The 72,089-nt window shown below is 39.5% G+C and overlaps 1 protein-coding gene across 1 annotated transcript; it reads left to right on the top strand.

The window, feature by feature from the left end:
• Nucleotides 1-24,320: 24,320 nt before the first annotated feature.
• On the top strand, nt 24,321-60,934 carry LOC132651210 (vomeronasal type-2 receptor 116-like; the record flags this gene model as incomplete). The annotated part of the gene is made up of 5 exons (XM_060376460.1): nt 24,321-24,626; nt 37,576-37,803; nt 39,480-39,603; nt 57,904-58,782; nt 60,690-60,934. Coding segments are annotated over 5 exons (1,782 nt in total), but the record flags the coding sequence as incomplete, so codon positions are not given.
• Nucleotides 60,935-72,089: the final 11,155 nt, after the last annotated feature.

Raw genomic sequence — 72,089 nt, 5'->3', positions numbered from 1 at the left:
TTCTCGGGCTCCGCCTCCCTCCTCCGCCGGACTCCTCCCCTGTCCCCCTCCTCCGCCTCTGGGCTCCACCTCAGCCCCCAGCAGCCATCCAGTGGGCTAGGTGGTGCTGGGCCTGTCATTGTGGCTGGGAGGAGGGAGGAGAGAGGGTTGGGTCCCGCGGTGGAGGAGCGGCAGGTCCACGGTTGTCGGCCATGGCGGAGCGGCTGAGCCTGTCTGGCTGTAGGCGAGTGTGAGGGACCCGCAGGATGGGGGTCGCGGGGCGAAGCCGGGGCGTTGCAGTCGGGGGCTGGCGGGCTGGGCGGGTCGAGAGAACCTGCCCACGTTCCATCATGAGCTTCTGTGGAGGCTGTTGGTACCCAAGATGGCGCACTCGGGCCCCCTGGGTTGGGAGGGCGGGAGAACAGTGTGCTGAGTTCCTAGGGATACACTTGTGCCCTTCTTCCTAAGGAAGAGTGATGCTGAGGATAGACCTCCAGGAAAGGAAGTGCAGAGAGTCCAGTGCTGCCTCCTGCCTGCCCTAGGGCGGGTGAGGTGGGGGAGCTTGGACATCCCAGTCTAACGAATGTACTTGGAAAGACCAATTATTTTTTAGGCGAGGTCCCAGACTGGCAACTGGAAGAATTTTGTTAGAAAATCTTAGAAAGCATATGTATGATTGTGGTTTGCATGGGTGGGAAACATCTTTCTATGTGCTCCCCAAAGTGTTAAAGGAGTGGGGAGGGGAGGGGAGAGGAGGAACATTTCCTGGCAAAAAAAAAAAAAAAAAAAAAAAAAAACAGAAAGGAAAAAAAAATCCTGCTTAATTAAGTTCCACCTTTTGTGTGTATGTCCAAGAATTCTTAAGTTGTGTTTATGTGTACATCCTTTCCTCATATTTATGTGCATATGTGCATATATGTATATACTCTAAAAGCTTGCTGAATAATGGTGTTTCAATGTCTTCCTCACATTTCAAATGAATTATTTTTGGGCGCTAAATCTAAACCTAATTCTTATCAATATTTAGAGGTTTTGCTTGTTTTGAATGTGTGGTTTTATTTTCTTAGTTAACAGTGTGTACACAGTCCCTTACACCAGGGTCATCATGCTTGGATCTCTAGAAAAGTAATGAAAAACAACAAACAGTACTAATAATGTTAGTGACTAAAATGAAAGTTACTGAGTGCATTGTACAATGACCTCAGATGCTCTTTTCAGACAGGACATTTTTTGATGAATATTTTTTTTTTCATGAGGAATAAAATGCCTGTTAAGCTTAGGGCTTGTTTACAACATTCTCTTGAAAACAAGGTTTAAGAAATCATAACATCCTGAAATCATAACACCAAATGATGTACAGAGAGGACATAATCACCTTTGCAGATATGATCTCCTAGGGATAAGTATGGCAGGATGCAAAGCCCAGGACATTTTCTGAGGATCTGACCTGTCATAAAACCTAATGAAAACATAGATTGTTCCCAGAAAATGAACATGTGTATAAAATCAACTACGTGTAAAGCAAGTACAGAGTGAGTGTCAGAAGAGGGACCAGGTTAAAAACTAATACCAAATAAGTAGCACTATTGCTGTATCTGTAATTTCTATCTTTTTTAGAAGGCAGAGACAGGAAGACTGATAACTCCTGTATTTAAGGCAGAGTGTCTGTATGAAGAAAAGCAATGCTTTGCTTCTCCTGTTCCTTTTCTTTCTCTCCCTATTCCTCTTCCTTCTTTACCTTGTATATGTGAATCAAATGTTCTATCTCTGAGCTGTATTCCTAGCTTCTGTACAACAAAGGCAGATACAGGTAATCTTTGTATATGATAAAGCCAGATGCTAAACCTCACTAAAGCTTTAAAGAAGTAACTTGTTATAGGATAAATGAAAGAGAACACAGAGAAGGCAACAGGCATAGAAGAGGCTATCTTATTAACATCAGTAAAAGAAAAATATAAAAAGACTTCAGGAGAAGTTTATTACAGGCAGCACAATGGCTGGCATTAACAAATAAAATGTTATATGCTCCCATATTATAAATGTTATAATAGGTGGGAATTCTGTATTAATGTCAGATTATGAAGACTTTGTTCAAGGCATTTACTCTTTAGAAGGATATTTGTCCTTCCCCAGATAGTTACTGTTTGTGAATTAGGTACCCAATGCTATGCTAAGTCCTGAACACACAAAAATGATTCATGCAAACATTATTCTTTCTCTATAAGCTTAGATTCTGGTGGGGTAATCCACCATAAACAAACCCATAGACCATGCATAGAAATGTATACATCACTATAAATTACACTGTGAAGACTAAAGAAAAGCAAGAGGGCTCTAACACCCCAGACAGGACAAAGAACATATGTATTCAAAGGGTCTGAAGCGAGAACATTTTAATTCAGTAGGGGAAATGAAAGAAGGTGAATTTGTTTGGACTATACTAGGCAAGAAAAAAGGAATAATAATAAATATTATTATAATAATAAAGATTAAAGAGGAAGCCAGAGGGCCTGAAAAGATGGCTTAGTGATGAAAAATACTTTTTGTGGGGCTGGAGAGATGGCTCAGAGGTTGAAAGCACTAGCTGTTCTTCCATAGGTCATGAGTTCAATTCCCAACAAACACATGGCGGCTCACAACAATCTATAATAAAATCTGGTGCCCTCTTATGGTGTGCAGGTATACATGCAAACACAATATTGTATTTGTAATAAATAATAAAACTTAAAACAAAACAAAATATTCTCTGCTTTTTTTGCTGACTTTTTAGCATGTCCATGGTGGTTGACAACTTCTGTAGCTCCTGTTTCAGGGAATTTGATGTCATATGACCAACTGGGATATAAGGCAGGCACAGGTGGTAGACTCATATACGTGCAAGTAAAATACTCTCATCACTCATCTACAGAAAAGATAAAAATAGCCCCCTCAAAAAAAAAAAGAGGTCATTGGGCATAGTGGCACACACTGGATCTCTGTGAGTTCAAGGCCATCCTGGTCTACAGACCTACTCCAGTCCAGGCAAAGCTACACAGGAAATGCTGTCTTGAAAAGCAAAACAAACAACAACAAAACAATACAAAAACAAACATATGAAAAGGATCATAAAGCAAGTGTGGTGACACATGCCTGTAAATGGAGCATCAGGAAAGTCACGAATGAAGGTCAACCGGGACTATAAGAAACTCTGTCTCAAAAACAAAACAGCAGCAACAGCAATAAAACTGCACAAGAATCTGAGTGTCTGGGATGCTTTGGGACATTGAATTTTTTTGCTCTTAATTCTTGGCTATATAGGAAGCTACTGAGGAGTGTAGCTGTTTGAATAAAAATGACCCCTCTAGACTCATAAGTTTGAAAATCTGGTCCCCAGGTGGAGTAACTGGTTTGGAAAAATTAGGAAGTGTGATCTTGTTGAAGAGGTGTGTCACTGTGGGTGGGCTTTGAGGTTTTTAATCTCACACCATTCTCAGTTAGCTCTTTGCCTCATACTTGTAGATCAGGATGAAAGTTGTCAGCCACTGTTCTCTCTGGTTCTCTGCCTGCCATTCCTGTCTGCCACCATGATCCCTTTCATGATGGTCATGGACTGACCTTCTGAAACTCTAGGTACCCAACCAAATGTTTCTTCTATAAGCAGCCTTGGTCATGATATCTTAGCACAGTGATAGAAAAGTAGCTAAGACAAGGGGTTTGAAAACAGGAGAGAAATGCTTGGAGGTACACTTATCTCAAAGATCCTTTTGTCCTGTAAAATTAATAGTAAAATTCAGGGCTCACAGCACCCCGACCCAGAATGCAGAACCTTCTCGGGTGGGGCGGGGGAGGGGCTTTCATGAGGACCAGCGCAGGCGCAGTGCGCGCCTCCATTGTCAAGCATGATGCAAGCGCCATTGCTAGGTCTACAGACGCTGAGCTCGTCCCGGGCCTGGTGGGCGACAGCGTCGAGGGCGGCGACGGGAACCCGCTTCCCGGTCGCGGTGGCAGCGGTCATGGCAGAGCTTCATTGTGGTAGGCTGAGACCAGTCAGGAGAAGCCAGGTAAGGGTGTGGGGCGGTTGATGCCTGGGCTCCGCCTCCACCCCTGGGCTCCGCCTCCGTCCTCTCCCGGGCTCCGCCTCCGCCCCCCGGGCTCCGCCTCCCTTCTCTCCCGGGCTCCGCCTCTGCCCCGGGCTACGACCCCGGGCTGGGCTCCTCCCCCGCCTCTGCCTCTGGGCTCCGCCTCCGCCCCCAGCAGCCATCCAGTGGGCTAGGTGGTGCTGGGGCAGGCATAGTGGCTGGGAGTTGGGGAGGGGAGAGCGTTGGCTCCCAAGGTGGAGGAGCGGCAGGTCCACGGGTGTTGGCCATCGCGGAGCGGTTGTCCCTGGCTGGCTGTGGGCGTGTGTGAGGGACCCGCAGGATGGCAGTCGCGGGGTGAGGCTAGGGCTGTGCAGTTGGAAGCTGGCGGGCTGGGCAGGTCGGAGAGCCTGCCCAGGTTCTGCCAAGAGCTTCTGTGGAGGCTGCTGGTACCTGGGACCGCGCCCTCGGGCCACAGGAGTTGGGAGGGCGGGAGCACACTGTGTGGAGTTCCTAGGGCTACACTTGTGCCCTGCATCCTGAGGAAGAGTGATACTGGGGCCAGTCGTCCCGGAAAGGAAGTGCAGGGAGTCCAGTGTTGCCTCCTGCCTGGCCTGGGGCGGTGGGGTTGGGGAGTCTGGATATCCCAGTGGAATGAACACTAGCTGCTTGGAAAGGCCACAGGATCCTTGCACCTTGAACCATTTCTAGGACTATTGTTTCAGGACTTATGTGCCGGCATTACAGAATGAAGTGACTCTAAGTAAAGACAGCCAGCCTACCACTGCAGGTGCTCTCTCTCACTTAGCTTTCAAGGGATTTGATTGTTCTCTTTATTCCATCAGAGAATTCATCTTAAGGCACAGTTTGGTATATACATTGCTGTTTATACTTTGATGGACTTGCACAACCAGGAGTATACAGGATTCATGTGGGCTTATTTTCCTATTTGTATTTCTTTAGGTTGCTATGTATAGATAATCAGCATGTAAGAACAAGGTTACTGTAGAGCTGGGAAAGCTCTTTTATTTCAAGTGTATTCCAGTTTTACACTTGCAAGGAATTTTCGCTACCAGCCCAGCTGCCCCTTGTCTCAGGAGGTGCTTAGGTTGTGTTTGCATGATTTTTTTTAAATTTTATTTTATTTTTCTTATCAGTTACATTTTATTAACTCTGTATCCCAGCGGTGTCCCGCTTCCTCTTTCCCTCCCAGTCCCTCCCTCCCTCATCTCCACCGTGCCCCTTTCCAAGTCCACTGATAGGGGGGGACCTCCTCCCCATTCATCTGATCCTGTTTTATCAGGTATCTTCAGGACTGGCTGCAAAGCCCTCCTCTGTGGCCTAACAGGACTGCTCCTCCCTTGGGGGGGTGGGGAGGCCAAAGAGCCAGTCATTGAGTTCCTGTTAAAAATAATCCTTGTTCCCCTCACTTTGGGAAACCAATTAGTTACTGAGCTACCACAGGCTACATCTGAGCTGAAGTTCTAGGTTATATCCATACATGGTCCTTGGTTGAATGTCAGTCTCAGAAAAGACCCTGTGCCCAGATATATTTGATCCTTGTGGAGCTCCTATCCTTTCCCCATCAGACTAACTCCCCTTCTGTCTTATGATTCCCTGTACTCTGCCAAGGGTTTGGTCATGAGTCTTTGCTTTGAAAACACTGCTAGTTAGAGTCTTTCAGATGCACTCAGTAGACTCCTGTCATACGTCCAATGCACATCCCATCTGTCTTTCTAAACGAGGATTGATCATCTTACCCCATGTCTGCTCAATTGATTATCTTTTTTAGGTGTATAGATTTCATTATGTTTATCGTATCTTATAGGTCTATATAAGTGAGTATATCCCATGTTTGTCTTTCTCCTTCTGGGATATTTCACTCAGAATGATCTTTTCTAGATCCCACCATTTGCCTGCAAATTTCATGATTTCCTCTTTTTGATTGCTGAGTAGTATTCCATTGTGTAAAAATGCCACAATTTCTGTATCCATTCCTCTGTTGATGGACATCTGGGTTGTTTCCAGGTTCTGGCTATTACAAATGAAGCTGCTATAAACATGGTTGAGCAAGTATCCCTTTTGTGTACTTGAGCAAACTTTGGGTATATACCTTGCAGTGGTATAGCTGGGTCTTGAGGAAGCACTATTCCTAATTGTCTTAGAAAGCACCAGACAGATTTCCAGAGTGGTTGTACCAGTTTACATTCCCACCAGCAGTGGAGGAGGGTTCCCCTTTCTCCACAACCTCTCCAGCATGTGTTGTCGCTTGAGTTTTTCATCTTGGCCATTCTGATGGGTGTAAGGTGATATCTCAGGGTTGTTTTGATTTGCATTTCCCTGATGACTAATGAGGTTGAGCATGTCTTTAAGTGTTTCTCTGCCATTCGATATTCCTCTGTCGAGAATTCTCTGTTTAGCTCTGTTCCCCATTTTTTAATTGGATTACTTGATTTGCTGCTTTTCAGCTTCTTTAGTTCTTTGTATATACTGGATATTAGTCCTCTATCAGATAAAGGGTTAGTGAAGATTCTTTCCCAATCTGTAGGCAGTTGTTTTGTTTTGATGACGGTGTCCTTTGCTTTACAGAAACTTTTCAGTTTCATGAGGTCCCATTTATTGATTGTTGCTCTTAGAGCCTGTGCTGTTGGTGTTCTGTTCAGGAAGTTGTCTCCTGTGCCAATGAGTTCTAGGCCGTTCTCCACTTTTTCTTCTAACAGGTTTAGAGTATCTGGCTTTATGTTGAGGTCTTTGATCCACTTGGACTTTAGTTTTGTTCAGGGTGATAGATATAGATCTATTTTCATTTTTCTGCATGTGGACATCCAGTTGGACCAGCACCATTTGTTGAAGATGCTGTCTTTTTTCCATTGAATGGTTTTGGCTTCTTTGTCAAAAATCGAGTATTCAAAGGCGTGTGGGTTTATTTCTCGGTCTTCTATGCAGTTCCATTGATCCTCCTTTCTGTTTTTATGCCAACGCCATGCAGTTTTTATTACTATTGCTCTGTAGTACAACTTGAGATCGGGGTTGGAGATACCTCCAGATGATCTGTTGTTGTACAGGATTGTTTTGGAGATTCTGGATTTTTTGTTTCTCCATATGAAGCTGAGAATCTTTTTTTCAAGGACTGTAAAGAATTGAGTTGGTATTTTGATGGGAATTTCATTGAATCTGTAGATTGTTTTTGGCAGTATGTCCATATTCACAATGTTAATCCTACCAATCCATGAGCACGGGAGATCTTTCCATCTTTTGATATCTTCTTCAATTTCTTTCTTCACATACTTGAAGTTTTTCTCAAACAGATATTTCATTTGCTTGGTTAGTGTCACCCCAAGGTATTTTGTGTTATTCGTGGCTATTGTGAAGGATGTTGTTTCCCTAATTTCTTTCTCAGTCTTTTTGTCTTTGGTATACAGGAGGGCTTCTGATTTTTTAGAGTTGATTTTGTATCCTGCCACTTTGCTGAAGGTGTTTATCAGCTGGAGGAGTTCTGTAGTTGAATTTTTGGGGTCGCTCATATATACTATCATATCATCTGCAAATAGTGACACTTTGACCTCCTCTTTTCCTATTTGTATTTCCTTGATCTCCTTTAGTTGTCTTATTGCTCTGGCTAGGACTTCAAGTACTATGTTGAAGAGGTATGGAGAGAGTGGGCAGCCTTGTCTTGTCCCTGATTTCAGTGGGATTGATTTAAGTTTCTCTCCATTGAGTTTGATGTTGGCTATAGTTTGCTGTATATTGCCTTTACTATGTTTAGATATGTGCCTTGTATCCCTGATCTCTCCAAGACTTTAAACATGAATGGGTGTTGGACTTTGTCAAATGCTTTTTCAGCATCTAAGGAGATGATCATGTGGTTTTTCTCCTTCAGTTTGTTTATGTGGTGTATTTCATTGATGGATTTCCATATGTTGAACCACCCTTACATGCCTGGAATGAAGCCTACTTGGTCGTGATGGATGATATCTTTGATGTGTTCTTGGATTCTGTTTGTATTTTTTTTTTGAGTATTTTTGCATCAATGTTCATAAGAGAGATAGGTCTGAAGTTCTCTTTTTTGTTTGGTCTTTGTGTGGTTTAGGTATCAGGGTGACTGTCACTTCATAGAATGAGTTTGGTAATGTACCTTTTGTTTCTATTTTGTGAAATAGTTTGAGGAGAATTGGCGTTAGCACTTCTTTGAAGGTCTGGTAGAATTCCGCGCTGAAACCATCTGGCCCAGGTTTTTTTTTCTGGAGGGGAGACTGTGAATGACTGCTTCAATTTCTTTGGGGGATATAGGGCTACTCAGTCTTTCTACTTGATCTTGACTTAATGCTGGAAGATGGAATCTATCAAGAAAATTGTCCATTTCATTTAGGTTTTCAAATTAATTTTGTGGCATATAGGCTTTTGTAGTATGACCTAATGATTGTTTGAATTTCCTCAGTGTCTGTAGTTATGTCACCCTTTTCATCTCTGATTTTGTTGATTTGGATAGATTCTCTCTGCTTTTTAGTTAGTTTGGCTAAGGGTTTGTCTATGTTGTTGATTTTCTCAAAGAACCAGCTTTGTGTTTCATTGATTCTTTGAATAGTTTTATTTGTTTCTAATTGATTGATTTCAGCCCTGAGTTTGATTATTTCCAGCCATCTGCTCCTCTTGGGTGTATCTGCTCCTTTTTTTCTAGGGTTTTCAGTTGGGCCATTAAGTTGTTTGTATGTGATGTTATGAATTTCTTCTTGCAGGCACTTAGTGCTATAAATTTTCCCCTGAGCACTGCTTTCAATGTGTCCCATAAATTTGGGTATGTTGTGCCTTCATTTTCATTGAATTCTAGGAAGTCTTTAATTTCTTTCTTTATTTTTTCCTTAACCCAGCTGTCATTGAGTAACAAGTTGTTCAGTTTCCATGTGCATGTCAGCTTTTTGTTATTTCTGTTGTTGTTGAGGTCCAGCTTTAGTCCATGGTGGTTAGATAGAATAGAAGGGATTATTTCAATCTTTTTGTATCTGTTGAGGCTTGCTTTATGACCAACTATATGGTCTATTTTGGAGAAGGTTCCATGCGGTGCTGAAAAGAAGGTGTACTCTTTTGAGTTTGGGTGAAACGGTCTGTAGACGTATATTAGGTCCATATGATTTAGGCTCTCTGTAAGTGTTTTTATTTCTCTATTTGTTTTCTGTCTAGTTGATCTGTCCCATGGTGAGAGTGGAGTGTTGAAGTCTCCCACTATTAGGGTATTAGAATCAATGTGTGATTTAAGCTTTAATATTGTTTCATTTACGAATGTAGGTGCTCTTGTATTTGGGGCATAGATATTCAAAAGTGTGATGTCCTCTTGGTGGATTTTTCCTTTGATGAGAATATAGTGGCCCTCCTTATCTTTTTTTATTAACTTGGGTTGAAAGTCCATTTTATTAGATATTAGGATGGCTACTCCAGCTTGTTTTCTAGAACCATTTGCTTGAAAGACATTTTTCCAGCCCTTTACTCTAAGGTAGTGTTTATCTTTGTTACATAGGTATGTTTTTTGGATGCAGCAGAATGATGGATCTTGTTTCTGCAACCATTCTGTTAGTCTGTGTCTTTTTATTGGGGAGTTGAGTCCGTTGATGTTGATAGAAACTAGTGACCAACAATTGTTACTTACTTTAGATGTGGGGTTGGTGGTGTCACTGAGTTTCATTGCTTGTATTCTTTTGTTTTGTTGCTGTTGTTGTTGTTGTTGTGTAGTTATCTATTTTCTCTGTTTCCTTAGATGTAGTTGTTTTCTTTGGTTTGGAGTTTTCCTTCTAGTAACTTTTGTAGAGCTGGGTTACTATGAAGATATTGTTTAAATTTGGTTTTGTCTTGGAATATTTTGAATTCTCCGTCTATGTTGATTGAAAGTTTTGCTGGGTATAGTAGTGTGGGTTGGAATCTGTGGTACCTTAAGGACTGTATGATTTCTGTCCAGGCCCTTCTGGCTTTCATAGTTTCTGTTGAGAAATCTGGTGTGATTCTGATAGGTCTACCTTCATATGTTACTTGGCCTTTTTCCCTTGCTGCTTTTAGAATTTTTTCTTTGTTCTGTAGGTTCAGTGTTTTGACTATGATGTGACGTGAAGAATTTCTTTTCTGGTCTAGTCTACTTGGTATTCTGTAGGCCTCTTGTATGTTTACAGCCATCTCCTTCTTTAAGTTGGGAAAGTTTTCTTCTATAATTTTCTTGAAAATATTTTCCGGACCTTTGAGCCTGATTTTTTTTTCTCCTACTCCTATTATTCTTAGACTTTGTCTTTTCATGGTGTCCTTGATTTCTTGGATGTTTTGTGTTTGGAACTTTTCTGATTTTATTTTTTCTTTGAGAGACATGTTAATTTCCACAAGTGTATCTTCGGCTCCTGAGATTCTTTCTTCCATCTCTTGTATTCTGTTGGTGATGCTTAACTTTGTAGTTCCTGATCTTTTCTCTATGTTCTCCAGCTCCTGGTTTTTCTCTATTTGTGTTTTCTTTATTGATTCTAATTCTGTTTTCATATCTTGCACCATTTCCTTCATCTGTTTGAATGTAGAGTCCTGCTTTTCAATGACAACTTCTATTTTTTTGTCCATTTCCTCTCTATGTATCACTAATTGTGGCTCTACTTCTTTGGATATAATTGCCTGTAATTCTATGAGAGCTTTGTTTATTTCTTCTTTATTTGTCTTCATTTGTGTGGAAATTTCTTTGAGAGCTTTGTTCCTTTCTTCTTTGTTTCCTCAATTTTCGTGGTCATTCTCTGAGAGCTCTATTTGTTTCCTCTTTGTTCGTCTCGATTTCTTTGGCTATTTCTCTGAGGGCTTTGTTCATTTCATCTTTATGGGCCTCTAATAGCTGGAAAATCATAGTCTTGAGGTCATTTTCTTGTATATCTACTGAATTAAAGTGTCCATTGGTTTGTGGGGTTGCTGGTGAGGTCATTATGTCCTGATTTTTGTTGGGTGTGTTCTTACGTCTGCCTCTAGCCATCTGGTTACTTATAACCCTCACTGTTTGTTCCTGAGATGTATCTAGAAATAAAAAAACTGAAGAAGTCTAACAAAACTCAAGTGATAAGCCTCACCAACACAGTCCAAAACATGAAAAAGACATTCTCATGACTAGATAAAATGCTATTCCTTAATTTCTCATCCATCAGATTCTCTGTTTCTTGACTTTTACTGAGCTCTTTAATCTATTTTGGTGAGTTTTGTTCAGAGTGATACATAGGGATCTTTTGAATTATTTTATGTGCATTCTTCTAGATTGACCACAAAAATGTGTTGAAGATGTTATCTTTTTTCCAGTATTTATTTCAAGATTTCTTATTTTAAAAATATCAATTGTCCATAGGTATTCTGCCTGGGTCTTCGATCTCATCATTGACCAAAGTGTTGTAACTATGCCAATACCATCCTGTTAATTACTACTATATTTTTTAGTTCAATTTAATCTTTGGATGGGTGATCCCTCTTGCAGTCATTATTTAGGATTGTTTTAGGTTTCATGGTTTGTTTGTGCTTCCATTTGAAGCTGAAAATTGTCCTTTCAACATCTAGTAAGAATTGTCTGGAATTTTGATGAGGATTGCACTGAATGTTGATGTTGCTTTTTTTTTAGGATGGAGAGTATTACTCTATTAATCTTACTTATCAATGAGCAGGGGAGATCTTCCTAGCCCTTGCCCAGGCATAAAGATAAACAATCTTCAAAAATACAGCAGATAACTGAAAATCTTCTCCATAACAAAGGACTACCATCATTCTGAAAATGTAAAAGTGTACAGAAATCTAAAATACTTTCATCAATTGCACACCCAAATAAAGGCTAATATGCAAATGCATAAATAAGTCAAAAGAAAAATTAGATATAAAGAATATATAAAATACAAATAAAGCACACATGTAATTCTAAATAAAGGCTTTTTTATTACTCTTATTAATTACAGTTTATTCACTTTGTATTCCAGATGTAGCATCCTCCCCTATCGCTTCCCAACCCACCCTCACTTTTCTTCTCCTATGCCTCTCCCCCAGTCCAATGATAGGGTAGGACCTCCTCCACTTCCATCTGGCACAAGTCTATCAGGTCTCATCAGGACTGACTTTTTTTGTTTTCATATGTGGAGTGGTAAGGCTGCTATCCCCTCAGATGGAGGTGATCAAAGAGCCAGCCCATGAGTTCATGTTATGTCACTATTTGCAGATGATATATGGTAGTATATCTGAGAGACCCAAAAAATTCCACCAGGAAACTCCTACAGCTGATAAATCTATTCAGCCAAGTGGATGGATATAAAATCAATGCAAAAATACAGTAGCACTCCTGTATACAGAAGACAAAAGTGCTGAGAGAGAAATTGGGAAAACATCACCCTTCACAATAGTCACAAAGGACATAAAGTACCTTGGTGTAACTCTAACCAAGCAAGTGAAAGACTTATAAGGAAAAAACTTCAGTCTCTGAAGAAAGAAATAGAAAAAGATATCAGAAGAGAATTCTTAAAGAAATAATTCAAATGGCTGAGAAACATTTAAAGATATGTGCAAGATTGATAGTCAACAGGGAAATGGAAACCAAAAGTAGTTTGAGGTATGGTCTAAAGAGAGTCACAATGGCTAAGAATATTCAGACATTGCTAGTAGGAGTATAAAAATGTATAGCCACTAAGGACATACTTGTGGCTTTTCCTGAACAATATGGAGAATGTTCTGCCTCAAGAACTAGCTATATTACTCTTGGGCATATATCCAAAGAATGTTTCATCCTTCCATGGAAACATTTGTGCAAACATGTTTATGATTGCTCTAATAAATACTTCCAGAAATTGGATATAACCCAGACATCCATAGCAGAAGAATAGATAAAGAAAATGTGGACATTTACACAACAAAATAGTACTCAGTCATTTTACAAAGTAAATCATGAAATGTGAAAGTAAATGCTTATCTGCAGACAAACTAGAAAGAAGTCAGTCTGAGTATATAGTAACACAAGTTCAAATATACTAATATGGCATGTATCTTCTTACATGTTAATATTACTTTTAAAGTGAATGACAAGCAACCTACAGTACATAAAACCATGTAGGATACACACAGAATAAGGGACTAGTGTTCGAGAACAAGTAACTAGATCTCCCTAGGATAGGTCAGTAAAATAGTTATTTATAGATGGAGTATGGGCTCATAAAGAAGAATTGGTTGGAAGTGGGGAAGAAAGAGGACATTAAGGAAAGTAATATTATGAGAGAGCGAAGATGAAATGTCAATTGAATGTTACTGTAGTAACCTAATACAGCAGGAGATTCCTAAAATGTATACATATCTGAAGGTGATCCAAATGAAATAATACAAGAGAGGCTCAACAGGATGTCACTTGTCATCAAATGAAGAATGGGTTTTATCGACTTGAGGTGATGGCCAAAAGAGTCTTATTTGAATGCCCAAACAATGCACACTTTTATCAAGATTATAATTTGCTCTCCATAACTTCACTGCAAGTCTCTATCGCTGAATACAGCACTTACACAACTCACTGAACACAGAGAAATTAAGCTGGTGCCTACATAGAAATTTCACTGTATAGGTTTATTTATCTATATCTGGACTGATGTAGAAAAAATAGATAGATAGACAGATAGATAGATAGATAGACAAATAGATTTATTTGTGTGTGTAATCTATCTGTCTATCTATCTATCTATCTATCTACATCAGATAGATGATAGATAGATAGATTTGTGTGTAACCACTATATATTTTTTTAAAATTCCAGTAAACAAATTTTGCAAGACTATACATAGGAGACATCAATTAATTATTTTGTTTGTTTATATACAAGAATTAACAGTACATAATTTTTTTTCACTTTCCTACCTTCAAAGCCTCTTGCAGTTTTAGCTCTTTTGAAATTTCATGGCTGCATTTTCATGAATGGAGTTTACATAAGTTAGATATCAAATTTTGATTTGCATTATATTGTATATGTCTTATTATAACAATATATATAATAAAAATACCATGAAATTATATCAATAATTTATGATAAACAGTAATTATGATAAACAGTATTACAGTAAAGTAGAAAAGGTATAGAGATGAAGTACTTTTCTTTTTGGTTGTTATGAGATAGTTGACTGACTCCAGCCATCTCAAGACTTCTGCTGCCAGGTTCAAAGCTGAGTTCATAATCACAGGCTCCAAAACTTGCTCCTATCCTGATTCTTAAGATGGTTAATGTTTGTCTTTTAATCAGGAAAGAATGTAAAGAGTAATGTGGCTGATAAGCTAAGCTAAGCATACAAACTGTAAATGTGTTGTCTGTCATGACTTAAATTGCCTATGAGCATCTTGCCTCCTCTTTTGGTCCTGTATAATTCTGAATTTGGTGCCAGATATCCAGGAGGAGGTCTGAATGCAAAAGCTGAGTTGAGAACCCTGAACCCAGGTGTCCTGCATAAGGCTGAGTCAGTAGTGTTTACTTTCTTGGTCAAAACCCCATGTCAAAGTATGATTGAAATATCCCTTTCCAGCCTCCTCCCATGTTCCTCCTCTAATCCACTGATAAGGGATGTCCTTTTCCTCTATCTTACTGTAGCTTATCAGGTCTCTTCAAAACTGTCTGGATCTACTTTCCCTGTTGCTTAGTTTAGCCACCTTGACTAGTGGAAGTGATCAAAGAGCTATCAAAGTGATCAAAGCATGATTTCCCCTGCTCCTCATCCTAGGAGAAATCAAATGTTCAAACTACTCTCACAACAGCAATCCAAAACAAACAAGCTGTTTTTGGATGAACTACAATTTTGTCTCAGACTCTGGTGCTCTCCAAAGTCACTGTGGACCATGATGAAATCATACAGATTGTTGAAGAAAGAACCAAACATGTTTTTCACCCACATGGAGGAACCAGGTGCAGAGCCTCAGGGCTATGGGATTCCAAGAACACCACGATGAGAGGAAAACAGAACAATAAAAAGACAACAAATTCAAAGCAAGTCTGGCTATAATGACAGAAATATCTCAGCACTGTGAGCCTCAGTTGTCTGGACTTTGCTACAGTGTGTGCGATGGCCTGTTATGAAAACCTTTGGGTAGGCACAGACTAAGAGCCTGAAGCAACAGTAGGAAGCAGCTGTAGCATATGAAGTCTTCTCTGACATTGTTGAGGTCTGAGCCTATTGCAGGAACTAAGCCAATAATCTCCTTGGATCCACCTTGATGCAGACTGTCTCTGTGTAGTGAAGAGGCTGACATGTCCCTTCCTTTGCTTTGCCTCAGCCTCCTCCTAAAACCTGTATATACATCAATGGAGATGCCTCTGTTCGATTGTGCTTATTACGAGGAAACTAACCCCTACATGGAGGGAGACGTTAACCTTGCTACATTTATCCCCATTTCCATCCCACTTGATCTACCCCAATACCGCCAGAACCTTTTTGACAGAGAACCAAGTCTACTATGGAATATCAGCCTGTGAGTACTTGTTTGAATGTGCTATGTTTGTTCTGGTTCAAAGATAGTACATGACCTGCTAAATACCAATAATTCCAATGAGAATAATGAACTAGATGCAGAACAATGTGAAAAAGTTTCATATTTTTTTCTGCTTCATTGTGCTTCTGCAAACATTTCCACTTCTCTTTGTTATGTTTCCAATCAGGAAGAAATCAGACAGTGAAATAACCAACCTTTGTGTCCGCTCCATGGTGTGATTCCATGGTCAGACTTAACATATTTTTAACACAAGGACTGTAATATGTCAAGATAAGTTTCCATTCTTCTCAGGTCCATTTGGCCATCTAAATGTCTTGTGATTAAATATCTGTTTCTTTCCAGAGACTTGGAGAGATTCTGCTAAAGTGAACTTGAATATTCCTATGTCCTCAGTACAAATCTTAGACTCTCTGGTTTCACATGTTCTGGCTTTATTATCTTTTAAAGTATCTCAGAGTTTAGACACTGTGGTAGTACTTATTACTGATACTGTAATAGAGTGTTCTGAAATTCATGTTTTTCGTGCCCATATTCTGGCCCCTGCTTAGTTAGCTCTGCTGGAAACCCAGTGTTCTCTGATTTGATTGGTGGATTTATGATTTTAATTTGCAACCTTTCTGTCTGTCTTTCTCCTCCCCCACAATCTCAATTTTGTTTTAGGATTTGTCTTTTATGGTACTCAGTTTTCCCTGTGTACATCTGTTTATTCTATCCTTCATCCGAGTTCTGGTGGAGACTGCTGATTCTTGCTTCAATGCCCAAGTGAAATCATTGATTGGCTCTGTCTTCTTTTCTGTTGTTCATCTCTTTACATTCTGAAGTATTCATCAGACACTTTATCTCTCTGAGAAACTGTGTGTTAGGTTGTTGGTTATTTGTGATACTGTGGAGGAGTCATTAGGCTTTTTCATATTCCTGTTTTTCAGATGATGCTATAATTGGTACATGTGTTCATTTGAACATCAATTTTGGGATTAGGGTGGTCCTTTGCTGAAAAGTACCTTCTTGAAACTTGAGTACATATTTCCTTTCTGAGCAGGAAATAAACATACAAGCCTGGTAGTTGTATTGTTATGGAGTATTTGCATAGAAAACACACACACACACACATACACACATCAGGATTCCTATTTTTTTGGAAGTAAACAACTCTTGCGAATGTTTTCACAAGATATAGAAAGCATAGTTCAGTAGCCCACCGCAGCCAGAGAGAGAAGGAATTCCAAGACAGGAAGAAGAAAATAGCCCATCCTCAGAGATAAAGAAAAGACAGAAAAAAACTGAATTGTCAATTGACAGGTCTTAATCTAGATTCTGTTTGACCTGTGATAGGTGGATCAAGTCTCAACTCCTTGAAGTTTAAATCATGGTTGTTTAAAGTTTACACACAGATATAAAAGTTCTGAATATATTATCGTGACCACAATCTATAATCTACATTGAAAATCTCAGTGTAGGAAAAGCAGGTAGCAAGTGTCTGTAAACAGTTGGAGTAGACTGATGCTTTACAGATAAGTTTGGGTTCCAAAAAAGGATGGTTCTGAGCAAAAACAAACAAACAAACAAACAAACAAAAACTAGCCTTTCCTCTCTCTGAAGATGTAATCACAGATAAGTTTCAGCACAACGAGAAGCATTGAAGTATGTCTTCAACAGGAATGAAAGGACATTAAAAAATTTGAACACAGGGAACTTCCCAGAGACTCATACTCCAACCAAGGACTATTCATGGAGATAACCTAGAACCCCTGCATAGATGTAGCCCATGGCAGTTCAGTGTACAAGTGGGTTTCATAGTAATGGGAAGAGGGACTGCCTCTGACATAATCTGATTGGTCTGCTCTTTGACCACCTCCCACTGAGGGGGGAGCAGCCTTACCAGGCCACAGTAGAGGACGATTCAACCACTTTTGATGAGAACTGATAAACTAAGATCAGAAAGGAAAGGAGAACCTCCCCTATCAGTGGACTTGGGGAGTGTCATTCATGGATTTGGAAAGTGGCATGCATGCAGAGGGAGGAGGGAGGGTGGGATTGGGAGGGAAGGAGGGAGGGGCTTATGGGGGATACAAAATGAGTGTAATTAATAAAAAAAAGTTTGATCCTGTAACTATGAGAAGACTAGCCAGGATTTTCACCTGGTGGTTTTCATAGCACATCAGAACTCCACTGATTAATATTTTAAAACTCTGAAACTTTAAACTCTTTAAGTCTCATTTTCACATACTTTAAAATACTTTCTCAGACCTTTACATCTTACAATTACATACCCTAAATCACTTTCTTAGACATTCAAAATTTACATAAACTTAAAGCGTGTGTTTCCCCAATCTAGGCATTTACCAGGAGGCAGATTTGTTTGATTACTGGGATAAATGATTGACAAGAAAGTTATTTTAAATGAAAGAACCATAAAATGTAAACTGTTAGGTATTAGTAGCTTCAGTTTGAATCTCATTTAAATCTAATTTTGTGAGATTAGATTTTTCAATGTCAAGCCAGCAAGGTAATGCCTTCTTCAGCAGGGAATCTAGATATCTGTAGAAAAGAACAAGGCCTGGCTTTCATGCATGATATGGACAGACCATGCAGCTGCAGCCTTTTTAACAGGAGCTGCCTAAAGTTTCATAACCTCTGCTAAACTTCTAGAGTGACAACCTGCTGTGAACATGACAAGAGATATAAGAGGAGTCAATTTGAGCAGGAAGTATAATCTAAATGGCCTCTATATCAGTCAAAATGACAGAGACTAAATGGAAACCTGGGCACCCAGTCTGGGTCCTCCATGGCGTTCTCAAAGACTTTGTATGGAGTAAGGGTTAACGGTCTTTGGATGCCACACAAAACAACATTGTCTTCAGCTGCCATGCAAGGCATCATGATCCACCAAACATCAGACTCGTGAGGGCTGAGTTTTTTTTTTTTTTTATGGAGCAGGAACTTGAAAAAGTAACCTATTTTGGCCAGGCAGAGTAGAGCATTTAACTCAACAGTGTCCAAAGGTTAGACAGGGATTTATTGTTGGGTGAAGCATGTGGCAATCCATGGTTCAGTCATCATCATCATCACAGTTGAAATATGATCAAAGGAAAGGCCATTTCTGCCTACCTTAGCTACCAACTCCAGATGTCTGGCAGAGACATCATTTTCATTACATCTTAAATCCATACTCAGCAGAACTCTCTGAGGACTTTGAGGGAAAGCATCTAACTTATTGCCATATTTTTTCACTTGAATACTTTTTATTAATTAATTCCATTTACATATTGTTCAGAGGCCCCACACTCTTCTCCTCCCAATCCTACTCTCTCTCCCACATTCTCCTCCAGTATTCTGTTTCCTACCTACCCAGCCCCTGTAGTTTTATGATGACTGAGTTTGTTTTCCTCCCCTGTGGTCTGTTAGGGCAGTTCCATCAGGGGAAAGTGATCAACAAACAGAAAATATAGTCCATGTCCACTCCACTAACTAGTGGGCCCATGTGAAGCCTCATCAGCACATCAGCTACTTTTATGTAGAGGACCTATTTTGAGACCATGTATTGTCCTTGGTGGGTGCATCGGACTCCTTAGAACCCTCTGGGCCCTGGTTGATTGTCTCTGATGATGTTCTGGTGGCATTCCTGTCACACAAATATAAATGAATAAATATACAGATGTAACCAACTGAATTAATTCTTTAGTCTTTAGTATTGCTTTTATGTGACTGGAAAAACATAAGCCCTCAGCTCAAATGAAAAAAGAAAGAATTTCTTCTTGAATAAATTTGAGAGTCTATGAACACAATTTAGGTTATCCCAAATTCCATGAAACAATGTGGAAGCAGCTTCATCAATGTTCATAGTAACAGAATAAATAAAGAAAACTATGAATCCAATACAGGAGTGGAAACCTCAGAGAGGATGTTGACAGCAAAATGGGGCAAGTTATCATACAGGCCCAAGATGGCTATGTGATGGCATTCTTGTCTTTTACATTGGCAAAAGCCAGGAGTGTGCTGGGTTGTGGAGAGCCGGGGTTTGGTTGCCATGGTGCTGGCTTCCTCCCTCAAAACTGGTAAACCATTATGACCGTTGGACAACCGTCATTACGAGCCCAGCCGTGGGCGTCATATGGGGTGATGGGTGAGCAGCCAATCAGGGAATGATATGTCATCTCACACCACTCTGGTGTGAGCAGGGCTTATATAAACAGCGCCACTTCGGGGCTCGGGGTCTTCCTCCTTTCATCCTTTGACTGCAATAAAGCTTGCTGCAGAAGAATCCTGTTGTTCAAGTGCGTTCTTGCTGGCGAGACGATTACACGGGTCACAACACTGGGTTACTACATTCTAAAATGATTTTATTCATCACCTAATAGATAGATAGATAGATAGATAGATAGATAGATAGATAGATAGATAGATTGAGAGATAGAGATATAGAGACATAGAGATATAGATATATAGATACAGATACAGATATAGATAGAGCTATCATTTTAACCGCAGAGGTGTCCAAGAAATGGCTACTCAGGGTGCTGCGGGTAGCCCAGGCTATGGTAATGATCCTCTCCAACTACAACATTGCAATCTCTCCACATCAATGAAGTTTTCATAGCCAGTCTTTGCAGACATGGCTCTGTCCAGGAGTTCTCATTGATAAATACATACATTCCTGCAGTTCAAGATTTAGTATGGGATAATTCTTGGGGAAAACTAATTCTCTTTCTCTTGGTTTTTGCTCATTGCATACTTTAGCCCAATAGATTCTCTCTTAACAGAACATCTAGCCACAGATCCCAGATTCATGTAGTACAACCAAATGGAGTATCTTCCTGGTGATGGCAGGCCAGAAGGCAGAATCCTTCCTTCAGTAGAACCCAGTTGGACTTCAGGCTCATGATTTCTGTTAAGCTCCCTCTCTTAGGGTCACCCAGATTCTTATCTACCACAGGTTTTGAAACAAGCTACTGAGGACCCATCTCTAAGCACTGAGGGAGCATGAGTGACACAGTTCAACTCAACTACCTGCAACAAAGTTCCACTTTCTCCCATTGTGAGCACTTTTGTACTGGCTTCATGTACTTGGGGTTTTTCCTCTTTTATATGCTATTTTAACTTACTTTCCCCCCCCTACCTTACCCAGGAAACTCTACCCATTCATTTAGTCTGCAGCCTTAGAGAAACACCTTTCCTTTACTACTTTTTGATTTCTTTTAAAGATTTATTAATTTTTACAGTATGTTTACAACTGTTTTGCCTACATGTTTGTGTGTGTACCACTTGTGTGCATGGTCCCTTCAGAGGCCAGTGGAGGACACGGATCCCCTAGAACTGGTGTTACACAGTATTGGAACCTAAAACTGGCTACTCTGACTTGAATCAGAGCCCTCCACAAGAGCAGCAACTAGTCATCACATATCAATCATTTTTCAAGCCCAAGAACACTCTTTTGCACATGTTTATTTATTCTTATTTCATGTACCTGAGAGATCACCTTCTTTTTTATTACATTTTTATTTTTTATATTAATTACAGTTTATTCACTTGTATCCCAGCTGTAGGCCCATTACTCATATCCTCTCAATCCCATTCACCCTCCCTCATCTCCTCCTATGCCCCTCTCCAAGTCCATGGATAGGGGCGATCCTCCTCCCCTTCCAGCTGACCCTAGATTATCAGGTCTCATTAGAAAACTGGCTGCATTGTTTTCCTCTGTGGCCTGGCCAGGCTGCTCCCTCATTATGGGAGGCAGGGAATACACTTTTACATTAAATCATTGCTCTTTAAACTACAATGCCAGAAAAAATATATTCCATTCCTATGTTGGGTTTTTTTTCCTATGTCCTATTTAAATTACACATAACCAAGCAGTCGTAGTTATCAGTCATTGAGCCATGGTTTATAAGGCAGGGTGATCTTTCTTTTTTTTTTTACATTTTTAAATATTCTTTATTAATTACACTTTATTTACTTTGTATTTCCCCTGTGGTTCCCTCTCTTCTCCAATCCCAATCCCTCCCTTCTTCCACCCTCTACATGCATGCCCCTCCCCAAGTCCACTGATAGGAGAGGTCTTCTTTTTTGTCCTTCTGATAGAGAGCTCACCTTCTTATAGAGGTGTGAATATCACAGCTGTGCCTGGTGCCCAAAGATGCCAGAAGGAATTTTATAAACTGGAGCTAAACATGTTTCCAAGGCCACCCTTCGGGCACTGAGAACTGATGCTAGCTTTTATTCAAAGTGGCCTATATATAGAGAGATGCCCGGGCATCTGTCTATACCACAGAGAGACACTTTAACACTAGGAGTGCATATAAACTTATTAGGATTTTCATAAGTGAGTATAACATTGAATCACTACAAAAGAAAAGGAGATGAAGCTCTTACTTATATTCCTAGTGAACTCCTTAGTGAACTTCCATAACCCAGTGCTTCCATGAGCCAAAACATCATAAGCCAAAACATCATGAGCCAAAATACATAAGTATGTATTCAGTACTCATAGGATACAAACAAGTGATATTTTATGCACACAATGAACACCCAAAAATATTAGAAACAGTTAAACTTCTGAGAGTTTAGGAGCCATTTGATGATGTTCCTAGGTTGTCATGAGCTTATTCACACAAGATTTACATGTCACAGGAAAAGTCAAAGACTAGGACCCCTAGGTTCCTGTATTTGATAAAGAAGTTTTGAGAAAAATCTACTGACAATACCCATCATTCTGTTCCTCTGGTTTAGATTCAATCTGAGAAACTATCAATATTTGCTGACCTTATACTTTGCCATTGAAGAGATCAATAAGGACTCAAACCTGCTTCCCAATATGACCTTGGGTTCCCACATCTACAATGCCTTCAGTTCTAACAAAAGAACCTTAGAGGACCCTCTGGTGTGGCTATCTGGAAGGAGTGATTATATCCCTAACTACAAGTGCAATGCTCAACACAAAGCTCTAGGAATCATTTCAGGAAACAAGCTGGAATTTTCTGCTGCTATCGCAACACTTTCAGCACTCTACAATGTCCCACAAGTAAGTTCCAAATATTTTTAAGCACAATCACATCTTAGGCCTGACCAAAACTAACAAACCAACAAAAGAACAATAACAGAACAAACAAAAGAAAACAGAGAAGTGGATTATGTCTAGTGTAGGCAGATTTCAAATAGTAGTGAAGGAATTATTTTGATATGGTGACAGTTAAAAGATGAAAGAGTGTGGTGAAAAGCATAGACAGAAAATTTAAGCAGATTGCTTAGTAGTATCTATGATTCTATCTCCAAACAATGGATGATGTACTGTGGATACTCAGTCTGCATTTGATCATAAGTCTAATTCTACAGCAAAGATTCCTAACTACCCAATCTAGCATAAAAATGTCTCAAAATTCGTATGGTTATCAATACCTGACATATAGAAAAAGAAAGTGCAGGACATGTAACTAAGTTTGGAACACTGTTTAATGCCATCACCGATAAATATCTCAAGGACTTAATGATCTCATTAAGGAAAGTAGATCTCAGAATAGCACCCACAGAGACCAACCACTTAGCTCTACCATTGCCATTGACACTTGCCAGGCTACACCAAAGAAATGCATCTATCAGCAGGCATTACTACAAACAGAAAAGACTCGGTGAGCACAAGAGTCAGCAATAATCAAGATTAAAAAAAAACATAGGATGACTCTTATTGTTATTAGTCAGTTGAACAATTCATAAATGTATTTTAAGCTAATACAACAAAAAATAAAAGACAAGAATTTACATCTGTCTGAGTTTTGTCTCTATCAAATCTATCGAGAGGGATGATGCAATAAACCCCTGGCAATGTGGCCTCAGATCTTCACAGCTTGCACCATTTTAACTTAGGAAACTGAGTCTCTAAAAACTTTGTTAGTCTCTTTCCATATTTGTTTCCTAAAGGTGAAGGTTCTCGGAAATATGGTGTTTTGTGACTAGAAAGTACCTGTTAATGCTTTCTGCACTTTTCTCTATGTCAGATACTCTTTTGCATTGTTACTGCAACAAGAGAGATCTATCTTGCCTTTCAAAGCCAGTGAAGAGCTTTTTGTTTACTTCTTGGCTGCTTCAGACACCTTAGTAACTTTGGAACCTATGGTATTTGTAAAAGCCTGTATTCCACCACATAATTTAGGAACAAGCTGATCTCACAGAATACATCCTCCTTAACAATATTCAGTCCTTTAAGGCTCATATTTGAATTATGAAGTCATTTCCTCATTCAGGGTGATGATTCCAAATACCTAAAACTCAGAATCACTTTTTTCTTTGCTCCTTCAGGTCACATATGGACTGTTTGATTCCATGCTAAGTGACAAAGATACATCACCATCCCTTTATCAGATGTCTACTAAAGACAGAGGTCTAGCCCAAGGGCTGATCTCTTTATTGCTCCACTTTGGCTGGAAGTGGGTGGGGCTCATTGTGTCTGATGATCAGAGAGGAAGGGAGTTTCTCTCTGACCTGAAAGTAAAGATGGTATCAGAAGATATCTGTGTGGCTTTTACAGAAAAAATCCCAGATAATTGGAATGAAAATATAAAATATGACTATGGTTTGCTGAACTTGAAATAACATACACGAGTAAATGTGAATTTATTCTATGGTGATATAGATGACTTGCTGTTCTTCTGTGTAGACATTCATATATTTGTAACCAGAAAGAAGGTGTGGATCTTTGCAAAGCCACACTCAACATACTTAGAGTCTATAACAAGTGAAAAGCATGTTTTGATGAACCTATTCAGTGGAAGCTTCTCATTTTTAAAGAAGAGAACTATCCTTGGCTTCAAGCACTTTCTTGAGGCCCTTACACCCTCCCATTTCCCAGGAGATATTTACTTCTCTAAATTCTGGATTGACAATTTTAACTGTTCACCTCCTGCTTCACAATGTGGAAATTATAAACCCTGTCCAGTGAATATTTCCCTAAAGACTAAGGATAAAATAAATGAAGTAATGACTATTTCTGAGCCAAGCTATTCCATATGGAGTGCAGTATACGCAGTGGCCCATGCCCTACATAAAATGCTATTGAGCAAAACTGAAATGGGATCTAAAGAAGACAGAAACACAGACTGGCTTCTACCATGGCAGGTAAGCCTCACTCACAAGCAGGGGAAGCTTAGAATCTTACATTATTAGTAAGTAATTTTCTGTGGTCTAGCCAATAAAAACATTTTCATCTTATAAATAAAACTATAAGTTAAAATGGAAAAGGGTTTAAGTTTCTCTCCATTTACTTTTATGTTGGCTATAGGCTTGCTGTATATTGTGTTTACTATGTTTAGGGATGTGCCTTGTATCCCTGATCTCTCCAAGATGTTAAACATGAATGGGTATTGGATTTTGTCAAATGCTTTTTCAGCATCTAAGAAGACGATCATGTGGCTTTTCTCCTTCAATTTGTTTATATGATTGATTAAAATGATGGATTTCTGTATATTGAACCTGCATGACTGGAATGAACCCTACTGGGTCATTGTGGATGATATCTTTTATGTATTCTGGGTTTTGGTCTGCAAGTATTTTATTGAGTATTTTTGCATCAATGTTCATAAGAGAGATAGGTCTGAAGTTCTTTTCTTTGTTGGGTCTTTGTTAGGTTAAATATTGAGGTGACTGTGGCTTCATAGAATGAGTTTGGTAATGTTCTTTCTGTTTCTATTTTTTTGGAATTTTTTTTTTCAAAGCAGTTTATTCAGGAACCTTGAACAATCATCTGACCCTGGGGAAAGCCAGCCCACAGCTTAAATAGCCTCTGGGTAGCCAACCCCAGCATACCACGTGGGCAATGCAGATAGGTCCACATACTTGGAAGCAAGCCAGATCCTCAGCCTTAGCCAAATGTGGAGTTGTTCGTGACAGAGAGCACTCACCATCCGGAAGGTGGAAGGCGGAAACCAGCTCCATCTTTAAGGCGAGGCATTACGCAGCTCTCTGCAGTTCCCCCTTTTTGTTTTAGATGCATCAGGCAAGAGTAGAGGTCTGATCTCTGATATTAGAAATAAATTGGGACTTTGTACCGATGTTCATTTAGGTGTCATCCACCCAAAGAGCATCAGACCTGTCTGATACCTTTTTCTCAGAGGCGGGACCTAGGGCATCAACCCGCATGCAATCAGACATGCTCTTCTCTGGGTCGAAAGTGGCTGACCCTGAGTGCAGTGCTTAACCTCGCATCCTGAGCATAACATTTTAGCTTTTTATGGTAGCCAACCATGCTTGGGGAGACTGTCCTGCTTCAATGGCTGTAAAGGCCTGAATGGTCATGGCTGCATTATGGTGTTGTGAGACTCTAATCTTGCATATACACCACAGGCAAACCAAGGAGACCAACACCAGAAGGCCTGCTAACGCTCCCATGCCCACCCATTCCTTCAGATCATTCATGGCTGAAGCAATCCATGATAATAATCCTGTGGCTAGTCCTGCATCCACTCTGGTAGAATTTACCGTGACAATGGCCACTCTCAGCTGCTCCATCATAGTATCGAATTCTCCAGTCCAATTAACTAAAATATAGCTAGACAATTGTTTAGACAGATTTGCAGCACAGGGAAAATTCTCATGTTGTATGCTAGTGACTCAAAGTCCAGCATACTTTCATTGACAGCCAAGTTGAGCAATTTGCCATAGGGTATCAATTTGCTCCTGCATGAGGTCAATCCTCTGATTGAACACCATCAAGCCTCCTTTTAGTTGAGCATTAATTCCTTTCTGTACATCTAAGGCATGAGCTACATTGGCTAAAAGGTTATTCAGGGTCTGAGAAAACTGCACAGTATGACTCTTGGATAATGCCACAATGGTAGCTCCAACACCCGCCTATGAGATGGCAGTAACAATGGTGGCTGTAATTCCAAGATCCCTTTTCTGTCTGAAGACAGTCATAGTATGAGGGGCATCAAAGGGCACAGGCACCCAGCAAGGCATGCAAGTAACCAGCTAGTAAATTTACTAGCATTCCAGCATTGGGCAAAAAAGCAAATATCATTACCACAATTACTTGGCTCTATCTGGCTAATAATGAATAAAAATGGGGGATATAAACAGACAGGTGTGAGCTTATAGGAAATATTATGAGAAGCCTTAACCCCCTTGTTGGAACATCCTGCATCAGTTCTAGAACTAGCAGTGGTGGTGTCTGAGGTCTGAGTTGGATCAGGAGACCATGGCCCCAGGGGTGAGATGTGCTCCATGTAAATTGACTAACTCCATGCCATGTTTTCCTCCACTTTTGAAAGTCATTTAAGGTTCTTAAATTATTTTTTCCCTTTTTTTAAATTTTTTTATCAATTACACTTTATTCATTCTGCATCCCCCCATAATCCCCTCCCTCCTCCCCTCCCAATCCCACCCTCCCTCCTCCCTCTGCATGCAAGCCACTTTCCAAATCCACTGATAGGGGAGGTTCTCCTCTCCTTTCTGATCTTAGTCCATCAGTTCACATCAAAAGTGGCTGCATTGTCCTCTACTATGGCCTGGTAAGACTGCTCCCCCTCAGGAGGAGGTGACTAAAGAGCAGGCCAGTCAGTTCATGTCAGAGGCAGTCCCTCTTCACATTACTATGTAACCCAATTGGACTCTGAACTGCCCTGGGCTACATCTATGCAGGGGTTCTGGGTTATCTCTATGAATAATCCTTGGTTGGAGTATGAGTCTCTGGGAAGTTCCCTGTGTTCAAATTTTCTTGTTCTGTTGCTCTCCTTGTGGAGACCCTGTCCTCTCCAGCTCTTACTATTTCCCAGTTCTTACATAAAATTCCATTCACTCTGCCCAACAGTTGCCCATCAGGCTCAGCATCTGCTTTGATAGTCTGTAGGGCAGAGGCTTTCAGAGGCCCTGTGTGGTAGGTTCCTAGGTTGTTTCCTGTTTTCTTCTTCTTCTGATGTCCATCCTCTTTTCCTTTCTGGATGGGGATTGGACATTTTAGTTAGGGTCCTCTCTCTTGCTTAGTTTCTTTAGATGCGCAGGTTTTAGTGGGTTTGTCCTATGTTGTATGTCTATATGAGTGAGTATGTACCATGTCTGTCTTTTTGCTTCTGGGACAACTCACTCAGGATGATGCTTTCCAGATCCCACCCTTTACCTGCAAATTTCATGATTTCCTTATTTTTTCATTGCTGAGTAATATTCCATTGTGTAGATGTACCACATTTTCTGCATCCATTCTTCAGTTGAGGGGCATCTGGGTTGTTTCCAGCTTCTGGCTATTACAAATAAAGCTGCTACAAACACGGTTGAGCAAATTTCCTTTTTGTGTGCTTGAGCCTCTTTTGGATATATGCCTAGGAGTGGTATGGCTGGATCTTGGGGAAGCACTATTCCTAGTTGTCTGAGAAAGTGCCAGTTTGATTTCCAGAGTGGTTGTACAAGTTTACATTCCCACCAGCAGTGGAGAAGGGTTCCTCTTTCTCCACAACCTCTCCAGCATGTGTTGTCACTTGAGATTTTGATCTTGGCCATTCTCATGGGTGTAAGGTGAAATCTCAGGGTTGTTATGATTTGCATTTCCCTAATGGCTAGTGAGGTTGAGCATTTCTTTAAGTGCTTCTCTGCCATTCGGTATTCCTCTACAGAGAATTCTCTGTTTAGCTCTGTTCACCATTTTTATGTGGGTTACTTGGTTTGCTGCTTTTCAGCTTCTTTAGTTCTTTATATATAATGGATATGAGTCCTCTGTCACATAAAGGGTTGGTGAAGATTCTTTCCCAATCTGTAGGCAGTCGCTTTGTTTTGATGACGGTGTCCTTTGCTTTGCAGAAGCTTTTCAGTTTCATGAGGTCCCATTTATTGATTGTTGCTCTTAGAGCCTGTGCTGTTGTTGTTCTGTTCAGGAAGTTTTCCCCTGTATCAATGAGTTCTAGGGTATTCCCCACTTTTTTTTTCAAGCCGATTTAATGTGTCTGGTTTTATGTTGAGGTCTTTGATCCACTTTGACTTCAGTTTTGTGCAGGGTGATAAGTATGGATCTATTTTCATTTTTCTACATGTAGACATCCAGTTGGACCAGCACCATTTGTTGAAGATGCTATCTAATTTTCCATTGTATGGTTTTGGCGTCTTTCTCAAATATCAGGTGTCCATAAGTGTGTGGGTTTATTTCTGGGTCCTCTGTTTGGTTCCATTGATCCACCATTCTGTTTCTATGCCAGTACCATGCAGTTTTTAAAACTGTTGCTCCATAGTACAACTTAAGAACAGGGATGGAGATACCTCCAGAAGATCTTTTATTGTAGAGGATCATTTTAGCAATTCTGGGTTTCTTGTTATTCCATATGAAGTTGAGAATTTTTCTTTCCAGGTCTGTTAAGAATTGTGTTGGTAATTTGATGGGCATTGCATTGAATCTGTAGATTGCTTTTGGTAAGGTGGCCATTTTTACTATGTTAATCCTGCCAATCCATGAGCATGGGAGATCTATCCATCTTCTCATATCTTCTTCTAGTTCTTTCTTCAGAGATTTGAAGTTTTTTTTTTTCATACAAGTCTTTGATTTCCTTGGTTAGGGTTACTCCGAGGTACCTTATGTCATCTGTGGCTATTGTGAAGGGTGTTGTTTCGCTAATTTCTTTCTCAGCCCTTTTGTCTTTTGTATACAGGAGGGCTACTGATGTTTTTGAGTTAATTTTGTATCTGGCCAATTTGCTGAAGGTGTTTATCAGCTGTAGGAGTTCCCTGGTAGAGTCTTTGGGGTCACTCACATGTACTATCATATCATCTGCAAATAGTGATAATTTGACTTCTTCCTTTCCAATCTGTATCCCCTTGATCTCCTTCAACTGTCTTATTGCTCTAGCAAGGACTTCCAGCACTATGTTGAAGAGATATGGAGAGAGTGGCAGCCTTGTCTTGTCCTTGATTTCAGTGGGATTGCTTTAAGTTTCTCTCCGTTCAGTTTGATGTTGGCTATAGGTTTGCTGTATATTACCTTTACTATGTTTAGATATGTGCCTTGTATCCCTGATCTCTCCAATACTTTAAACATGAATGGATGTTGGATTTTGTCAAAGGCTTTTTCAGCATCTAGGGAGAGGATCATATGGTTTTTTTCTTTCAATTTGTTAATATGGTGGATCACATTGATGGATTTCCGTATATTGAACTACCCCTGCATACCAGGGATGAAGCCTACTTGGTCATGGTGGATGATATCTTTGATGTGTTCTTGGATTCGGTTTGCGAGTATTTTGTTGAGTATTTTTGCATCAATGTCCGTAAGGGAGATTGGCCTGAAGTTCTCTTTTTTGGTTAGGTCTTTGTGAGGTTTAGATACCAAGGTGACTGTGGCTTCATAGAATGAGTTTGGTAATGTTGCTTCTGTTTCAAATTTGTGGAATAGTTTTAAGAGAATTGGAATTAGCTCTTTTTTGAATGTCTGGTAGAATTCTGCGCTGAAACCATCAGGTCCTGGGCTTTTTTTGGATGGGAGACTTTCAATGACTGCTTCTATTTCCTTGGGGGATATAGGACTATTTACTTGATTTACCTGGTCCTGATTTAGCTTTGTTAAGTGGAATCGATCAAGAAAATTGTCCATTTCATTTCAATTTTCAAATTTTGTTCCATATAGACTTTTGAAGTAAGTCCTAATGATTGCTTGGATTTCCTCAGTGTCTGTAGTTATGTCCCCCTTTTCATTTCTTATTTCGTTGATTTGGATGGTGTCTCACTGCCTTTTAGTTAGCTTGGCTAAGGGTTTGTCTATCTTGTTGATTTTTTCAAAGAACCAGCTCTTGGTTTCATTGATTCTTTGAATTGTTTTATTTGTTTCTAATTGATTGATTTCAGCCCTGAGTTTGATTATTTCCAGCTGTCTGCTCCTTCTTGGTGTGTCTGCTTCTTCTTTTTCTAGGGTTTTTAAGTGAGCCATTAAGTTGCTTGAATGCACTGTCTCAAATTTCTTCTTGAAGGCACTTAGTGCTATGAACTTTCCTCTTAGCAGTGCTTTCATTGTGTCCCACAAGTTTGGGTATGTTGTGTCTTCATTTTCATTGAGTTCTAGGAAGATTTTAATTTCTTTCTTTATTTCTTCCCTAACCCAGCTGTCTTTTAGTAGTAAGTTGTTCAGTTTCCATGTATGTGTAGGCTTTTTGCTATTTCTGTTGTTACTGAGGTCCAGCTTTATTCCATGGTGATCAGACAGGATACAAGGGATTATTTCAATCTTCCTGTATTTGTTGAGGCTTGCTTTGTGACCAACTATGTGGTCTGTTTTGGAGAAGGTTCCATGAGGTGCTGAGAAGAAGGTAAATTCTTTTGTGTTTGGGTGTAAGGTTCTGTAAATGTCTGTTAGGTCCATTTGATTCATGACCTCTGTTAGAGATATTGTTTCTTTGTTTAATTTCTGTTTTGTTGACCTGTCCTTTGTTGAGAGTGGGGTGTTGAAGTCTCCTACTATTAGTGTGTGGGGATCTATATGTAGTTTAAGTTTTATCAATATTTCTTTCACAAATGTGGATGCCCTTGTATTTGGGGCATAGATGTTCAGGATTGTGATGTCTTCTTGGTGGAATTTTCCCTTGATGAGTATGAAGTGTCCTTCCCCATCTCTTTTGATTAATTTTGGTTGAAAGACTATTTTTATCAGATATTAGAATGGCTACTCCTGCTTGCTTCTTGCATCCATTTGCTTGAAAAGCCGTCTTCCATCCCTTTACCCTCAGGTAATGTCTATCTTTGTGACTTAGGTGTGTTTCTTGTATACAACAGATTACTGGGTTTTGTTTAAGCATCCATTCTGTTAGTCTGTGTCATTTTATTGTAGAATTAAGTCCACTGATATTGAGAGACAGTAATGACCAGTGGCTGTTAGATCCTTTGAATTTGATGTTTCCTGTGGTCATACGGTTGTGTGCTTGGTTGCTTTTTGTTTTACTGTAGTGTGGTTATTTATTTCCTGTGTTTTCTTGAATATAGCTAGCTTTCTTGGGTTTTATTTTCCCTTCCAGTGTCTTCTGTAATGCTGGATTTGTTTGTAGGTATTGTTGAAATTTGTTTTTGTCATTGAATATCTTGTTTTCTCCGTCTATGAGGACTGAGAGTTTTGCAGGTTATAGTAGCCTGGCCTGACATCCGTGTTCTCATAGGGTCTGCATGATATCTGTCCAGGCCCTTCTGGCTTTCATAGTCTGTGTTGAAAATCAGGTGTGATTCTAATGGGTTTGCCATTATAGGTTACTTGGCCTTTTTCTCTTGCAGCTTTTAGTATTTTTTCTTTGTTCTGTATACTTACGGTTTTGATTATTATGTGGCGGGAGGATTTTCTTTTCTGGTCTAATTTATTGGGTGTTCTGTAGGCCTCTTGTATTCTGATTGGCCTCTCCTTTAAGTTGGGGAAATTTTCTTCAATGATTTTGTTGAAAATATTTTCTGGGCCTTGGTGCAGGGAACCTTCTTTTTCCTTTATTCCTATTATTCTTAGGTTTTGTCTTTTTATGTTGTCTTGAATTTCTTGGACGGTCTGTGTCAGGAATTTTTTAGATTTAACATTTTCTTTGACAGATACATCTATTTCTTCCATTGTGTCTTCCACACCTGAGATTCTTTCTTCCATTTCTTGTAGCCTATTGGTTATGCTAACCTCTGTAGTTTCTGCTTTCTTCCCTAAGTTCTTTCTCTCCACAATTTCTTCCATTTGTGTTTTTTTTTTTTTTTTTAATTTTCCAATTCTATCTTCAGGTCTTGAGCTATTTTGTTGGTTTCCTTCCCTGTCTGACTGTATTTTCATGTTTTTCCGTCAATTCCTTCAGCTGTTTGTTTGAACAATCCACTGTTTCTTTTATTTCATTCAGTGATTTAAGCATTTCCTCTTTAAAGGCCACATACCGTTTGGCTGCAGCTTCTTCTATTTCTTTTCATATTTTATTTGTTTCCTCTGTTATCATCTTCTTGAGCATAGATGTTAGGTCATCTCCTTGAATTTCATTTATGCTGGGGTGTCTAGGGCTATTTGCCCCTGGATAACTGGGTTCTGGAGATGCCATAATGCTCTGGCTTTTGTTGGTTCAACTTTTACACTGTCCTCTACCCATTGGGCTATCTTAGTTGTTTGAATTTAGTTTCTGGTTGTTCCTGGACTGTTGTAGTGGAGAGAAGCCCTTTAGCAGGAAGATGGTTTTTCCTCAAGGAAGCCTTCCCAGCTTTTTGGGTATAGTCCCTGGATGGCTGGTGTTTTTCAGGAGTTGCTACAGCTCACCTCAGGCATAGAGACCTGGGTGGTAACTGTGGTCCTGATTGGTCAAGAGGGCTCTCCTCTCACTGGGAGAAGTCCTGGAGACAGCTGCCCTCCTTCTGGGTTTCTTGCTGTAAATTTAGTGATCAGCTGCTGTAACCTGTGTGTCCCGTGGTTTGGTCGGTTTTGTTAGGGATAACTGGTTGCCCCTTGGAGCAGTATCTGGGGGTTGATCTCAGGGTTCCTGGTCTTTTGTAGGTCTGAGGTTGGGGCTCTGTGCCCCAGAACCCAAGAGGTAATCTGTGGCGGGTGAGTACTGCTCTGGTGTCTTGGGGCACTCAGTTCTGTCTGTAAGGAGTAGTTGGTACGAAGCAGGCCTCTGAGCTGGGGGAGCGTGTGCCCACCTGCTAGTCTGTGGGAGCTGAGTTTCCAATCACTCTGTGCTCCCTGTTTGGGCCCAGATCTGTGATGGCTGGCTGTACTCACCTGTTTGCGATCTGCAGTCTGCTAGACTTTCCCTAGGTGACCCCAGCAACACGGTTTCTTCCTTCTCTGTGGGGTCCTTTCTGGACAGGGGTTCCCAGTCCCTATTGTACTGGGGCACGCAGCTTGTCTGTACTGCTGAGCTGAGCGCAAAGCTCTCTGAGCGCAGCAGGAGCTTGGCTGTGATGGTGGCAGAGACCTTCTGGGGAAAGACTGGGTGACCTGCGATCAGACCCGCAACCCTGCTTCCCCGTGGGGTCCCCCCTCGACTGGGACTCCCAGTCTCAGGTACCCTTGTGCCCACGGATCAGCCTGGGAAAGTGACTGGGACACGCCCGCTTGCGGCTCCAGTCTGGAGACCCAAAGCCTGCGTTACCCGGGATTTCTTCCGGGTTCTGGCTGGGTAGCCATGAGTGGACCCGACCGATTCCCACGCCATGGGAGCCTCCCCTCACCTGGGAAACACGATCTATGTAGTTTCAGGGCCCCGAGTTCAGTCTCCTAGTCTCTGCACAGAGAGTGCTGTCCTGCTTCTCAGAAGCGCTATTCTCCCGGCGCCACCATCTTGGCTCCCTTTTTGGAATATTTTTAAGAGAATTAGAGATAACTCTTTTTGAAGGTCTGTAAAATTCTGTACTGAAACCCTCTGGCCCTGAGCTTTTTTGTAAGTGATACTTTTGAGATTGTTTCTATTTCCTTGGGACATTCAGGACTATTTTATCTATTTACCCGGTCTTGATTTAATTTTGGTAAATGGAATCTATCAAGAAAATTGTCCATTTCATTTATGTTTTCAAATTTTGCGGCATATAGCCTTTTGTAGTAAGACCTAATGATTGTTTGAATTTCCTCAGTATCTGTCGTTCTGATTTTGTTAATTTGGATAGTTTCTCTCTGCCTTTTAGTTAGTTTGCCTAAGGGTTTGTCTATCTGGTTGATTTTCTCAAAGAACCAGCTCTGGGTCTCATTGATTCTTTGAATTGTTTTCTTTGTTTCTAATTCATTGAGTACAGCTCTGAGTTTGATTATTTCCGATTGTCTACTCCTATTGGGTGTGACTGCTTACTTTTTTCCTAGGTAATTTCGGTGTGTCATTAAGTTTCCTTTATGAGATGTCTCAAACTTCTTTCTGGTGGCACATTGTGCTATGAACTTCCTCTTAGCACTGCTTTCTTTTTGTCCCATAAGATTTTTATTACTATTGCTCTGTAGCACCACTTGAAGTCAGGGATGGAGATACCTGCAGAAGTTCTTTTATTATATAAAAAAAGTTTTATCTATTCTGTTTTTTTTTTTGTTTTTGTCTTTGTGCTCCATATGAAACTGAGAATTGTTCTTTCAAGATCTGTGAAGAATTTTGTTTGTACTTTGATAGTAATTGCATTGAATCTGTAGATTGCTTTTAGTCGGATGGCCATTTTTACTATGTTAATTCTACCAATCCATGAGCATGGGCGATCTTTCCATCTTGTAATATCTTTTTCAGTTTCTTTTTTCAGAGATATAAAGTTCTTGTCATAGAGGTCTTTCTCTTACTTGGGTAGTTACACCAAGATATATTATATTATTTCTGGTTACTGTGAAGTATGTTGTTTTCCTAATTTTTTACAAGCCCATTTATTATTTACAGTCATGTGGACTACTGATTTTATAAGTTAAATTTATAACAGCCAGTTTACTAAAGGGGGTTTATCAACTGTAGAATATCTCTGGTAAAATTTCATGGGTCACATATATATACTATTATATCATCTGTGAATAGGGATATTTTGACTTCTTCCTTTCCAATACTTTTGACCCCTTGATCTTTTGTAGTTGTCTTATTGCTCTAGCTAGAACTTAGAGTACTACACTGAAAAGATATGAAGAGAGTGGACAGCCTTGTATTGTTTCTGACTTTAGTGTAATTGCTTCAACTTTCTCCACATTTAATTTGAATTTGGCTATTGGCTTGTTATATATTACCTTTATTATGTTGATGTAGGGCCTTCTATCCCAATCTTTACAGGGCTTTTATCATGAAGTGGTGTTCGATTTCATCAAAGGCTTTTTTTTCCCATGTAATGAAATGAACATGTTTATTTATTTTTTCTTTCAGTGAATTACAGTGATAGATTTAAATATGTTGAGCCTGGGATGATGCCTACTTGATCATTGTGGATGATATATTTCCTGTGGTCTTGGACTGGGTTTACCAGTATCTTGTTAAGTATTTTTGCATCAAAGTTCATAAAAAAAATGGATTTGAACTTTTCTTTCTTTGTTGAGTCCTTGTATGGTTTAGGTGCCTGTGTGACTGTGGATTCAAAGGATGGGTTTGGCAATGTCCCTTCTGTTTGATTTTGTAAATAGTTTCAGAAGTACTGGTATGAGCTCCTCTTTGAAAGTCTGGTAGAATTCCATGCTAAAACCATCTGGTTGTGGGGTTATTATTATTAGTATTATTTTGGTTGGGAGTCTTCTGATGACTGCTTCTATTTTCTTAGGAGTTATAGGACGGTTTAACCTGCTTAACTGATCTTGATTTAACTTTGCTAAGTGAAATCTATCAGGAAAATCTTCCATTTCATTTATATTTTCCAAACTTGTGGGATATAGGCTTGTGAAATAAGATCTAATGATTCTTTGGACTTATTCCCCCTTTTCATTTCTGATTTTGTTCATTTGGATACTGTCTCTGACTTTTTGTTAGTTTGTCTAGAGGTGTCTATCTTATTGATGTTCTCAAAAAAACAACATCACTTGGTGTCTCTGATTCTTTGTATTGTTTCCATTTTTTTCTATGATTCTAATTTCATCCTTGAGTTTGATTATTTCCTGCTGTTAACTCCTCTCGTGTGTGTTTACTTCAGTCTGTTCTAGAGCTTTTACATGGGTTTTTAAATTGCTACTATGAGAATTCATTAATTATATTTAGGAAGGCACTTAATGCTACGAGCCTTCTCCTCAGCACTGCTTTCATTGTATCCCAGAGGTTTAGGTATGTTGTCCCTTCATTTTCATTGAATTCTAGAACAACTTTAATTCATTTCTTCCTTGTCTCAGTGGTTACTGAGATGTTCAGTTTCCATGAGTTTTTTAGGTTTTCTCTTCTTTCCATTGTTATGGAAATCTAGCTTTAATCTGTGGTGGTATGATAAGATACAAGGGTTTATTTCAACTTTCTTGTACCTGTTGAGGCTTGCTTTCTGACCATGTCAATGGGCAATTCTGGAGAAGATGTGAAGTGCTGAAAAGAAGGTATATTTCTTTTTGTCTGGGTCAAAATTCTGTGCAAGTCCATTAAATCCATTTGATCTCTTCTTCCATTAATTTGTTTCTCTACTTAGTTGCTGTATTCATGACTTGTCCTTTGGTGAGTGTGGGGTCTTGAAGTCTCCCTCTATTACTGTGGTGATATTAGTGTTATGATTTTAACTTTAGTAATGTTACTTTTACAAATGTAGGTGCCCTTGTATATAGAGCAGAATATTCAGAATTGAGAAGTCATCTTGGTGGGTTTTTGCCATCATATGTATCCTTTTGCTATGATATGTGTCCTTTCCCATCTCTTTTGAATAAATTCAGTTAAAACATTATTTTATTAGATATTAGGATGGCTCCTTTCATCTTGCTTCTTGGGTCAGTTTCCTTGAAAAAGCTATTTCCAGCCCTTCACTCTGAGGTAATGTCCTCTTTTTTTTAAGATGTGTTTTTTTTTTGTATGCAACAGATTAATGAGTCCTGTTTATGCATCCATTCTGTTAGACTGTATTTTTATTGAGGAACTGAGTCCATTGATGTTGAGTGATATTAATGATTAATGATTGCTAGTGCCTGCTATTTTGATTTTTATGATTGTAGCAATTTTTCTGTGTTTCTATTCTTTTGGTTTTGCAGCAGGGGTGTTATTTATTTTCTGTGTTTCTTTGGGTGTTGTTTACTTCCTTTGGTTGAGGTTTTCTTTCTAGTAACTTCTATACTGTCGTGAAGCATAGACATTGGCATTTTCAAAACCACAGCATGGCCTCTCACTTGCTGTGAAGTCACTATAGTTGAAGCCTTAGTAACCATGTGCAGTGGGTGCCACCATTTTGGATCCTCATCTTCTAAATGGAAATATTATTTTCTGGTGCTGGAGAAAGACACAGGACTTTTTCCAACTAAGGACATGCTACACACTATACTATCTTCCATCTCATAGACAATATTTCTACTTGTGTTCAGTAGCTCTTGCATTATCTGTATGGGGAATAATTTTAATCTCACTAAACAACTGGGAAGACAAATAAACAAACTAAGCACTTTCAAAAAGAAAGCCATGTTAGAGAGAGGGAAAATGAACTTCTCTTTAAAGTCAGCCAGTAATCTTGTGGGCCACTCATATCATATGATATTTCTCTTCAGCTGCATCCATTTCTGAGGAAAATTAAATTTATAAATGCTGCTGGAGATGAAATAAGCTTTGATGAGAACAAGAATATTATAGAAACATATGATATACAAAACTTTATTGCATATAATTTTCAAAATGTATTACTACTTAAAGTGGGAGAGTTTGTCTTTAAGAGTGCACAAGATCAAGGCTTTTTCATCAATGAAGTTGTGATTCAATGGCCAAGCAACTACACACAGGTCTGTAAATTTTTCAGTATTTAATATGAAGGTAATTATTTGTAAAGAATTATAAAAATTGATTGTGTAATAATTCTTTGAACTTTTAAAATAATTGTGAAATTTTAATATCTTAGCTCTATTGTGACTGTGAGCTTGTGTCTGGGTGTTCATGCACAAGAGCACTGTGGTTCTTAAGTCTACAGTCAACTGTGGTTATCTTTTTCAGTTGCTCTCAACTTTATTTTTATCTCTGTGAAACCCTTGCTTTCTGATTTTGCTGAACTCAATGGACAGCATTACCTAGGTTCTCTGTCTTAATGATCATGAAGTTTGGATTACAGTCCTATTTTTCTGCACCCAGCTTGTCTTCCATCCTTTCATCATGATCAAATTCACATTTTCTTGCTTATGTGGCAAGCATGTTAAATACTAAAACATCTCTTTAGTTCTGTTTGATGACTTTAAATCAGAAATGAACCAATATTTCAGAATTACATATATGTATGTATACGTACACATATAAATATACATACAAATACACACATAATGTCCGCTAATTCCTTAGCTAGAATTAGATGAATTGAATTTGAATGTTTGTGTTTGTTAATAAGGCAGTGAATGAATAATTGAGAGTCCATGGTTATATAGAGGCATGTATGAGTGTTTCTATATGTAAACATACACATGCACATAAACTTATGTAAATGTTCACATATGTTAATTATACAGGCTAACTGATGATCAAGCATTCTTCCATTCACACAACTCACACTCAAGCATATCAATAATAACAACAAGGTTGTGAGATAGCATAAATAATTAATAAATTGTGGATTTTTACACAAGATATTTCTGAAAACAATATATATGAGCTGCCCAATATGTGTGTCAGGAACTGAACTCCCATTTCAGTGCAAGAGCTATATGCATTCTTAACAGCTGATCCAGTTATTCAGAAACATATTCCTGTTAATATGGACATATTTATTAGTCAGAAACTGAATCCAAACAGTTTCCAAGGCAGAAAAGAAGTCTAAGATAGAAATATTTCCTGTCCTACAAAATTTCTAACATATAACAAACTAAAATTGCATTAGAATTGTATTAGTTATGTAGTGATTAAGAATGCAACTGGTTAAAGTGCCATTTGAAGATGTCACTAACATTTGAAAAGAAAGGCATAGAACAATCCCTAGCATTGGGAGTCAAGAGTAAAAGTCACAGTAACAGATTATAATTCACCAATGACAAAACCATTTTCATGAGAAAATTGAACTTCCTTTTGCAGCTGAATCAGTGTGCATGGGTGTTAATACAAGACTGGCAATATAAAGGTAGAAACAAGTGTGCTTGGAGGCAAGTATGATTGGATTCTTGTCTTAAAATCCAACTGTCCCAAAATGCATACAATAAAATGAGTTCTGGTTTACTGCCTCACAGAAGAGGGTATCTTGATGTCCTACACATTTCACACAGGATAGGCAGTAGTGAGTTGTACTTTGGTCACCATAAAGGGATGTTGAACATTTAGTATTGGAAAGTGTGTTAAGTTTAAATCTCCATTCTACATTCCCACATTAAAACCTGAGAGTTCCTCATAAATAAATACAATTCCCATAGGTTATGTGAATTTATCCTAAACTATTTTAAACTGATGTTCAATATTGTGACCAGTTTTTTTGCATTGCCTTCAGACTCCTCAATCTGTATGTACACAGAGCTGTGGTCCAGGATTCTGGAAAGTTCTACAAAAAGAAAGGCCAGTCTGCTGTTTTTCTTGTGCATTTTGTCCAGAGCAGCACATTTCTAACCAGACAGGTAGAAAAATAATACTTTTACTCAAAATGCTTGGGAATAGAGATGGGGAAAGTTAAGAAGTGACCTTGGTGTCATAATGTAGTGCTGTTCCCTATGTCTCTAACACTCATCCCTGAATCCATTATTAATCATTGCTGAAGCCACACAATGTGCGATTTTTAGAGTGTCAGTTCTCGTGCTAATGTGTCATATGCACCCTACTTTTATAAACCTGCTTTTTGTTGCATGGAATGGCCATCTCAGCTCTTGCAGTGTTCCATGCTATGAGCTCCCCATTAAGTGTGAGCTCTAAAGTTGTCCAGGATCGATTTGTATTTCTGTGATTAACAAACCTAATGATTCTTGCCTCAAAATAACTCCAGGAAAAGTACGTCTGATTGTTTCTGAATGTACAAGAAACTGAACTGCATTTACACCACAGTTGTCATTTTCGGTATCAAAAATAGAAAAAGCAAGTCTTTGTAAATAATAATATGGCTGCTTGTTTAGGGTTGTGGTCAAATGTGTGATAACATACATAAGTAACATCATATGGAATGAGCAGGTTGCATTTTTATATACAAACGCACACACAAAGACACAAACACATTTAATGAGAAAAGACCCCAACTATTTGAGAGAGAATAAATATAAGGTGGGTGTGGGAGAAGGTTTAGAGCGATCAAAAAGAAGAGGCATATTTAAAATGAAAACTTTTATAAAAAAATTTCAGAAGGAAAATACATTAATATAATGATGAGAATCTACTATATATTAAACAAGACCAATCCTTAGACAATCGTAATACAAACAGAATTTTTTATGTATTATTTTAAATGATCAAATGTTGAAAAATTAATTATATATTCGTTGTATTCTTAGATTTAATGCTATCATAGGTTAAATTCCTTGCAGAGTGACACATGACTTCAATTCCTAGGTTAAAAAGATATGGAGAGAGTAAGCAGCCTTGTCTTGTCCCTCTGATTTCAATGGGATTGATTTGAGTTTCTCTCTGTTTAGGTTAATGTTGGCTATAGAGTTGCTGCATATTGACTTTACTATGTTTAGGTATGTATTTTGTGTCCTGATCTCTCCAAAATTTTATACATAAACTGGCATTTGATTTTTGGCTTCTATGGAAATGATCATGTGATTCTTTTCCTTCTCTTTGTTGATGTGGTAGGTTAAATTTATCAATTTCTATAGACTGAACCAATCCTGCATGCCTGGGATAAAGCTTATGTGACAGTGGTGAATGATATCTTTTATGTGTTCTTGTATTTGGTTTGTGAGTATTTGACTGGGTATTTTTGTGTCAGTGTTCATGAGGGAAATTGGTCTGAAGTTCATGTCTTTCTTCGGTCTTGACTGTGACATGACTGCATCTTCATAGAATTAATTTGTTAATGTCCCTTCTGTTTCTTTTTTGTGGGATAGTTTGGAGAGTATTGGTATTTACTCTTCTTTGAAGGTCTGGTAGAATTCTGAGCTGAAACCATCTGGCCCTGGGCTTTTTTTTGGATGGGGACTTTTGAAGACTTCCTATATTTCCTTAGGGGAGATAGGACTTTTTATTTATCTGATCTTGATTTAACTTTGGTAAGTGGAATCTATTAAGAAAATTGTTTATTTTATATAGATGTTAAATTTTTTGTGATGTATAGACTTTTGAAGTAAGACCTAATGATTCCTTTGATTTCCTCAGTTTCTGTCCTTCTATCACCCTTTTTGATGTTTATTTTGTTCATTTGGATAGTCTCTTTCTGCCTTTTAGTTACTTTGGCTAAGAGTTTGTCTCTCTGGTTGATATTGTCAAAGAACCACAGCTCTTGGTTTTGTTGATTCTTTGAATCATTTCATTTCTACTATGTTGATTTCAGCAATGAATTTGATTATTTAAAGCCCTCTTCTCCTCTTGGCCCTGTCTACATCTTTTTTATCTAGGTTTTTCAGTTGTGTCATTAGATTGCTATAAATTTTCCTCTTAGCACTGCTATCATTTTGTTCCATGAATTTGGGCATGTTGTGCCTTAACTTTCATTGAATTTTAGGAAATCTTTAATTACTTTCTTATTTCTTCCATGACACCTGTCACTGAGTCGAGTTGTTCAGGTTCCAAGTGTATGTGTAGACATTTTGCTCTTTCTGTCATTGTTGAGGTCCAGATTTAAAACATAGTGGTGTAATTGCATCCAAGGGATTATTTCAGTCTTATTGTATCTGTTAAGACATGCTTTGTTTCTTTAGATGTACAGTTTTTAGCAGGTTAATCCTATGTTATGTCTATATGAGTGAGTATATACCTTGTGTGTCTTTCTGCTATTGGGACAGCTCACTCAGGATGATCTTTTGTAGGTCTCAACATTTGCCTGCAAATTTCATGATTTCCTTCTTTTTCATTGTTGAGGAATACTCCATTGTGTAGATGTACCACAATTTCTGCATCCATTCTTCAGTTGAGGGGCATTTGGGCTCTGGCTATTTCCAGCTTCTGGCTATTACAAATAAAGCTGCTACAAACCTGGTTGAGCAAATGTCCTTATTGGGTACTTGAGCCTCTTTTGGATATATGCCTAGGAGTGGTATGGCTGGATCTTGAGGAAGCGCTATTCCTAGTTGTCTGAGAAAGTGCCAGATTGATTTCCAGAGTGGTTGTACAAGTTTACATTCCCACCAGCAATGGAGGAGAGTTCCCCTTTCTCCACAACCTCTCCAGCATGTGTTGTCACTTGAGTTTTTGATCTTGGCCATTCTGATGGGTGTAAGGTGAAATCTCAGGGTTGTTTGGATTTGCATTTCCCTAATGGCTAATGAGGTTGAGCATTTCTTTAAGTGTTTCTCTGCCATTCGATGTTCCTCTATCAAGAATTCTCTGTTTAGCTCCATTCCCCATTTTTAAATTGGATTACTTGGTTTGCTGCTTTTCAGCTTCTTTAGTTCTTTATATATACTGGATATTATTCCTCTATCAGATAGAGGGTTGGGGAAGATTCTTTCCCAATTTGTAGGCAGTCGTTTTGTTTTGATGACGGTGTCCTTTGCTTTGCAGAAGCTTTTCAGTTTCATGAGGTCCCATTTGTTGATTGTTGATCTTAGAGCCTGTGCTGTTGGTGTTATGTTCAGGAAGTTGTCTTCTGTGCCAATGAGTTCAAGGGTATTCCCCACTTTTTTTTTCCGAACAGATTTAATGTGTCTGGTTTTATGTTGAGGTATTTGATCCATTTAGCCTTTAGTTTTGCGCAGGATGATAAATATGGATCTATTTTCATTTTTCTGCATGTAGACATCCAGTTGGACCAGCACCATTTGTTAAAGATGCTGTCTTTTCTCCATTGTATGGTTTTGGCAGCTTTGTCAAAGATCAGGTACCCAAAAGTGTGTGGGTTTATGTTTGTGTCCTCTGTTCGGTTCCATTGATCCACCATTCTTTTTCTATGCCAGTACCATGAAATTTTTATTACTGTTTCTCTATAGTACAGCTTAAGATCAGGGATGGAGATAACCTCCAGAAGATCTTTTATTGTAGAGGATTGTTTTAGCAATTCTGGGTTTCTTGTTATTCCATATGAAGTTGAGAATTTTTCTTTCCAGGTCTGTAAAGAATTGTGTTGGTAATTTGATGGGCATTGCATTGAATCTGTAGATTGCTTTTGGTGAGATGGCCGTTTTTACTGTTAATCCTGCCAATCCATGAGCATGGGAGATCTTTCCATTTTCTGACATCTTCTTCTAATTCTTTCTTTAGAGACTTGAAATTTTTTTCATACAAGTCTTTGACTTGCTTGGTTAGGGTTACTCCAAGGTACTTTATGTCATTTGTTGCTATTGTGAAGGGTGTTGTTTCCCTAATTTCTTTCTCAGCCCTTTTGTCTTTTGTATATAGGAAGGCTGCTGATTTTTTTGAATTAGTTTTGTATCTGTCCACTTTGCTGAAGGTGTTTATCAGCTGTAGGTGTTTTCTGGTAGAGTTTTTGGGGTCACTCACGTATGCTATCATATCATCTGCAAATAGTGATAATTTGACTTCTTCTTTTCCAATTTGTATCCCCTTGATCTCCTTCAATTATCTTATTGCTCTAGCAAGAGAGAGGACCCTTACTAAAATGCTCAATTCCCATCCTGAAAGGCAAAGATGTTGGGCATCAGAAGAAGAAAACAGGAAACAACCTAGGAACCTGCCACAGAGGACCTCCGATAGCCTATGCCCTGCAGATTATCAAAGCAGATGCTGAGACTTATGGCCAACTGTTGGGCAGAGTGCATGGAATCTTATGTAAGAAGTGGGAAATATTTGGTCCTTGTGGAGCTCCTATCCTTTCCCCATCAGACTAACTCCCCTTCTGTCTTATGATTCCCTGTACTCTGCCAAAGGTTTGGTCATGAGTCTTTGTTTTGAAAACACTGCTAGTTAGAGCTTTCAGATGCGCTCAGTAGACTCCTGTCATACGTTCAATGCACATCCCATCTGTCTTTCTAAACGAGGATTGATCATCTTACCCCATGTCCGCTCAATTGATTATCTTTTTTAGGTGTATAGATTTCATTATGTTTATCATATCTTATAGGTCTATATAAGTGAGTATATCCCATGTTTGTCTTTCTCCTTCTGGGATATTTCACTCAGAATGATCTTTTCTAGATCCCACCATTTGCCTGCAAATTCCATGATTTCCTCAGGACCAAATATATCTGGGCACAGGGTCTTTTCTGAGACTGACATTCAACCAAGGACCATGTATGGATATAACCTAGAACCTCCACTCAGATGTAGCCTGTGGTAGCTCAGTAACCAATTGGTTTCCCAAAGTGAGGGGAACAGGGACTATTTCTAACAGGAACTCAATGACTGGCTCTTTGGTCTCCCCACCCCCGAAGGGAGGAGCAGTCCTGTTAGGCCACAGAGGAGGGCTTTGCAGCCAGTCCTGAAGATACCTGATAAAACAGGATCAGATGAATGGGGAGGAGGTCCCCCCTATCAGTGGACTTGGAAAGGGGCACGGTGGAGATGAGGGAGGGAGGGAGGGACTGGGAGGGAATGAGGGATCGGGACACGGCTGGGATACAGAGTTAATAAAATGTAACTGATAAAAAAAATAAAAAATAAAAAAAGAAGTGGGAAATAGTAAGAGCTGGAGAGGACGGGAAGCAAACAAGGAGAGCAAAAGAGTCAGGGAATTTGAATACAGGGAACTTCCCAGAGACTCATAATCCAAATAAGGACTATTCATGGAGATAGCCTAGAACCCCTGCACAGATGTAGCCCATGACAGTTCAGTGTCCAAATAGGTTCCACAGTAATGGGAAGAGGGACAGCCTCTGACATAATCTGATTGGCCTGCTCGTTGATCACCTCCCCCTGAGGGGAGAGCAGCTTACCAGGCCACAGAAGAAGACAATGCAGCCACTCCTGATGTGATCTGATAGACTAAGATCAGAAGGAAGGAGAAGAAGACCTCTCCTATCAGTGGACTTGGGGAGGGGCACCCATGAAGAAGGGGGAGGGAGGGTGGGATTGGTAGGGAAGGAAGGAGGGGCTTATGGGGGGATACAAAATGAATAAAGTGTAATTAATAGTAAAAAATAAATAAAAAATAAAAAAAAGACTTTCTTTGTGCCTGAATATATGTTCAATTTTGGAGAAAGGTCCTTGATTTGCAGAGAAGGCATATTTGTGTCTGGGTACAATTTTCTGAGGATTTCTATTAGGTATTTGATTCATGACCTATGTAAGATTCATTATTTCACTATTCAGATTCTGTGACAATAATTTGTCACTTGGTGAGAGTGAGGTTTTGAAGTTTACCATTATTACTGTGTTAGGACTTATGTGTGACTGAACTTTTAATAATGATTCTTTTACAAATGCAGGTGCCCTTCTATTTGGGGCATAGTTGTTCAAGATATTGTTGTCCTCATGGTGGATTTTTCTATGATGAGGACGAAGTATCCTTCACTTCTTTTGATTAATTTTGGTTGGAAGACTATTTTATTAGATATTAAGATGGTACTGCCACTTGCTCCTTGGGTTCATTTGATTGGAAAACCTTTTTCTACCACTTTACTCCAAGGTAGTGTCTATCTTTGGGGCTGAAGTGTGTTTATTGTATGCAACAGAGTGTTGGATCTTGTTTCCATATCTATCCCATTAGTATGTGTCTTTTTATTGGATTGATGATTCCATTGATTTTAATAAATATTAGTCACCAATGAATTTCAGTTCCTTTTATTGTTGTGTTATTGTGGATATTGTGTTTGTGTGCTTGTTTTTTCTTTTTTTTATTTTTGTTCTGATGTTATCTATATCATGTGTTTCCTGGCTGTAGTTCTTCTCATTGGGTTGGAGTTTTCCTTCTAGTAGCTTCTCAAAGTCAGGGATAGTGTGTATAGACATTGTTTTAATTTAGTTTTGTCATGGAATATCTTGTTTCCTCCATCTCTGTTGATTTTGTAAGTTTTGCTGAGTACAGTAGCCTACTCTAGCATCTGTGGTCTCTTTACATCTGCATGACATCCCCCCCCCAGTCCCTTCTGGGTTTCATAGCCTCTGTTGGAAAGTCTGGTGTGATTCTGATAGGTCTGTTTGTATATGTCACTTTATCTTTTTCCTTTGATGCATTTTATATTTTTTCCTTCATTATGTAGATTTATTGTTTTGATTATTTTATGGAAAGAGGATATCCTTTTCTGGTCTCATCTATTCGGGGTACTGTAAGCCTCTGATATGTTTAAGGTTATCTCTTTCTTAAGGTTAGAGATATATTCTTCTATGATTTTTTTTAATTTTATTTTTCTTATTAGTTAAACTTTCTTAAGTCTGTGTCCCAGCTGTATCCCACTCCCTCATTCCCTTCCCAACCCCACACTCCCTCCCTGGTCTCCTCCCTGCCCCTTTCCAAGTCCACTGATAGGGAAGGACCTCCTCCCCTTTCATTTGACCCTGTTTTATCAGGTATCTTCAGAGCTGGCTGCAAAGTCTTCCTCTGTGGCCTAACAGGACTGCTCCTCCCCTGGGGTAGTGGGGAGGTCAAAGAGCCTGCCCTTGAGATCCTGTTAGAAATAGTCCTTGTTCCCCTTACTTTGGAAAACTACTTGGTTACTGAGCTACTACGGGCCACATCTGAGCAGAAGTTCTAGGTCATATCCATAGATGGTCCTTGGTTGAGTGTCAGTCTCAGAAAAGACCCTGTACCTGGATATATTTGGTCCTTGTTGAGTTCCTATTCTTTCCATATCATACTAACTCCCCTTCTTTCATATGATTCCCTGCACTCTGCCGAGGGTTTGGTTATGAGTCTTAGGGTCTGCTTTGAAACACTGCTAGGAAGAGTCTTTCAGATGCCTTTTGAGGTAGACTCCTGTCATACGTTCAATGCACATCCCATTTGTCTTTCTAAACGATGATTGATCATCTTCGCTCGTGTCCTCTTTCTTGATTATCTCCTTTAGGCGTAGATTTCATTATGTTTATCATATCTTGTAGGTCTATATAAGTGAGTATATACCATGTTTGTCTTTCTCCTTCTGGGATACTTCACTCAGAATGATCTTTTCTAGATCCCACCATTTGCCTGCAAATTTCATGATTTCCTCCTTTTTGATTGCTAAGTAGTATTCCATTGTGTAAAAATACCACAATTGCTGTATCCATTCTTCCATTGATGGACATCTGGGTTGTTTCCAGGTTCCGAATATTACAAATAAAGCTGCTACAATCATGGTTGCCTACTTGAGCAAATTTTGGGTATATACCTAGCAGTGGTATAGCTGGGTCTTGAGGTAGCACTACTCCTAATTTTCTGAGAAAGCACCAGATTGACTTCCAAAGTGGTTGTACCAGTTTACATTCCCACCAGCAGTGGAGAAGGGTTCCCCTTTCTCCACAACCTCTCCAGCATGTGTTGTTACTTGAGTTTTTGATCTTGGCCATTCTGATGGGTGTAAGGTGAAATCCCAGGGTCGTTTTGATTTGTTTTTCCCTAATGGCTAATGAGGTTGAGCATTTCTTTAAGTATTTCTCTGCCATTCGATGTTCCTCTATCAAGAATTCTCTGTTTAGCTCCGTTCCCCATTTTTTAATTGGATTACTTGATTTGTTGCTTTTCTTCTTCTTTAGTTCTTTATATATACTGGATATTAGCCCTCTGTCAGATAAAGGGTTGGTGAAGATTCTTTCCCAATCTGTAGGCAGTTGTTTTGTTTTGATGACGGTGTCTTTTGCTTAAAGAAGCTTTTCAGTTTCATAAGGTCCCATTTATAGATTATTTCTCTTAAAGCCTGTGCTTTTGGTGTTCTGTGCAGGAAGTTGTCTCCTGTGCCAATGAGTTCTTGGCTGTTCCCCACTTTTTTTTTTCCAACTGATTTAGAATATATGGTTTTATGTTGAGGTCCTTGATCCACGTGGACTTTAGTTTTGTGCAGGGTGATAAATATGGATCTATTTTCATTTTTCTGCATGTAGACATCCAGTTGGTCCAGCACCATTTGTTGACGATGCTGTCTTTTTTCCATTGAATGGATTTGGCTTCTTTGTCAAATAGCAAGTATTCATAGGTGTGTGGGTTTATTTCTGGGTCTTCTATTCGGTTCCATTGATCCTCCTTTCTGTTTCTATGCCAATACCATGCAGTTTTTATTATGTTGCCCTGTAGTACAGCTTGATATCGGGGATGGAGATACCTGTAGATGATCTATTGTTGTACAGGATCGTTTTAGAGATTCTGGGTTTTTTGTTTCTCCATATGAAGCTAAGAATCTTTTTTTCAAGGTCTGTAAAAAATTGAGTTGGTATTTTGATGGGAATTGCATTGAATCTGCAGATTGCTTTTGGCAGGATGGCCATTTTCACAATGTTAATCCTACCAATCCATGAGCACGGGAGATCTTTCCATCTTTTGATATCTTCTTCAATTTCTTTCCTCACATACTTGAAGTTTTTCTCTTTCACTTGATTGGTTAGAGTCACCCCAAGGTACTTAATGTTATTAGTAGCTATTGTTAAGGGTGTTGTTTCACTAATTTCTTTCTCAGCCTTTTTGTCTTTGGTATACAGGAGGGCTTCTCATTTTTTTGAGTTGATTTTGTATCCTGCCACTTTGCTGAAGGTGTTTATCAGCTGGAGGAGTTCTCTGGTTGAATTTTTGGGGTCACTCATGTATACTATCTAATCATATGCAAATAGTGACACTTTGACCTCTTCCTTTTCAATTTGTATCCCCTTTATCTCCTTTAGTTCTCTTATTGCTCTGGCTAGGACATCAAATACTATGTTGAAGAGATATGGAGAGAGTGGGCAGCCTTGTCTTGTCCCTGATTTCAGTGGGATTGATTTAAGTTTCTCTTTATTGAGTTTGATGTTGGTATAGGCTTGCTGTGTATTGCCTTTACTATCTTTAGGTATGTGCCTTGTATCCCTGTTCTCTCCAAGACTTTAAACATGAATGGGTGTTGGACTTTGTCAAATGCTTTTTCGGCATCTAAGGAAATGATCATGTGGTTTTTCTCCTTCAGTTTGTTTATGTAGTGGATTACATTGATGGATTTCTGTATGTTGAACCACCCTTGCATGCCTGGAATGAAGCCTACTTGGTCATGGTGGATGATATCTTTGATATGTTCTTGGATTCGGTTTGCAAGTATGTTATTGAGTATTTTTGCGTCAATGTTCATAAGAGAGATAGGCCTAAAGTTCTCTTTTTTTATTGGGTCTTTGTGTGGTTTAGGTATCAAGGTGACTGTGGCTTCATAGAATGAGTTTGGTAGTGTTCCTTCTGTTTCTATTTTGTGGAATAGCTTGAGAAGAATTGGAGTTAGCACTTCTTTGAAGGTCTTGTAGAATTCTGCACTGAAGCCATCTGGTCCAGGGCTTTTTTTGGAGGGGAGACTGTTAATGACTGCTTCAATTTCCTTGGGAGATATAGGGCTATTCAGTCTTTCTACCTGATCTTGACTTAGTTTTGGTAGATGGAATCTTTCAAGAAAATTATCCATTTCATTTAGATTTTCAAATTTTGTCGCATATAGACTTTTGTAGTATGACCTAATAATTGTTTGGATTTCCTCAGTGTCTGTGGTTATGTCCCCATTTTCATTTCTGATTTTGCTGATCTGGATAGTTTCTCTCTGCTTTTTAGTTAGTTTGGCTAAGGGTTTGTCTATCTTGTTGATTTTCTCAAAGAACCAGCTTTTTGTTTCATTGATTCTCTGGATAGTTTTATTTGTTTCTAGTTGATTGATTTCAGCCCTTAGTTTGATTATTTCCAGCCGTCTGCTCCTCTTGGGTGTATCTGCTTCTTTTTTTTTCTAGGGTTTTCAGTTGGGCCATTAAGTTGTTTGTATGTGATGTTATGTATTTCTTCTTGCAGGCACTTAGTGCTATAAATTTTCCTCTGAGTACTGCTTTCAATGTGTCCCATAAATTTGTGTATGTTGTGCCTTCATTTTCATTGAATTCTAGGAAGTCTTTAATTTCTTTCTTTATTTCTTCCTTAACCCAGCTGTCATTGAGTACTAAGTTGTTCAGTTTCCATGTGCGTGTCGGCTTTTTGTTGTTTCTGCTGTTGTTGATGTCCAGCTTTAGTCCATGGTGGTCAGATAGTATACAAGGGATTATTTCAATCCTTTTGTATCTGTTGAGGCTTGCTTTGTGACCCACTATATGGTCTATTTTGGAGAAGGTTCCATGTGGTGCTGAAAAAAAAGGTATACTCTTTTGAGTTTGGATGAAAAGATCTGTAGATGTCTATCAGGTCCATTTGATTTAGGGATTCTGTGAGTGCTTTATTTCCCTATTTGTTTTCCGTCTAGTTGAGCTGTACCTTGGTGAGAGTGGAGTTTTGAAGTCTCCCACTATTAAGGTATTAGGATCAATGTGTGATTTAAGCTTTAATATTGTTTCATTTATGAATGTAGGTGCTTGTATTTGGGGCATAGATATTCAAACTTGTGATGTCCTCTTGGAAGATTTTTTCCTTTGATGAGAATATAGTGGCCCTCCTTATCTTTTTTAATTAACGGGTTGAAAGTCTATTTTATTAGATATTAGGATGGCTACTCCAGCTTGTTTTTCTGGAACCATTTGCTTGAAAAACATTTTCCAGCCCTTTACTCTGAGGTAGGGTTTATTTTTCTTGCATAGATGTGTTTCTTGGATGCAACAGAATGTTGGATCCTGTTTCTACAACTGTTCTGTTAGCCTGTGTCTTTTTATTGGTGAGTTGAGTCCATTGATATTGATAGGTAATAGTGACCAATGCATCTTAGTTCCTTTGTTAATGGAGTCAGTGATCTTACCCTGTTTCATTGCTTGTTTTCTTTTCATTTTGGTTGGGATATTATCTGTATGCCCTGTTTTCTTGGGTGAATTTGTTTTCATTGGATTGGAGTTTTCCTTCTAGTATCTTCTGTAGGGTTGGTTTGCTGTGTAGATACTGTGTAAATTTAGTTTTGTCATGGAATATTTTGTTTTCTCCACCTATGTTGATTGAAAGCTCTGCAGGGTATAGTAGTCTGGGTTGACATTTATCATCTCTTAGAGTCTCCATGATACTTGGCCAGGCCCTTCTGGCTTTCATAGTTTCTGATGAGAAGTCCGGTGTGATTCTGATAGGTCTACCTTCATATGTTACTTGGCCTTTTTCCCTTGCTGCTTTTAATATCTTTTCTTTGTTCTGTAGGTTTAGTGTTTTGACTATGATGTGACGTGATGTGTTTCTTTTCTGGTCTAGTCTATTTGGTGTTCTGTAAGCCTCTTGTATATTTATGGATATCTCTTTCTTTAAGTTGGGAAATTTTTCTTCTATGATTTTCTTGAAAATATTTTCTGGACCTTGGAGCCTGGAGTCTTTTTTTCATTGATTCCTATTATTCTTAGATTTTGTCTTTTCATAGCGTCCTTGAATTCTTGGATATTTTGTGATTGGAACTTTTCTGATTTTACTTTTTCTTTGAGAGAAGTATCCATTTCTGCAAGTGTGTCTTCAGCTCCAGAGATTCTCTCTTCCATCTCTTGTATTCTGTTGGTAATGCTTACTTTTGTGGTTCCTGATCTTTTCTCGAAGTTCTCCAGCTCAAGAGTTTTCTCAGTTTGTGTTTTCTTTATTGATTCAAATTCTGTTTTCATGCCTTGCACCATTTCTTTCATGTGTTTGAATTTGGATTCCTGTCTCTCTACGATGGTCTCTATTTCTTTGTTCATTTCCTCTTTATATGCCACTAATTCTATCTCTACTTGTGCCTCTATGTGTTTGGCTATGTTTGCCTGTGTTTCTTTAAGGATTTTGTCTATTTCTTCTTTCTTTACCTCCAATTGACTGTCCAACTCTTTGAAAGATTTGTTCATTTCCTCCTTATGAGCCTCAAATAATTGGGTAAGCATGGCTTTAAAGTCATTTTCCTGTGCTTCTGATGAATTGGAGTATCCATCAATTTGAGGGTTTGCTGGTGAAGTCATGATGTCCTGGTTTATGTTGGAAGTGTTCTTTTGCCTACCCCTGGCCATTTGATTATCTGAAACCTTCCCTGTTTGTTTTTGGATTCTGCAGATCAGACTGGCACTGTCTCTCTCTGGCATCTGGAGAGTTCTTCAGGAAGCTGAGAGAGGTCCCTGTACCTGTGGGAGAAAAGTACACAGGTGCAAACGGGGCAAATGCAGGCATGCGCACGTGCACATTTGTGTGTGTCTGTGTGTGTGTTTGTGTGTGTGTGCGTAAGTGTGCATGGACGTGTGTCTCGAGGGACAGAGTGATGGATAGTGTTGAACCCTTGAGTGGATGGGAGGGGCTCTGCACTGTATATGTCGCAGGCGCTAGTGATGATCGCAGCACAATTTCTGGCATTAACTGCCTTAACTCCTCAATTAAACCCACAGAGCAGGAACTTCAATGTCCCAAGTGCCCCTCTGTTTCCCAAAGTGGGTATGTGGGTGGGAGGGGGTTCGATGCCTGGCTTCTGTTTTAGAAGGACCCAGGATCTGGGAATCTGCAGATTCTCAAGTGTGCACTCACTTACAGGCAGGTCACTTGGCAGAGATCGGGGTATCTGGGCTCTCTGCTCTCTGCTTTGGCCCTGCTTCTTTGATGTGCTCCACCAGCTCCATGTTTCTGTCATTGCCAGGTTATGAGGTCCTGCTGCAGCTGGAGATTTCAAGGTGGTCACATCAGTAGGGATCAGGGTAGGCTCTCTGTTCTCTGGTTTGGCGCTGGTTAGTCTTAAACTGGAGGGCTAATGTGCCTGCCAGCTCAGTGCTGCTCCGCCGCCAGGTTAGGAGGTCCTACTGTAACTGGAGACTGAGTTGCTAATCCAGATGCTTTCTGGGAAGTCCTGGGGTCTCTCCACTGTGCTCTCCAAGCTTGGGAGGCCCAGTGCCTGGTGTGCCTAGCTTGTATGGCGTTTCTGCCTGGTTTTGGTGAGTATATAGTGTATTCTCTGTCACTGTGCGATTGAGCAGGCCGTACTGTCAGTGATCTCCATCCTGTGGAGCTAGTATGGCATCTAGCAGCCTCGGGCCATGGGAGGATGGTGCAGCTGCTATGAGAATCTGGGACTTCAAGATGGATACTGCTAGCATTTGCCACTAAAGGGCTTGGAGCTCCGCCTCAGTGGCTGCAGACCCCAGGCACTTATCTCTGAACTGAGAAAGATGAGTCCTCTGTGCCGAGGAAGAGGGAGGTCTGGGAGAAGGGAGTGCCGGGAGATCAAAGGATCGTTTCTCACCTTTCCCAAACAAGTCCCTGGGGTGACCCGAGACCAAAGTTTTCACCTCCTGCAATATTCCCTGTTGTTTAGAAAGCCTCACCTTTGTTTTCCTGGATTAGAGGTCCTTCCACTCACTAACTCAGATGTTTAGCTCTTCCACAGCTCAGAAACTGTGTGTGCTAGTCGCCATCTTGGCTCCACCCCTCTATGATTTTATTAAAATATATTCTGCACCTTGGAGCCTAGAATCATCTCTTTAGTCTATTCCTATTGTTCTTGCGTTTCACATTTTCATAGAGTCCTTGAAGTGTTCTGGTTGTACGTTTTCTTTGAGAGATAAACCAGTTTCTTCAATTGTATCTTCAATGCTTGAGATTCTCTCCTCCATTTCTTATATTTTGTGGGTGACGCTTATCTCTGTGTCCTTGATCTCTTCTCTAAGTATTCCATCTCCAGCATTTTCTGTGTGTTTCCTTATTGATTCAAATTCAGTTTTCAATAATTGAATAATTTTAATAATTTACTTCGCCTGTTTAATTGTGGTTCTTGTCTATGATGGCCTCTCTTTGTTTGCCTTGTATTTCCCTGTATTTCTTTGAGATATGTGTTCTTTTCCTCTTTATAGGTCTCTAATAACTGCATAAACATAGATTTAATGTCCTTTTTCTGTGTTTCAGCTGTATTAGAATATCCATTGTTCTCAGGGGTGGGTTCTGGTGGAGCCTAGATGTCCCAGTTTTTGTTGAGTGTGTTTCTATGTTGGCCTTCAGTCATCTGGTAGCCTGTAGCCTTTCCTGTTTCTTCCTGAAAACTACACCAAAGACTGGATCCTCCTGTCTTTGGAGTTTAGAGTAGGAAGATGTCAAATGTGCAGTGGCTCAAGAATGGGTGCATCTTAAGATACAAAGAATGAGATACAAAGAATGACAGCATCTTGAAGGGGAAGGCACAGGGCAGCGTATGGACATGTAAACATGTAAGGGCTGGTGAATTGAAGAAGAGGGGTGTGTATGCACTGGAACCCTGAATTTTGAGGTGTAAGTACTGGTGCTCATCATTATCAAGGTTCACGTGCCCCAGGTGACATCCCTAGAATTCCTCAGAATAAAGCTGGGCTGCGAATTACAGGCCTGCCCCAAACTGTGTTCCCTGTACTTAGATTCCTCTGAGATCTGTCTTCTTGGATCTGGGATCTCTGAAATTCTATTGTTCACCTGCTGTCTATGGGGTGACCAGAAGAACAGTAGCTTGGTGGCTGGGATGCTCTCCCAGTAACCTTGAAGCTGTCCCACAGGGAGCAGGAGGGATCTGAAGTCTGGCTGCTAGAACACAGAGTCCCTGGATATGGGGATCCAAACTCACTGGAATATGTGAAGGGGCAGGTGGTCCAAAATTTCCTAGTCCTGGATCCATGAGATGGCCACGGGGGGCCTAAATCAGAATAACTCCATTCCCTGGATGACCCGACCAGATCAGGAAGCAGCAAAGTTGATGCTCTCAATCTAACCACCTGTCCATACACTGGTCTCAGATTATCTGTATCTCTGCACTTCAGATATGGGGCACACTGGTCTCCACCATATTGAATTCTCCATTTCTTGATCTTTCATCCTTCTTTTCTTTTTTGGTGGGAGGCTTTTGTGACCTTTTGAATTTCCTCATGGGTCTGTTTAGGTCTATTCGGGATGTTGAATTTTTGTTGAATTCATCTTTGAATAATGGTTGCTTGGGCAAATCTAAAACTTATCCATCTCATGTACATTTTTAAGCTTACTGGAATATAGTATGTTTTAAAAAATATTTCTTTATAATATTCTGAATTTTGTTGGTTTCTGTAGTAACGTTTTTCTGTAAATTCTGATTCTGTTAATTTGAGTACGCTATTTTTTTCTTTAATTTTCTTGAGCTATGGGTCTGTCAATTTTGTTTATCTTCAGAAAGAGCCAGCTCTTCCTTTGGTTAATTCTATGTATTGTTTTCTCTGTTTTTGTTTCACTCATTTCTATTAAAATGTTATTATTTCTTTCTATTATATTATTAATTTGTTTACTACGGAGCTTCTGCTCACACCTCTCCTCCCAGACCCTCTCTCTCACCTCACCTCTGAACCCAATGTGCCCCTTCTACCTTTCTTTTCAAAAAAATTGAAGTCTCCCATGGATATCAACCAGCCTTGGCATTTAAAGTTGCAATAAGATTATGTACAACTTCTGTTATTGAGGGTACACAAGGCAGCTTGAGTCTTGCTGTTAGGTGTCCCCATAAAGACCAAGCTGCACAACTTGGTCTTTATGTGCAGGGAGCCCAGATCTGTCCCATGCATGCTCTATTGTTGGCAGTTCATTCTCTGTGAAGTTGTTCCAGGAGCCTTTTCTGTGGGGCAATCCTGAGCATGGAAAGGAGAGGTGTTTGTCTACAGGGTGCTCCAGAGAGCAGATCAGGGGTCAGAGAGGAGAAGAAATTAGTCAGATGAGGTGGTTAGGGGAATCTAGAAGCTGACTACTAAAATTTAGATGTTTCTTTGGCTCTGACTTATTGCTGACAAGGCTCTTGTTTGTTTATAGAAGTTTCACAGTACAAACACAGATTAATGATTATACAAGTGGTACAGAATGGGTGTTTGATTTTTCATTATACAGGGATAAAAGCTCAGTTACAATTTTTAAAGTACATACAGAACATATTTGATTATCATTCGTAGCCCTATAACCCAATTTAAGGAATCTAAAGAATGTCTCCTTCAAAGAAAACACATTTAATATGTAAGAGCCTGCTTTTAGGTTGGAATTGTTTACATTATGAGTGCAGTCCAGAGAAACAGAAAATATTTTAACTGATCTTTTTATGCATAGCAAATAAAGATAAACAGCTCATTTTACTATATGTATCATCATCGATGCTACAATGTAGAAAAAAAAGTTTAAATCAGTCTATCTTATTTAAGTCAATCTATCTTATTTACTAGGTTTTATTCCATAAGGAGTGTTGCCTCTTTGATCTTCATCTTTAAGCTACATTTTCCAGGAGCTCTAAGCCTATAAAAAAAGCATCTTATATCGATACCTGAATCTCCAGGCCTCTCAGGGTTCGCATATTGCCTTTGTTTACCCTGCACCAATATACTGTTTAGGGGCACATACCCCAAGAAAACTCCTGAAAAAATGGCTTCATCTCCCTATATGGCTACCTCTGCTTAATAAACTCCAGGGCATAATGAAGTTTTGCAGTGAACAGTGGAGAGTGGACAGAAAAAGTTAAGTTTAGTATTTTCATAAGGCTCAAGTCTCATCAGGGGTAGCTGTATTGTCTTCCTCTATGGCCTGGTAAGGCTGCTCCCTATTCAGGGGAGGTGATCAAAGAGCCAGCCACTGAGTTTATGTCAGAGACAGTCCCTGTTCCCCTTACAATGCAGCCAGTCCTGATGAGACCAGGTAGGTTATGGTGAGAGGGAAGGGGAGTAGGACATCCCTATCAGCACACTTGGAGAGGGGCATTGGAGGAAATGAGGGTGGGAAGGTATGGAAGGAATGAGCAAGGGGGCTACAGTCAACCTATAAAGTGAATAAAGTACAATTAATTTAAAAATGCCTAATTTTAAAAAAAGAATCAGACATATTTTTTCTGTAGAAAAAAAAAAAAAACAGAAATTAAATCATAGTGAAGAAAGTCCACAGTAATGCAATACACACACACACACACACACACACACACACACACAACAAAAACCAGAAGTTAGAGACAGAAGAACAATGATTGTAACAATCTGCACAGCTTTGCTTGAATAGCACCAAGCAACTCTGCTTCATGACTCTCAGCAATTTCAATGAAAATGGCTGTGTCAATCTCCCTTTCTGATTTAACATTTTTATAGATTTATGGTATTTATGACATGTAGGTTATTTGTTTAGTCTTCAGAATATTACTGCAAGAACAGGAGTGTAAATTAGAACAATTCCAAAGATTATTCTGGAATTAATAATGAAAGAGAAAGTATCCTATCCTGAGTCAAAAGATGTCAAAGATTATAGAAATGTATTTCCAACTTCCACAGCTGAGATAGGTAATAATTGGTCTGAGCTTACAGCTGGTGTTTGTTGATGCAAGTGTTCTACATTTACCACAAAATCAGAACTGTTCCATAGTTCATGGAGATGGGACCTAACTTATCACCATGTTACATTAGAAAAACTATAGGAATGGGATTAACAAATAACCACTGAAACAGGGAGTAAGAAGAAAAATGAGAAGAACCCATGATGATGGAAACAAGGAAGTGTATTTTTATACATTGATATCATCAAAATACAGTGTACACATACTTAGAAACTCAAAGAACAATAAAAACATTTGAAGGCTTACTTGATAGTATTATTTTATCTGAATATGAGCAAAATACATTTCACTACCCTAGAGAAACAGTTATAAGCTGTTGAGCAGAAAGCTTATTTTTAATTAAACAAGATAAACAGTAGAAATACAAATTATAGAGAGTTCATGTCCTTGGCAGTAACATGAAGCAGAATACATCACGTTACACCCATCATTTGAAAGCAGTTTAATGAATTAAATGTACAATGAATATGTACTTATATAAGGTGAAATACTGATACAAATTTCTCCACACAGATCAGCAGGAGTGCATCCCTTGCCCAATTCAAGAGTACCCAAACCCTGAGAGAAACCAGTGCCTGCCCAAGAAAGTGACCTTCCTTTCCTTTGAGGATCCTCTAGGCATAGCTCTGGCATGCACAGCTCTTTGCTTCTCTGTCAACACTATTGCAGTTCTGGGGATCTTTCTCAAACACCAAGAATCAGCCATTGTTAAGGCCAATAACCGGACTCTCAGCTACATACTGCTCATCTCCATCCTTCTCTGCTTCCTCTGCTCCTTTCTCTTCATTGGCCACCCAAACACAACCTCCTGCATACTTCAACAGATAACATTTGCACTTGTCTTCACCTTGGCTATTTCCACTGTTTTGGCAAAAACTATAACTGTAATTCTGGCCTTTAGGGTCACGAAACCAGGAAGAACAATGAGAAGGTTGTTTGTCTCAGGTGTCTATAATGCTGTCATCCCTAGCTGTGTCTTGATCCAACTGATTCTCTCTGGAGTATGGCTGGGAACCTCACCTCCCTATACTGACAGAGATGCACACTCTGAATATGATCATATCATTATTTTATGCAACAAGGGCTCAGTTACTGCTTTCTACTGTGTGCTGGCCTATTTAGGGACCCTGGCCTTAGGCAGCTTCACTGTGGCTTTTCTGGTGAGGAACCTGCCTGACACATTCAATGAGGCCAAGTTCCTGACATTTAGCATGCTGGTGTTTTGCAGTGTCTGGGTCACCTTCATCCCAGTCTTCCTGAGCACTAAGGGCAAAGCCATGGTGGCTGTGGAGGTCTTCTCCATCTTGGCCTCCAGTGCAGGGCTGCTGGGGTGCATCTTTTTCCCAAAGTGCTACATTATTCTCTTAAAACCTCATAAAAACTCATTGAGATGTTTGAAAAACAATAAAAAATAGCATACAAAAACTGATCATTTTGATGTATTGGTTTCTCTAATAAAACCCATTAGTATACTAAGAATAAAGTATTTACCTACTTTTCAGAAACTTTTTGATCAAGTGTATATTTAAACAAAAGTAAGAGCCCCTCACTTTTTCTCATAATCAGAGACATTTTATTTCAGAAGAGAAGCTGCTGCTAAAATTTTAGTATGTTATGCATGTTACTTAAGAAGTCAATTCAGAAACAATATAAATATTCCAAATGTAACTACATGACAGTAACTGAGATAAATAGTACAAGAACTAAATACTTCCTCTCTTTGTCATTTTGTGTAGTATATTAGGGCATTAGGTGGCATTATTCTCTATATAACAGGCAAAAATGTCAATCTCTTCAAAGGGGATGGACTTTTAAACAGGTTGTGCCATTCTGGATATCAGTATAGAGAATTTTGTAAAAGATAAAAAATAAATCTACTACATGACCCGGTTCTCTTTTCCTTTACATATGTAAAAATGACTAGATATCCCACTTAGAAATACTTGCTCAGTCATGTTCATTATTATTCTATTCACAATAGGTAAGAAATGGAAACTCATAAATATCTTTAACATGATAAATCGATAAGAATAATATCACCCATAAATATATGTAAGAGAAAAATTATAATTAAGGTAACCCATATTCAGCAGACACATATCTCCCATTCTATACTTTGGGGCATCTAGCTCCAAATGTTCAGATGTGAGTATTCACCACGGAATAAGTGTAGAAACAAGAAAACATACAATGGCAGGGTATAATTGATCTGACTGGGATAATGTGGGGGAGGAACTCTAAATATGAAGTTGGATAAATATATAAAAGAAGAAAGTCGGTGAAATAATAGTAAATATTTGTGAAAGAGTTTTAAACAACCATTCTCTGAATTATCGGGCATGAGAAGTCCACTTTTGAGTTATTGGTGAGGGTTGTTTAAAAGAATCCTCAAAAATTAAATGCTATTACCCATCTGACCTGAAAACTACAGCCCATTTCCAGCCCGAAAAGATGCTGTTTGTTTGGTCTGAAATACTTAGAAATAACAGCATACAGAATGAGGAACTAGGAAAACGAAGAGCTACCCTGCTAACTCTTGAACTTTGAATTTCCACCAACTGTCAGGTTCTTGGAATATAACCTTATAGTTCTCCTCAAGTGCCTGCTTTTTCAACAGTACAGAAGACATTGAAGACATGGCATGTATGCTTGTGGGTGCTCGCGTTCCACTTAACATTTACCACAGTCCTGTCCACCCCACGCCCCCATCATCCTCTGAGGAGCTGTCCAGGCTCTAAATCCATCTACCGCATTTCAGCCCCACATCTAGCCACTCACGTTGTATTATAGGTGTCTCATAGACAAAAATTATGTGTTTTATCTAGTATGACTGTGAACATCCTTACGACAGAGCACTGAACTCATGATGAAATGTCCCAGACACGGACGTGAACCACGGACCGGGAGGATTCCTAAATCCCAGCACTCCTTAGCCAGGAAACTACAAACAATCCCAGAGTGCATTGTGCCGGCTTCGAGCCTCCGTGAGGACTACAAACATGGCGGGTCTCAAAGCAAGGCCTTCTGGGATTGTTTGTAGTCTCATAGTCGGGTCTCACCCTGTCTTCCGCTTTACCGCGTCGTGGACACGGAAACACATTTCCCAGAATGCTGTGCGCACTGCTTACACCCTCCCATGCCAGCCTCCCTCTCCTTCCGGTGATGGTAGCTTTGCCCGGACCCAGTAGAATCCCCCGAAGCCCTTTGCCGTCGCCACAACACACACAGCGTTTCCTGTGGTCCCCGAAGTTCTATAACTGTCCCTACCCTGCGCCTCTTGTAGTCTTCGGGATCTCTAGCCGAACGTGAACCAGTTTGTGACGTCATCGCCCCGTCCCCTGATCCCGGAAGTAAACATGCCCTGCTACTGGAAGCCACTTGTGTGCAGGAAAAAATGTGCAGTTTGAATTCTCCTAATCAGACGCAGTCCAGCCGGTCCCTGGTCCCTGGAGAAGGGATCCTGGCGTCCCTGTCCCTTTTAAAAATTAATTTCGAGTTTCCCACTCAAAGCAGGACTAGTCTCGGGAAGGCAGAAATGCGCTAACATGGATCATAAATCTTTTTTTAAAGATTAAAACAAAACAAAACAAAACCAAAGAACAAAACAAAACCAAAGAACAAAACCGTAGGCTGCAGAAATGGCTTACAGGTTAACAGCTCTGGCTGCTCTTCCAGAGGTCCTGAGTTCAATTCCCAGCAACCACATGGTAGCTCACAGACATCTGTAATGAGATCTGGTGCCCTACTTCTCATGCACAGGCAGAATGCTGTACAATGAATGAAAGGATGGATGGATGGATGGATGGATGGATGGATGGACGGACGACTAAGATCAGAAGGAAGGAGAGGGGGACCTTCCCTATCAGTGGACTTGGGGAAAAGGCATGCGTGAAGAAGGAGGAGGGAGGGTAGGATTGCGAGGGAAAAAGGGAGGGGTTTATGGGGAAAACAAAGTGAATAAAGTGTATTTAATAAAAGTTAAGAAAAAAAGCCAACCTTTGTCATCCCAACAGCCAGGGCTCTTACACAAAGAATCCCTCTTTTACTGATGTGCTGGGTTCCATCCCCAGTGACACGGTGGAGCTCAACCCATCTGTCAAGGGATCCAGTGCTCTCTGGTGGTGCGCATGTGTCACTTGCTAACTAGCTTTATATAGATGATGTGCTTAATTTAATACTATGTATTTATTTCAATTTAATATGAACACATAAAGGAGTGTCTCGAGAGCCGGCTTCCTCCCCGAGTCCTGTGGGGTCAGAACGTTGGAAGACTCTGTACTAGATCAAAGCAGGGCATGGGGCCACCGAACTTGTGTCCATCCTCTTGTGCTCTCCTCAACCTGATGGTAAGATTCTGTTGCTGAGGACAACACCTCCTCAAGACATTGGACATAGAGAATCCCAGTTGGTGCCTATCTATGCTGGAGACAAACCCCGAGAAACTTCCGACCTTTTCTCACTCCCCCCACCCTGCTGCACCTGGTTGCTTGACAGTTACAGAGATGTGCTAACTGTGCCTTGACTTCCTGTAATAACTGCAAAGTGTTCCAGGCCCCGGGCCAAGAAGATTCTGTAACTTCCACCCTGCCCCTCCCTGAGTTGAGCGACTCTAAAGTAGGACTTTCCACCCTGCCCCTCCCTGAGTTGAGCGACTCTAAAGTAGGACTTTCCAACTTACCCCTCCCTGAGTAAAAAGGTTTCTGGACTGCGTTCCTCCCTCGCCCCGCCCCTATCTAAGGTTGGCCTTAAAAGCCTACTTCGGTTCAATAAAATTAGACTCTTGACAAGTGCACATTTGCTTGAGTCCTTCCTTTCTCCCGCTCATCTTTTTAAGGCTGCGACCCCCTTCGCCCCACGAATAACTAGGTACCGCGGGTCGGGGCATATCTAGAACCTTCACCACCTATGGGCTACTGTTCATGATACTGGAACATACTGTACTTGCCACCGGAAGAAAAAAGTACACAACAGCCCAGCCATACGCCCTTCACTCTCCAACGATGACCTGACTAAAAGATTTGTTGGTGCGCTTGTGGCACAAACGTCATGGAAATGACCAAATAATACCTGGTTGGGTTTCAGGAGGGCCACTTCATGAGAAGGAACCTGATCCAATACTTCTTGGGTGACCAGGATCTTGAGTCTACACAGGCCAGGTATTTTAAGAGAAAATCTAAATGTTACAGTTGTGCTAAAGTAGCACAGCCATACTCACAGATTGGGGCCTTGCTCAGCCATCATCGGAAACTTCCTCCTGCAGCAGATGGGAACAAATCCAGAGACACACGTCCAGTCAATACACAGACAGTGAGAGGCCTTAGACCATTCCACCCTAAATGATATGTCTCAAGCAAACTCTAAGAGCTCAGGGTACTCTGTGGGCAGAGTGTAAGCGCCAGAGGGGATGAAGGACACAAGGGTAACAAGGCCTCATAAACACAGCAGGACCAACACACATATGAATGCATCCTGACACAACAGCTAGCTTTACTCACTTTCCCCTGTCTTGGATGCCTTCCCAGGCCAGAGGGGAAAAGGATGCACTCAGTCCTGATAGTACTTGATATGTTGGCATTGGTTGTTGGGCACAAGGGAGGGGGTGTGATCCTCTTCTCTAAGGAACCAGGTGAGGGGTGATAGGGGAAATAGGGATGGTAGAACTGGGAGGAGAGGAGGGACAGGTCTATGACAGGGATGTAAAGTGAATAAATAAAAATTAAAAATAAAAACCATAAATAAAGGGGGTGGAGAGACAGTACAGAGCTTAAGAGCACTTGCTGCTCTTCCAGAAGTCCTGAGTCCAATTCCCAGCACCCACACAAGGGCTCAGGACCATCTATAGTGAGATCTGGTGCCCTCTTCTGACATGCAGGTGTATAGAATTCTGTGCATATAATAAATCTCCCCCCAAAAAATAACTACACCATGGATCATCAATAAAGTTCTCCTACTCCTTAAAAGAACACTCACTAAATCATTAAATAATAATGAATTAAAAATTTAGTTTTCTCCAAGGGAGTCTAATTGGGGCAACTAACCAGACTAATGGGTGAGTCCCATGAGCAGCAACAGATGACAACAGAAAAACTCAAGGGCATATTTGTGGGTTGACAATGCTTTATATGTGTGTGTGTGTGTAAATATATATAACTATATATTTATATATATATATATATATATATATATATATATATATATATATATACAGTTTCTTTGTATGCATTATGGCTTCTGTGTTCATGCTTTTATGGTATTTCTGTGTGAGCAAATATCTGTATCTCTGTACCCAAATGTATTACTCATGTTTTTCTTCCCTCTTTTTATTAATAATAACAGAAACATCAATCATTATATTGACCATGCTAGGCATTTCTGGAAAACTGGAACCTGACAATTTCTTCTCTATGATATATGAAAGTTTGTGCTCCTGAGCTAAACCCACTTCCCCAAATAAGTTATCTGCCACACCTTTTAGGGTCCTCTGATCATGGCTTTGGCATAGCTCTGTGCTTCTCTGTTTTCACTGCTGTGGTTTGGGGTCTTTTCCTGAAGTACTAGACCTTGCCCCATTGTCAAGGGCAATCCCAGTATTCTAAGCCATCTCTTGTTCATCTGACGCTTCCTCTGCTCTTTATTCTTCATTGGCCACCACAGCACAGTCATCTGTGTCTCCCAACTAGCTACTCTGAGACTCTGTTCATGATTCATTTGGGAGGTGTATGTTTGAGAGTGAGAGAAAGAGAGACAGACAGATAAATAGAGACAGAAACACAGAGAGAATATTGCTGTGTGTGTGTGTGTGTGTGTGTGTGTGTGTGTGTGTGTGTGTGTGAATATTAGTCTAATTCAGGAACACTGAGGTGGTTGCTGGTATCAGTCTCTTGTCTGTCTTCTTCACCTGCTCTTGGATTCAATTTGTTGTCTGTGGAGTTTGGTGGAAGTGTCTCCTCTGTGTTGACAGAGTTGCACACCCTGAACCTGACTGTCCACCTCATCATGGGAATGAGAATTTCCACAGAGGAGCCGTGTCTACACAGTCTGACTGACCAACCAGAACTGGAGTGATGTTGAGACGTTGGTGTGTCCAGAGCCTGATAACAATTTGTCTTGGGCCATCTTTAGCCCCTGTTGGCCATTTTTTCTTGGACCTAGTATCCTAGGATTGATGAATACTTGTATGATCGTGCTAACTACAACACAAGCTCCTGCCAAACCTGATGTTAAGAATATCACCTGATGGCATTGGAGGCCCAAATCTGAGTTTTCTATGCTTTGCCATAACCTGTTTTTCTATGATCTAACTGAAGAACATTTATTGCTGTTCTGCTAGTAGAAATACTTGACAGGACTGCCTCCACATTGGAACGTGGAATTTGGTGTGACCCGAATCTATGTTCCCAGGCCATGGCAATTGTCATATTCAACAAGGATACAACTCCTTGGTGTCTTGGGATGCCCAGCCATCCCATCACTTAGGAGTGTCTACTGTGAATTTTCTGGCTATAGATTTCCTAACTGATTTACAGAAGCCAGCCTCCCAAAACCCAGCATGCTGGTGTTTTGCAGTGTATTGGCCACTTTCTTGACTGACCCCCATAGCACCAGGACAAGGTCACGGGAGCTGCAGAGCATCACTGGAACCAAGAAATTTCAGTGACTACCTTCTAGACTTAGGGTCAATATCATGAGAGTATTTCAACCAATATGCCCCAAAACTGAGGACCAGATCATGGATGCCTTTTATAGTTCAGGGCTACAGAGATGTCTTGGGGTTAAGAGCACTTGTTCTTTCAAAGGACCAGGTCTATTCACGCCTGGTAACTCACCCTATCTGTAACTCCAGTTCCAGTGGATTCAGCTCCTTCTTCTGGCCTCTTCAGGCACCAGGCATCCACCTGGTACACAGGTTCAGCTATTCATGTAGGCAAAACACTCATCACATAAAAATAAGCAAATAGATGGGATTTACACTACTTAGAAGAGGGGAAAAGAGCACAACCATCTGTAAGTAAAGCTAGTTTATTGCCCCACAGCCCCAGCCATAAATTTACATAATCCCAATTTAAATGTGTCCAGTTTAAATTCTCCTGTTCAGCCAGAGCTCAGCCAGTCCCTGCTCACTGAAAAAGGAATCCTGGGGTCCCTGGCCCCCTTTCTTTTAGTGAGTGCCGACTCTCCCAGTCAAAACAGGCCTGGTCTAGGGAAGGTAGACAGAGATTATAAATCATTTTTAAGGATTATAACAAAAAGCCAGCTGTGGTGTCACATGCCTGTGATCCTCAGTGGGGCAAGAAGAGGTGTGAGTTCCAGGTCATCTGGGTTGTCCAGGATATACAAGGCCACAGAGAGAAACCCTGTCTCCAAAAAAAAAGTGCTTGTGACTCCTGCCAGCTCTTCACACTCACATCTCTGTGTTCTAAGTCACACAGTGTGATTCCACCCAGGCTATAGAAAAGTCCTGCCAAGCACGTTGGCACACACTTTTAATCCCAGCACTTAGGAGGCTGTGAGTTCAAGGCCAGCCTGGTCTACAGAGAAAGTCCAAGACAGCCAATGTTACACAGAGAAACCCTGTCTCAAAAACACATAATAATAATAATAATAATAATAATAATAATAATAATAATAAGATTGAAATAAAAAAAAATCAAAGCCAGGCATGTTGGCATATTGCCAGGTAGGTTCCTTTCACAAGGAAGGCACACAGTAGAGTTTATAGAAAAAAAAAAGCAGATGGAAGAAAGATTTGAACCTTCATTTTATCTCAATTTTTAATCTCCATTACAAGAAATTCTTAGTGGGTTTAAGAGCCCAAAGACTTGAAAATCAGTGGGTATTGTTTTAAAGTTTAAAGCAAAAGCCTGAAGGAAGGATAGGTAGGTGGAGACGCATCCAGCCACTTTCAGGGAAGAACTAGCCTTAATGACCTGAGGGCACAAATTAGCCTTACTGCATTCTTTCCTGCCCACTAATTATACATTTGCTAGGAAACTGGCCCATAGGACCAGGCCAGAATGGTTTGTAGTCTTGGTGCCTAAAGTGGACCAATCATTTCAAAAGTCAATTCCCCTTACCCAATCATGTAATGCCAAACCATGTAAGTCCATGCGTTCAGTTTTGCCCCATAAAAACCTTGCTTCCCTATATCTCAGGGCTACATTCCTCTCCTTTGTCCACAGGAAGTTTGTGTCCCATGTCCGAACACGTATACAATTTTAAAAACCTCATATATTTACAGCAGAGTGTATCCCTGGTCTTTTGGGGTTCCCAAACTGGGCATAACAGATTCACTCTGAATAAGACCATTAGTAATTTATAAACATCTCCCAATGACAATAAACACTTGTAGCCACAGGAAAAAACAAACAAACAAACAACAACAACAAAAAAAACCTACCCAATCCCCCTTAAGGAAAATAGGACATCATTCTCATTGATTTCTTCTAGATGACATTTTGGACATACAGAAATCCTGTTGGGGGCCCAAAGAAAATTGGAAAAATGCTTAATTAAGCAAGCAATATTTGTGATCCAGTCTTTAAATGTTCAGAAAATAATAAGAGTTAATAAAAGTCCTGTTTAGAACAGTCTAAAATGTGGGACCAATTAAGATTTGTAGCTTTCTTCAAAGCTCTCTTGGGAACAGGTCGTGATGAGAAACAGTAATTGAAGCAGTTGAGGCAGGAACAAGCAGAATTCTGGAACATGCAAGATACTGAAACAGATGTGTCAATGTCTCAGCATGCTGGAAGGAGGATTCTGTCAGGTTTGGTCCAGCATCTCCAGTATTCACTCCTTTTGTTCTGAAAACATATAATTTCTCACAAGCATTACACAGTAATAAAATTATAAATGTATGAGATGTTCAGAATAAAATTAAACTGTGAACCAATTTCATCAATGTCAATTAAAAGAATGGCATAATAAATTTTGAAGATATTATAGCCAAGGATTTATTGGCCATGTACTGCTGAAGTTCTGGTTAGAGACATTTTGTTAATGTCTCAGTCAGTTTTAGAGTTGTTCCCATGTGAAGGGATTATCAAATTATATTACCTGTTCTGTTTGGTCTTCTTGATTTCTCTCCTCTTATGTGTGGCCAAGGTCTTCAGGTGGTCTTCCTCTGTGATATCTGATTTTTATTAGTTTTGAAGGAACCTATAATTTCTCTTCTCCTGTATGAACATATGCAAAACCTTTTCCCCAGTGTAACACATTCCCTACTGTCATTGTGAAGTTAGGGTAGCTTTGAAATATATAGGCTGAAGTAATTCAGCAGTTTTTTTCTATAACCCAGTGTCTCTGTGCAGCTGCTGATTGCTGTTCATTAACATTTAAGATATTTAAGGTCAATAAATCATTATGTAATCTATCTCTGGGGGCGGGTAATAACCTTCTCTGTTAAGCATGTCTCTTAAAGTACGATTTGATTTTTCAATGACTGCTTGATTGGCAGAATTGTGAGGTATACCTCTTACATGTTTTATCTTAAAATATGTTAAAAAAAATTCCATTTTATTAGAGACATATAATGTAGTATTATCAGTCTTAATTTGTGTAGGAATAACCATAACTTCCATCACCTCTAATAAATACATAATAACTGAATCAACCTTCTCAGAACTTATGGCTTTTGCTCATTAGAACCCTGAACGTGTGTCTATAGTATGGTGCATATATTTCAGTTTACCAAACTCTATAAAATAAAACACGTGATTTGCCAAATTTCATTTCTTTATTTACCAATAGGGTTACTTCCTGCCGTTAGTGAAGTTTAGTTATATAATGAACAAGTGGGACATTTTCACACAATTTCTTTGGCTTGTTGCCAAGTGATAGAAAACTCTCTTTTGAAACCTTTGCTGTTAACATGGTGTTTTAATGAAATTCTGAGACCTCTAACACGCTTCCTATCAATAGTTGATCAATTTCATCATTGTCTTGTGCTAGAAGGGCCATGTGGACCCATATCAGATCTGATCAATGTTATATACAGTGTATTATTTCTATTTCTGATTACTCATTGTAATTGAAGAAATAGTGACTTTAAATCCAAAGTATCCTGAATTAGATCAGCAGTTTCTATATTCAGAAAAACCCTTTCTGCATATTGTGAGTCAGTGACTATATTAAGAGATTCTTGAAAATTTGATAACACCAAGAGAATTGTATATAATTTTGATTTTTGAACTGAATCATAAGGATTCAGTTTTTAAGTTTTTATTTTGTTTGTGTGTAAAAATATCCATTCTAAGACAGTCCTCCCTCTGCATAAGAATTCCTGTGGGTGAATGAGTGAAAAGCAAGATAACCAAAATACAGGCCCTCTTTAGATCAATATGGTCTATATATGCATCTGTAATTTCCTTTCTGCCAGAGCCAATTCATTTTCATCTTCAGTTGATAACGTTCTTGGACTACTTTTAAAGTCCTTATCATCCTGTAAGGTTTTAAATAAGTTACTTAGCTCTTGAGTAGCTAAACTGAAGGTAGGCTATAGCCAGTTAATATCTCACAGCAATTTTTGAAAATCATATGGTCGAGTTTTCTGTAGACCTATTTTGTATCCTAGGTAATTAATAGAATCTCTTCTTTGTAATCTTTCAGGAGCAATCTCTAAACCCCAACAAGGCAAAGTTCTGTTTATATCAACAAAAATATTTTCTAATGTTTTTGTATCTGAATCAGCTAATAAGATAGCATCTATATAGTGGTAAATTATGGATTGAGAAAACTGCTTATGAATTATCTCCAACAGCTGTTGTACAAAATATTGGCACAAAGTAGGACTCTTCAACATCCCCTGTGGTAAGACCCTCGAGTGATATCTCTTTATTGGACAGCTTCTATTCAAAGTGGGTCCTAAGAAAGCAAACCTTTCCATATCATGCTCATGTAAAGAAATTGTGAAAAAGCAATCCTTTAAATCAATCACCATAATAGGCCATTCCTTAGGTAACAAGGAAGGTAATGGGATTCTGGATCATTAACGATCTCATTGGCTGAATAATTTTGTTAACGGCTTTGAGATCTGTTAACATCCTCCATTTGCCAGATTTCTTTTTGATGACAAATACAGGAGAATTCCAAGGGCTGTTAGACTCCTCTATATGTTGAGCCTCCAGCTGTTCTAAGACTAACTGTTCTAGTGCCAGTAATTTGTCTTTACTCATAGACCATTGTTCAAATTGGTTGGTCAGCCAACCACAAATGGTAAGGTTGTGGGGGTTTTATTAGCAGTGGCTTCCCAACATCAAGTTGAAAAGACAGCCTCTGTTGTATTTTGTTTATGGACAGCCTGGGCAGCCTGTAACTGTTTTTGATGGCACTTTAAAATAATTTTAAATTCTTTATCATGAGTATTACCTCTTTTGCCTCTGAAATTGGGGTTGTTAATTTGGGTCTCCCGTTGTTGTAACAGATCTCTTCCCCATAAGTTTATGGCTATCTCAGCCAAATATGGCCTTAAATTTCTTATTTGACCTTCTGGTCCTATACATTTAAGCCATCTGACATGTTGTTTTACTTTATATAAAGTTCCAACTCCTTGGAATTAGATATCCACCTCTTGAATTGGCTAATTTGGGGGTCAGAATTTAGGAGTGATAACTGAGAAATCAGCCCCAGTATCCACCATTCCTTCAATTTCAATATTATTTAAAATTAACTTTAACTTTGCCCTATGATCATTTGTACAGGTTTGCCAATATATTTGTTTTTTGTTGCCTTTTTTTTTTTTAATTTATCTATAAAACCTACCCTGGCCTCACTGTTGAAGTTTTTAATGTTTATTCCCAGAGCAGTGGTGTTTAACTTTCTTGTGGAGGAGTATTTCTGTCCTGTATTGGGGCCTGAGAAAGGCCCCCTCAGGCATTTTTTATAATGAATTACCCCATTTGTCTGTGCTCTACATTCACTAATCCAATGTCAACCCTTGCCACATCTGCTGCATATTCTAGGAAGTATAGCCTCCCTTTTTGAATTATTTTGTTTTTTTCTGGTAACTTTGTTTGTCAATCAAAATAAATACATTTCCCAATGTCCTTAGGGGTAGCTTCTCCTATCAAGGCCAAATTGGGTGATTGAGGTCTGATGTCAATTTTATTTATAACCCATTCATCTATTTGTGCACACCCTGCTTTTAGTGGCTGTATTACTTCTTTGCATTCAAAATCTTTGCATTTTCAAAAGCTTTTCTAGCTAGTGGATCTGATATACTTGTATGCCCAGCTGAAGTCAATCTTTGCAAAACATTAATGAATGTTTCACATGGAGCTTTGTATGACCTGAGAGAATGGATCAAGCCTTTTTCCTGATTCCTCAACCTTGTCCCAGGTATTTAAGGCTGTTAAGTGACATAATGCTAAGGTTTCTTCATTATATACAGCTTGTATCTCTGTGTCAACCTATTGGCCATCACCAAACAACTGTTCCTTAGAAACACCAACAGCCCTGGCTCTATTTTTGTATGCTATCTCTCTAGCCTCTTTTCCTCATCATGATAGCCATTGTAAATATGGCTCAGGTTCTTTTATTGCCTTTGCCATATCCTCCCAGTCCTTTGGGATCACTCTACTGATTGGCCAGGAAGTCAGCACTTATTTTAAAAATGGTGAATGCATTCCAAAATTGTTGACACTTTCTTTAAATTTTCTCTGGTCTGGCACTTCCACAGGGTGCCATTCAGCCTCATGGTAATCCTGTGGGAAATCATCATCTGCTGGTCTCTGTTATACACTGACTGGATAAGCTAATGTTTGTCTTCTAACCACTTTTGTTTGACTTTACTTATTATTATCTTTTGCCTCTGCCTGAGTATTTTCTTTACTTAGTATTCTAAACAATTTTTTAAGGTCTGTACCCATATTTCACACCTATCTCTCTGTTGTTTGTTTAGTTCAATAATCTCTTCAATCTCTTGTTTTACGCCTCTCTTCTAACTTTTAATTTTTTTCTTTATAGTGTTCTAGTTGTTTGTGTTTGCCAGTATCTTTTCTAAATCCTCTGACCTATTTTCCTGTTATTTCTTATGTTATGTAAGTTTTTGTATCTCTTGTTTTATGTCCTGTTTTCAACCTTCATTTTTTCATTATATTGTTCTACTTGTTTTTTGTATTGTTCCAGTATCTTTTCTAAAGCCTTTGCCTTTGAGAAAAAATAAAAGGCTAAATCAATTATTAAAGTTAAATTGAGGAATATGAATGTAACCATAGTCATAATTTCTAAACTTTCATTTATTTTTGTCTTAAAACCATAGAAGAGATTATCAGCCAAGCTATGAGAAGTCTGTTTTAATGTTTCTCTCCTCCTGTTAGAATGTAGTGGCAGCCAGTTTTGTTCAGTCTCAGTTCTGCCCAGAGTAGGCTGTCTTTTGTTCTGAGACTTATTTAAGAGTCTCTTTTAAAGAGCCAGTAATTTATCTGGGAGTTTTTAGGTTTAAAGTTTGGGTTGTATCGCTGGGAGCTTATTCCTCTCCCCCACCCAATTATATTAAAGTAAGATTTAAAGGGTGTGGATACTTAGATGAGTTAGGTGCAATTTGTTGTTGGTTATTAATATTTACTATTGATAAATCTTTTAGTTAAGCAATGGTTATTCCTAAACAGCTATATAACCAAATCACCACAGAGAGACTAGGATTTATTTAATTAACCTAGAGCACAATGCTGGCCAACAGTTAATCCATCCTAAACCTCTAA

This window comes from Meriones unguiculatus, assembly GCF_030254825.1.
Source record: "Meriones unguiculatus strain TT.TT164.6M chromosome 13 unlocalized genomic scaffold, Bangor_MerUng_6.1 Chr13_unordered_Scaffold_41, whole genome shotgun sequence".
Taxonomy (NCBI): domain Eukaryota; kingdom Metazoa; phylum Chordata; class Mammalia; order Rodentia; family Muridae; genus Meriones; species Meriones unguiculatus.
The sequence above is the reverse complement of the archived record's forward strand: the minus strand, read 5'-3'. Positions and strand labels throughout refer to the sequence as shown.